The following is a 72,089-nucleotide window of genomic DNA, read 5'->3' as shown; positions in this document are numbered from 1 at the left end:
GGTTCGCGGGGTTGCGCCGCAACGTTGTTCATTGAGCGTCGCGGCTCGCATGAACTCAGAGGCGTTGGGGGGTTCCTTTGAACCGCCTTGGCGCCTGTTAAGCAGCGTTGCGATGCGTCACCTGTGACCTTGTGGTTCAAGGCTCTCTGACTAGAGGCGCACCACGACTCTAATAGGGAAATTGGCCAAATATGGTTTTGAGTTGCAGGGACTCAAACCTAAGGGCTCGAGAATGATTCTATTACCCAGTTTAGTAGAATTCGAGGTCACGGAGGCTAGGACTTAATCTTGAAGCACTTAATTGGTTTAGTTCTTGATGTATATCCGTTAATATGTTGTTACTAAGGGTACCGTAAGGCTCAGGAAGGAAATGATCGTGCTCGTTGTCGCTTCACCCTATTGCTGAGTACTTGAGGTAAGATAACCGATATTTGCACTGAGTGCAGGGCATGGACCCCAATTATAGGGCATAGAAATGGCCGTGTCATGAATCTATTTATAGTTGAATGTCTGCTTTGTTTGAGTCTATGCTGTTATACTTGTTTGTACTGATCGTTCGATCGAGAGGTCATTATAGGCATTACATGCGTAATGTATACCGTAGTGACGGGGCCATAACGCAGATGCGATATCCGCCATAATGGCGGGGCCATTGTGAAGATGTGACATCCATGTACTCGACATGAGTCGTATATTGTTTGGAAAGTGTATTGTTTGGAAAGTATGTTGTTTGGAAAATCTATGTGAACTAGTTGTGGTTATAGAGTATGCAATAGTTAATGCTTATCTGAATATATGTACGATCTTCTTGGGGTTTTCTTGCTGTGCCTTGGCTCATGGGTGCTTCGTGGTGTAGGTAAGATCAAAGGAAAGCTGGACCAGCCATGAGTTGGGAGAGCTGTAGAGGTGTCGTGTACCTACTCAGCTTGCTCGACCGCCACGGTCGAGATATTTTGAGGAGCAGGAGTCATTAGTTGAAAATTTGCCACTTAGGTCGGCTAAGTCTGTAAATTTGATAAACTTGTATTTTATTAGAAACTTTTGGGATCCCTTGTAACTATTTAACCAATTTTAATGAGAAGTTCAATATTTGACCAAAACTTTTAATACCTAAACTGTCGTTTAATCCTAATTTCACTTTTAATTCTAAATGACTTGCTTAACGAGTTAAACACTATTTTTAACACACGATGTAACCGCCTTGACTATTTAGGGCGTTACAACTTGGTATTAGAGCTTCCAAGGTTTATGAGTTCATGAAGATTGGTTGGGCATGTACACTTGCTGCTAAGATAAGCTCGACTCAAGGTTTGGTAACTAATCACATGATTATATGCTTAATTGTTCAAATGAAATATATATATATATGCCTTATCTCCATCGTTGTTTAGAGATCATGAGCTATACTGATACGGCCTGGCCCTTGACTGTTAGGTTAATATGAGAATGTATGCTTGTTAATGTTGTTGATGCATGTGAAATGTCAAATAGCATTATGTTTGTGAGTGTTGCTTATTGGATCGGTTGTGGACCATGGGGAAGTTATGGAATCTGTTATCATTGCCTGATGAGCTGAGTTGTTGATTGCAGATATACTTTGAGAGTTACGCCTCCAAGGCGATCAAATAGACTAGTCGGTGCTGAAATCTGGGCTAGAGATGATAACCAAGGTCAGAACCCTCCGCCAGCTCCTGAGAATTGGCAACAGATGTTTGTTAAAATGCAAGCCAGACAAGAGTAAGAGAACAGACTTATGAGATAGCAGCAGGTTCCATTAGGGAATATTGCACCGATTCTGCCACCTGCGGGGATACAAGTTTTGGGACAGCCAAAAGTATTGAATAAATGGGAACCTCTTTATGAATGGTTCAGGAAACAACACCCTCTGACCTTCGAGGGAGGGCCAGACCCACTGCGAGGTGAGCAGTGGACGAGTATGACCACCTCCATCCTGGACTTTATGAAGGTGGTAGGTAATGAGAGGGTGGCCTGTGCCATGTACCTGTTTTGAGAGGATACTCGTATCTAGTAGGAGGTTGTATCTTAGATCCAGAACATTGCTGCATTGAGTTAGGATGAATTCCAGGATTTGTTCAACGAGAAATATTACAATGATGCAATTCGAACTGCGAAGGTAGATGAGTTTACCAGATTGGTTCAGGGCAACATGACTGTGACTGAGTATGCCCTGAAGTTTGACAGGTTGCCCAAGTTTGCTTCTGACTTGGTGCCAACCGATGCTGTTAGGAGAAATAGGTTTCTTCGGGGATTAAACCCCATGATAGCACGAGATGTTAGGATCACCTCAGTGTCTAGAGTTAATACATATGCTCCGATAGTTGAGAAGGCCCTTATTGCTGAGGGTGCAGAGGAAAGAATTTGGCGCAAAAGCGCCCCGAGACATGATGCTAAGAGGATGGTACCTCTATTTACTGGATTTGGTAGGGGTGGAGGCCCCAGTGACCAGAAGAGGAAGACCCTTGACACTTATACTGCTCTGGTCCTGACAAGAGAGGTTAGGATACTTATAGTGGTTGTCAGGGTAGCAATAAGGCTTGGAGAAGTTATCTGGTATGCGCCAGGTACAGGAGACGCCATGTGGGAGAATTTTGTGCTAAGGCATGCTTCCTTTGCAGGGTAGTGTGGCATTTTCAAAGAAATTGCTCGCAATCGAAGATAGAGGAACTATAGAAAGGCGATAGTTTGACGTCAGCCTGGGTGTTCACGCTGATCCAGTCAGAGGCTGAGGTTAGTCCCTCGGTAGTGACAAGTCATATTTCTAGCACTGGCTCTACTTACACTGTATTGATTAGTTCCGGTGCTATACATTCTTTTGTTTCTAATAGAGCGATTGATAGACTGTGTAGGGTTTGTGATTTTTATGCTGTGGGGTTTGAGACCTTATTGCTGACTAGGGAACTAGTAGTTTCTAGGAGATTGATTAGATCCTTGCCATTTGAGTTGGATGGTAGAGAGTTGTCAGTATACCTGATTGAGCTAGCTATGGAGGATTTTGATATGATTCCGGGCATGGATTGGTTATCCAAGTATGGGGCAACCATAGATTGTAAAAGGAGGATGGTGACCTTTAAGCTCGAGGGAGAGGACCTGCTTATGTTTGTGGGTGCTATGAACGAGCCTCGTATTCCTATGATCTCGACACTGAAGGCTAGAGACCTATTGTAAGAAGGTTGCATAGGATTCCTCGCGAGCATAGTGGATACCACCAGGGATGTTCCAGTTAGGCCGACAGAGACTAGATTGGTCTGTGAGATTTTGGATGTATTTCTAGAGGACCTACCGAAGTTACCACTGCAGTGAGAGATTGAGTTTGTTACAGAGGTGGCACCAGAGATAGAACCAATATCCAGAGCACCATACATAATGGCTCCGACAGAGTTGAAGGTACAATTACAAGAGTTACTAGATTTTGGATTTATTAGACCCAACTTCTCACTGTGGGGTGCGCCAGTATTGTTTGTTAAGAAGAAAGATGGGACAATGAGGATGTGTGTTGATTACAAGGAGTTGAACAAGCTGACTATTAAGAACAAGTACCCGTTGCCAAGGATTGATGACCTGTCTGACCAATTTCATGGTAGGACAGTATTCTCAAAGATCGATCTTATCACTAGTTGAGAATTAAAGATGAGGATATTCCAAAGATGAACTTTTGCATAAGATATGAACATTATGAGTTTTTGGTCATGCTGTTTGGACTGAACAATGCCCCGACAACTTTTATGGATATGAGGAACATGGTGTTCAAGGACTAGCTCGATAGGTTTGTAATTGTTTTCATTGACGACATCCTGGTCTACTCGCAGACAGAGGCAGTACATGAGCAACATCTCCGATTGGTACTTCAGAGGTTGAGGGAGCACAGGTTGTATGCCAAGTTCAAGAAATGTGAATTCTGGTTACCTCAAGTGACCTTCTTCAGTCACATTATTATCGAAGATGGAATTAAGGTTGATCTGGCTAAGATTGAGGTAGTGAGAGATTAGCTAAGGCCCAGAAGTGCCCTATAGATCAGGAGTTTCCTTGGATTGGCAGGATACTACAGACGCTTTGTAGAAGGGTTCTCAAGGATTGCTACACCACTGATAGAGTTGACACGCAAGAATCAGAAGTTTGTATGGTCAGATAGATGTGAGACCAAATTATAGGAGTTGAAGGGATGATTAATTACAACTCCAGTACTGAGTCTTCCATCAGATCAGGAGAAGTTTGTGGTTTACTATGTTGCTTTGAGGTAAGGGTTAGGCTGTGTTCTTATGCAGACAGGGAATGTGATTGCTTATACATCACGATAGTTGAAAGAATATGAACAGCGGTACCCTACGCATGATCTGGAGTTAGCAACAGTGGTCTTTTCATTGAAGGTATGACAACACTACCTTTATGGGTAGAGGTGTGAGATATACACTAAGCACAAGAGCTTAAATTATTTCTTTACCCAAAAGGATCTAAACATGAGATAGAGGCGTTGGCTGGAGTTGGTGAAAGATTATGACTGTGAGATTCTTTACCACCCAGGGAAAGCTAAGGTGGTGGCATATGCCTTGAGTCAGAGAGGTCCAGGACAATTATTCAGGTTGAAGAAGATATTGAAGGAGTTGGCAACATATATGACTAGAGCAGGGATAGAGTTAGTGGTGGGCCAGTTAGGCAACATCACCTTGCAGTCTACTCTTTTGGAGATGATAAATGAGGGTCGGCTGAGTGATCCTTAGTTGACAAGGCATAGAGGGGACGTCCTTTCTAGTGTGGCTAAGGACTATACTATTTCAGAGAAGGGTTTGCTAAGGTACAAGGAGTATATTTGTGTTTCGATGGACCCTGCTATTAGACAAGAGGTTCTAGATGAATCTCACACTACACCATATTTTCTTGATCCGGGCACCATGAGATGTACCTGGATTTGAAAACCTTATATTGGTGGCTTGGGATGAAGAAAGATGTAAGTGAATATGTGGCTAAGTTCCTGACATGTCAGCAAGTCAAGGCTGAACACCAGAGACTACCAGGGTTACTACAGCCTTTGGGTATTCTAGAATGGAAATTGGAGGACGTCACTATGGACTTCATAGTTGGGTTACCTAGGATAGTGGGTTAGCATGATTCAGTGTGGGTGATTGTGGATCGGTATACCAAATCACTCCACTTCTTTCCAGTAAAGATGAACTTTACAGTGGATCAGTTTGCTGATCTTTATGTGAAAGAGATAGTACGCTTCCATGAGGCTCCTAGGTCTATCATGTCAGATCAGGACTCCATCTTCACTTCCAAGTTTTGGGAAAGTATGTAGAAGGATATGGGGACCTAGTTGAAATTCAATACAGCTTACCATTCTCAGACAGATGGTCAGTCTGAGAGGACGATTTAGATACTGAAAAACATGCTTCGAGTATGAGTTTTGGACTTCGAAGGGTCCAGGAGTAAGTATTTCCCTTTGATAGAATTTTCCTACAATAATAGCTATCAGTCGACCATTGAAGTGGCTCCTTATGAGATGTTGTATGGTAGGAGGTGTAGATCGCCCATTCACTGGGACAAGATGGGTGAAAAGAAATACTTGGGTCCTGAAGCAATTCAGAGGATCAATGAGGCCATAAAAAATATTAGAGCTCGGATGCTCGCGTCACAGAGTAGACATAAAAGTTACCCAGATCTAAAGCGCAGAGATGTGGAATTCCAATGGAGGACTATGTCTTCCTTAGAGTTTTGCTGCTGAAAGGGGTGAAAAGGTTTGGGAAGAAGGACAAGTTGAGCCCTAGATTTGAAGGACCATTTGAGATCTTGGAGAGGATTGGTCAGGTAGCTTACATGTTGGCTTTACCACCGGCTTTGTCAGGAATTCACAATGTGTTTCACATATTGATGCTTCGAAAGTATGTATCAGATGCAACTCATGTATTGAGTTATGAGGATCTGGAGCTACAGGCAGACTTATCCTATGAGGAATGTCCATTGTAGATCTTAGATAGAAAGGATAAAGTCTTGAGGATAAAGACTATATCCTGGTTAAAGTGATATGGAGGAACAACAAGGTCGAGGAGGCGACCTGGGAACTAGAATCAGATATGTGGGATTAGTATCCCGAGCTGTTCAGGTAAATTTTGAGGATGAAATTTTTATAAGGATAGGATAGTTGTAACGTCCCAAATTTGCTAATAAGGCTTAGTGCCTTGATTATTGTGCCATGAGGGCATAATTGAATGTTTATGTGTTAATATGATTTAATCGTGATTCAATATGTAAGTTTTATGAGTTATATTATGATATGACTACTTATGCATGTTTAAGTGCATTAAATATGCTTATAAGCCCATTTTTGTTAAAAAAGACATTTTCGTAATTTTGACCAGCTGAGGGTATATTTGTAATTATATGTGCTTTGTGAGTAGGACCACATTATTATGTAGATATATTTGGGATGTGTGGCACGAGGCGATTCTAGTGAGAAATTTGGCAGAAAAATCACGTCGGGGATTTATACCTGGCTCGGGGTGAGCCTAGGGGTATTTTAGTAATTCGGTGAAAATCTGGGGGTATTGGAGTATGAGTTATTACTGAGGGAAAATACTGGTGTTTGGAAGATTAGTGGGAATAATTGGGAACCTTAAGTGAAATTTGAGGTTTAGCAGGAATGTGGTGTCAAATGACCTTTTCGCCCTTGGGGGCCTAAAGGAAATATTTTTTTGGTAAGGGCAATATGGTATTTTGCCAAGGGGATAACTCAGACTTAGCCAAAGTCTGAGGGAAGTCTTTCACTCACGTTCTCTCCCTCTTGCTCTCTCTCTCTCAGTCTACTTTGTTCCAAGAAGAAGACTCTTGAGGAATTGATCCTTGAGGCAACCTTAGTTGAATTGAAGCTAGTTCTTGAAGATTAGAAGCTGCCAAGCTTTGGGAATCTAGTGGGGAGTTCGAATTCTAGGAGGTAATCTCTGTTTTTCTAGGCTTTTAGTTTTGTTTTTGGTGTTTTGATGAAATCCTTGGGGTTTTAGTTTAGTTGTGTTTTAGAGGGTTTTGATGGTTGTAGTTTATGTTTCTATGTTGCTGGTGTTCTTCTGATGGTCGAAATTGGGTTAAGAGTGGGTTTGGATGGATTTTGGGTCGGTTTGCGATTTCTAGAATCACAAAATTTCTGGGTTCACGGGGACGGGCCGTAGTGCTGTTCTTGGAGCGCTGAGGGCCGTATGAACTCAGAGGTGTTGGGGGCTTCCTCTGAACTGCCTTGGCGCCTGGTAGGCAGCGTCGCAGCGCGTGTCCTGTGCCCTTGTGGTTTGGGGCTCTCTGACTAGAGGCTTGTTGCGACCCTTTAGGGTCGGGTCATGACTCTAATTGGGGAAATTGGTCAAATAAGGTTTTGAGTTGCGGGGACTCAAACCTAAGGGCTCGAGAAGCATTCTACTAACCGATTTAGTAGAGTTCGAGGTCTCAGAGGCTAGGACTCAATCTTTATGTTGTGACTAGGGGTACCGCTAGGCTCAGGTAGGAAAGGATCGTGCTCGTTGTCGCTTCACCCTTTCGTTGAGGACTTGAGGTAAGAAAACTGACATTTGCATCGAGTGTAGGGCGTGCGCCCCAATTATAGGGTACAGGAATGGTCGTGTCATGAATCTGTTTATAGTTGAATGTCTACTTTGTTTGAATCTATGCTGTTATACTTGTTTGTACTAATCGCTTTGTCGGGAGGCCGTTATTGGCATTACATGCGTAATGTATGTGGTAGTGGCAGGGCCATGATGCGGATGCGATATCCAGCTTAGTGGCGAGGCCATTGTGAAGATGTGACATCAATTTACTCAGCATCTGTAATGCTCTACTACCTTAGAGTCGTTACCATGTGATTTATAAATGTGCCATTACCTCGCTAATCAAGGTTTTAGGTTGAAAAGTGTGATTAAATTGAAATCAAGACTCATTTGACAACATTAATTATAAAATATTTGGACATTCATTAAAATTCATAAAAGTTATACATCTGGGATCCCAAAATACTGTTTCAAAAATGTATTACAACTCAAAAATGTAGATACAGTCGACCTAAGTGACAAAATCAACTATTACAACATATCCCACAAAACAACCCCGGCCGTGGCAGTCACGTAGGCCGAACATGTACAAGCTGCTCCACGCTTCAAACTCATGGTCGATTGACCTTTCCCTTGCCCTTACCTGCACCATAGAGCACCCTTGAGCCGAGGCCTAGCAAGAAAACTCAATTCTTAACATAAGACAATTAAATATGATAATATACAACTTAAACAAACAACATATTAAACATATAGCGGCCTATGCCGACCCTGGTGCTTTACCAGGCACTGGGTTTACGATCTTCACCGAGCGGGTGAATACAACACCCTTAGAGGGTCTCACCCTAGTGGCCTACATTCAGCATGCCTTCGCCGTTCTCGACCTTCTCCATTCTCGGCCATCGCTGTTCATTTACAATTATACAAACATTATACAACATTTACAAGTATTCACACACATATTAAGCTCAAATAATAGGGTCATGCCCTGAAACACAAATAATGGGGCCATGCCCTGCTCTATGGGCACATACAGTTTTCTTACCCGTGTCCTGAGCTGATTGATTACTGCGATCTCGAGCATGATCCCTTAAACCCGAGCCTTGACCCAAAACCTAGTCACAACACATTAATAAATAGACATCCATCCAGCCCTAACCAATTAAAAACTTCGGATTAAAATACTAGCCTTCAAGACCTCAAATTTTACTAAACTGTGTAGTAGAATCCTTCCTGAGCCTTAAGATTTGGGTTCCCGAGCTTAAAATCCAACATAGGCCATTTCCCCAAATTTTAGCCGCGGTCCGCCCCCTAGGGCCGCGACTTGCTGCAAGTCAAAGAGCTTGGGATCTTGCCAAGGGGACACAGATCGCGGCACGCCTCCGCTTGCGCTGCAGCGCCTGATCAAAACCAGAGGCTTCCTAGGCCTCTTTGCACACATGGGCCGCGGTGCCTGAAGAACAGGGCTGTGGCTTGAGCCCCAAAACCTAGAAATCCTCAAGCATATTTACGAGTTAAACTCCCTAAAATTCACCAAATTCAAACCTTAAACCTAGATTTCAGTCTATAATTCATATCCAAGCAACCCAATCAATATAAACTCCTAAAAATTATCCCACATGCTCATCAAAAACCCACAAACCAGTATAGAGTTCCAACCTCATGCAAGCCTATGGATCACAACAAAATTCAACAGAAAAACATCAAATTGAAACCCTTACCTCACTGAGAATTCGACCTGAGCTAATCCCCAAGCACATCAAGCCTCCAATTCTTCAATTCCTTAGCCAAAACTCCTCAAAATTCACCAAGATTCCAAGCACCAAAGAGAGGGAGAGAGAGCCAAGAGAGAGAGAGAGAGAGAGAGAGAGAGAGAAAGAGGCTTGAGGGAAAAGTCTAAGTGTTTCCTCTATTTTCTTCTAATTATCTCTAGAGTCTAAGATAAGTCCAAACCCATCCTCAACCTCCAAATTGACCAAATTACCCCTAAAATCTAGCTTAGCCACTTAATGCCTCCAAGGGCAATCCTGTCATTTGCCACATCCTGGTAATTCCTCGAGTATTTCTATAGTTCCCCATTAAATCCCTAACATACCCAAACGATCGTTAAATCACTACCCGTTATCCAGTAAATCCTGAACACGTGCTATATTACCAAAATAGCCCTAGGCTCCCCCGAGCTGGGTATTCTACCTTGTTGTGAATATTTTTCTATTCCACTCCCTAGGACGGTCTCGGATCACACATCACAAATAAATCTCCACAATCTTGTGGTCTCAAGCATAACACACATATAATTCACATTTATGCCCTCAACGGGCCAAATTTACAATTATGCCCCTATTTACCAGAATGGGGTCCACATGCATATTTAATTCATCTAAACATGCATCTCTAATCACATAATCATTTAATCCATGTATTAACATAATTAAATCAATTATTGCCCTTTCGACACGCTAATCAAGGCACTAAGCCTTATTAGCAAATTTGGGACGCTACAACATCAGTCATATATTGTTTGGAAAGTATGTTGTTTGGAAAATCTATGTGAACCAGTTGTGGTTATAGATTGTGCAATACTTGTTATTGTTTATCCGAATATCTGTATGATCTGCTTGGGATTTTCTTGCTGGGCCTTGGCTCACCGGTGCTTCGTGGTGCATGTAAGGGCAAAGGAAAGCTTAACCTTCCATAAGTTGGAGAGCTGTATGGGCATCGTGTACGTACTCAGCTTGCTCAACCACCATGATCGATATATTTTGAGGAGCAAGAGTCATTAGTTGAAAATTTGCCGCTTAGGTCGGCTAAGTCTGTAATTTTGATAAACTTGTATTTTATTAGAAAGTTTTGGGATCCCTTGTAACTATTTAACCCTTTTTAACAAAAAGTTCAATGTTTGACCCAAAAATTTTAATACCGAAACTGTCGTTTAACCATAATCTTTAAGTCCAAATGACTCGCTTAACAAGTTAAGCACCATTATAACACATTATGTAGCGATCTTGACTATTCAGGGTGTTACACACCCCCTGAATATACTAGCATATAATCTCTCATTCTCCAATGATGCTTGAGAGTACTTAACTCCAATCCAGTGTTCCAAACTAGGATTTGGTTGATAATGGCTTACGATCCCTACTACATAGCATATGTCGGGCCTAGTACACAATATATCATACATTAGACTCCCAACCGCTGAAGCATAGGGATACTTTCTCATGTCCTCTTCCTCTTGAGGTGTCTTTAGACATTGCTCTTTGGAAATAGTAATTCAATTTTTAGTCAGTAATTGACCTTTCTTGGAATTCTCCATAGAGAACCTTTCAACACCTTATCTATATAACTAGCCTGAGAAAGTGCTGAGAGCTTTTTCTTCCTATCTCATAGGATTTGGATTCCCTGAACATAGCTCGCTTCGACCAAATCTTTCATTTGGAACTTTTTAGCTAACTACTTCTTCACGTTTGATAGTGTCATCCTCGTAAAGAATGTCATCCTCTTATCCATAGCTGCCACCAATGAGGAAAATGTCATCCATGTAAAGAACTAAGAAAACCACCACTTTACATTTGACATATTTATACACACATGCTTTGTCAACATTCTGTTTGAAGTTGTTTGTTTTAATTGTCTCCCCAAAGGTGATATTCCAAGATCTAGATGCTTGCTTTAATCCATAAATGGATTTCAGCAAGTTGCACACCTTATGGTCTTCCCCATTCTTAATGAACCCTTATGGTTGTATCATATAGATACTTTCATCAAGAAAGTCATTCAAAAAAGCTATCTTGACGTCCATTTGCCATATCTCATAGTCATAGGTGGCAGCTATGGATAAGAGGATGCGAATAGATTTTAGCATGGCCACAAGAGAACTACATGTTTCTTCATAATCAATACCCTATCTCTAAGTGTAACCTTTGGCTACTAGCCTTGCCTTGAAAGTCTTTACTTTTCCATCTACACATATTTTCTTCTTGAAGATCCATTTGTACCCCAATGGGTCTGGCATCTTCAAGTGGGTCTACAAGTACCCAGACAGAATTGGAATACATTGATTCCATTTCTTGGTTCATGGGTTCTAGCCATTTCTTCTTTTCAGGATCATCCATTGCCTCTTTGAAGGTTAATGGAGTGTTCTTGTCTGTATCAGAAACAAGAACATGTGCTCATGTTAGAAGTGAACAAGTTGTCTCACAATCCTCCCACCACGACGTTGCACCGAGGTTTCCTTTTCAAGAATAGTGATTTCCTCGGTTTGTCGTTTATCATTAATGATGATGATGAAGGTGATGAAATCTTATCAGCTATGAGTTCCTCCAAAACTACCTTGCTCCGAGGTTTATAGTTATTCATATAGTCGTGTTCAAGGAAGGTCGCATTTGTTGAAACAAATACCTTTTGGTCCTAGAGACTATAGAAGTAACCACCTCTTGTTTTTGGAGCATAGTCCACAAAAATGCACACTTCAAACCTCGAATCAAGTCTCCCTAATTTAGGTCTAAGCACATGAGCAGGACAACCCCAAATAAGGAAATGGTGCAAACTAGGTTTGTTACCATTCCACCATTCCAATGGAATTTTCTTATGGTCTTAGATAGGAATAAATTCAAAATTTAAGTCGCCATTTGAAGTACATATCCCCATAATGAGAGAGGAAGTGAAGAGTAGCTTAACATAGACCTGACCATGTCCAACAAGGTCCTGTTTCTTCTTTCTGAAATACCATTTTGTTGTGGTATTCCGGTTGATGTGAGTTGAGATAGAATACCATGCTCCAGCATGAAATCTTTGAATTCTAAATCCAAATATTCACCACCTCGATCTGATCGAAGTGTTTTAAGAGTCTTGCCTAACTGCTTCTCAGCCTCAACTTTGAAGTCTTGAAACTTACCAAAGGTTTCAGACTTCCTAAGCATTAGGTAAGTATGACCGAATCTTGAGTAATCATCAATGAAGGTGACAAAGTACTCATATCCATTGCTAGCTTGTACGTTGATTGGACCACATATATCGTTGTGTACAAGTTCTAAAGGCTCTTTACCTCTATTGCCTGTCGCTGAGAAATGACATTTGGTCATTTTTCCTTCTAGACAAGACTCACAAACCGGAAGAGTTCCAACTTTTAGTTCTCTCAGCGATACATCTTTTGTTAACCAGTTTATCCTGTCTAGTCCTGTATGACCAAGTCTAAGATGCAAAAGATATGTGTCATCCTCATTCGAAACCTTTTGTGTTTTGTTTCCTTTCAGTTTAGTTACTTTAAAATAACTGCAAGTTATTTAGCGATTGTTCATTTGGCTTAAGCATATACAGTCTGTTTGTATGTTCCACTTCACAAATTTTGAAACCATTATTCAAAATAACAATCCCATTATTATTAAAAGAAATGTCAAAAGATTGTTCATGAAACATAGATAAAGAAACTAAGGTTCTAGAAAATCTAGGAATAAAACAAACATTATTAAAAATAAGATAATTGTTCCCAAAAAATAAACAGGTCGTTCCCTTTGCTCTTGCTGAAACGAGTGCTCCACTTCCAACTCGCATAGTCACCTCGCCATCAGCAAGCTCCCTTGATTTCTCAAGTATCTGCATAGAAGAACAAACATGGTTAATGACTCCTGAATCTAAAACCCAGGATGACATATCATCTTCCATTATACAAGCATCAAGTACAAGTAAATCAAATTTACCTTTCTTTTTTAAGCTCAGTGAGATACTTTTTATAGTTTCTCTTCTAGTGACCTTCAACTCCATAGTGGAAACACATTCCCTTTGGTTCTTTCTTCTTGGAGTTATTGCCATTCTTTTTCACCTTGACTTTTGGTGCCTTCTTGGACTTCTTGCCCTTACTATTGTCCTTGTCATTATACTTCTTCCTTTTCTTGGTTTTATCCTAAGAGGTTGAAGGTTTCTCCTTTGTCACATTAGCCTCAACCTCTTTGGTTATGGTTTTGTTAAGAGACTCAAATGTCTACAGTTCATTCAATAGATGGGTCATGTTGAATTCCAACTTATTCATAATATAGTTGGCTGTGAACGTAGAGAAAGCAGGAGTGAGCGATTCAAATATGATGCTTGTGTATGCTCATCAATGACGACCCTATGTATTCCTGCTTCATGCATCACGTTTATCATGCTCAAGACATGTTCACACACATAAACACTCTTCTTCATCTTAGTAGCCATGTTGATTCTAATAGCCTCATGTCTACTTTGATTGCTGCCCAAACATGGCCTGCAGAGATTCCATTATCTCAAAAGCAGTTTCCATGGGTTCATGCTTTGTTCTCAGAACATCATTCATGCTCACAAGCATGTAACACTTAGCCTTATTATTGGATTGAATCCAAGCATCATATTTGTCTTGAATATTCATCGAGGCATTGGCAGCAGGCTCTTTAGGACATTCCTTAGTTAGAAAAAATTATGGTTCTCACAGATTAACATTAAATTCATATTCGATTTCCATCTTATACATTTATCACCATTAAAATTTTCAAGTGAAAGTAAAGAAGTAATTGGAAGGCCACCGTTCGACATTATTGAAAGAAATAAAATACAATTATATTACTATTTGAAAAATATCAATTATTTGGAAAGTAAATATGATGCATGAATGCAAAAATTAAAACACATAAATTTATCATTTACTATTCCACGATAAAACTACCCAACAAATAAAGTGTCGCCTTAGGGTTAGTCAAGTTAAATTAAGATAGCTAATAAGACAATCTTATCTTTATTATTTAAAACTTAAAATAACTCTAATTTTATCTTTTGAAAATAAAGTATCGTTGGTTTGGTCAAGATACAATTATCCACCGCAAAAGCTTAATTGCATCTTTGTAAGTGTAACCCATTATTTTAGAATTCATGACTTAACTTAGAGAGTACCGCCTTAGGGTCGGTCAAAACTAAAATACATCACTCATTCTTATCTTCGTAAGAGGACAACCATCGTGTTAATATGTTTAGAAACCTTCCTTAGGGGGACGAAAACAAAGTTGCCTTGAGGCCCTATTCATATTTCACGGTATTGTACTAATAATGGAGACCGTAAGTCATATTGAGATGTTCACCTTCTTCCACTTACTATTTTAGAATATATGTGTTTATTAAAACTAATTAATTAATTTGAAATTATTACTTTATTAATAACCCTATGAATGTAATTAATTACAAAATACATTTAATTATTGTTGACTGCCTTTCTGCCAACTTAATCTGAGAGATTAAAGGATAAACAAGGAAAGATACAAAGTTTTACGTGGTTCAGGTTATAAAAGAACCCTAGTCCACGAGTCTATTATTTGGTGAGCTTGAAGCTTGTGATTGCCAGCTTCAATGGTGATTCTCAGGCAGTGTATATATTGGACTCAATACAGAGTTTCTCTCTCTAAAAAACTGAATCCTTTACAAGGAGATATCCTGGCCCTATTTATAGAGGCTGGGTTATTAATGCTAATCACCTCTCATAAATATTAGGGTATTAATGTTAAGTTAATACACAAAGGGTTGTGTTACAATAAAGATTATGGCCCACACGGATTCTACGGGGCCCATTACATAAAGTCACACACCAACTTTATGGGGAACATATTTGTGACTGTCAGGATGTGGCGCATGTTTGCCCGTGTTAGGCGACGTTGTGGAAAATGTCGATTGTTGAGTGTAAAAACTAGACACCACTAATCGAGGTTCATCAAAAGATGTCAGACGATCGCGTAGTGGTCCGCAATTACAATGACTGACATCTGGTGGCTATCCTAGGTCCGAGGACTGAAATCATAGACCTGGGGGACGAGTGACGGAAGAGAGCTCCTCCACAAGTGACTTCACCCGGGGAGGTCCCACCCTTGAAGACGAACCTCGGAGGGTGACCTCACTCAGAGATATGCACAACTTATCAGCTGGTCAAGTAGGCGGCTTCACCTGAAAGAACCCTCGCCACGAAAACAGGCCTTAGGGAGTGACCTACTTTGGAGGTGTCCACGACTCGTCCAAACTAGGCTCCCTAAAAAGGTTGCATTCCGAGTATCTCGCGACTTACCTCAATACTAATTACTATCAACTTCCACGTGTCCGGAAGTGAAAACAGGGACAATAATTATAAAAGAGCCTATTTCTACAATGTAGTGCACCAATTTTCTTTTTTATTTCAATTAATTGTGTGCTTTATTTTATTATTAATTGTTAAGTGTTAGAATTTTTTTCTTAATTTTTTGAATTGCCTGGTAAAAGTTATGTGAATTTAAAAGTGTTAATTGTTTATTTTGTGTGAGCTCTTGAGTTTTGATTGTATGCACCAAGGTGCATGGTTAGTAGATATACACCTTAACACTTGTTGTGTGTGTATGTGCATGATTGCATGGTGAACATGCAATAATTTTCCCAAGCATTATTCTAGATTTTTCATTTTATTTGTTATTTAGTTTTTATTTAGTTAAAAGGAAAAAAATGGGAGAAATAAAGAGAGAAGGCTCTAGAAGGCTTGTATTCACACAAGAAAGAAATGGGAAACAAATGGTAAGAAGAGATAGAGTTGTCATTTTTGAATTCTCGTAACCCTGAACCCAGCCTCAGAAAAATAGTCATAACTTGAGCTGTAGATTTCTGATTTAGACAAAATTGACACTGTTAGAAATCTAATTAAATTATCTACAATTGTTGTCAAATATAATTTTCTCTAAAACGCAATAAATAAGGGTCAAATTCGAGTCCCAAGTGGCAGTACCCTAGAACTACGAAAATTAGACTTTTCCTTATTAGTGTGGTGTGCCAATGAAGGAAAGAGAGAAGTTAGTGGACTGTCAATTTTCAAAGAGATTTGATTGGCTGAGTATAATTATTTTTTGATTTAGGGAAAATAAAAGAAAATGATAATTACCTTTTTCTTAACTAGGTTTTGGTGATTGGGGCATTTAAATAGAAAATAAGAAAGAGCTTGAATGCTCATTTGGGTATTGACTGCCGAATATAGAGAGAGAAAGGGCATGAGCTCGTGGGAGAGGAGAGAAAGAAAAAGAGAAGGAGAAGAGAAAGAAGAAGAGAAGGAGAAGAGAAAGAAGAGGCCAAGGCTAGGGATTGTAAGGTATGGGTTAAGGTTCATAGCATTACATTTTTTTCCATCTACATCTTGATTCTAAGCAAGGCAAAATGATGGTGATGATAGGTTTGGATTTTGTTGCAAGAACTTAGAGGATGGGAGGCTAGGGTTCGAAATCCCTAAGGTAAGTATTTGAGTTCATAGTGATGATGTTAGTTTCTACCTCTTCTTGAATCTAAGATCATTTTTCTTTTCTTTTCTTTTCTTTTGTGTGGTGTATTGAAAATCCCTAGGGGATTTGATCAAGGTGGTGGCCATTGTTTGGGTCCTTGAGTGCTAGCAAGAGAGGTAATGGAAACCTTGCCTTATGGTGGTTGTTCTTGTCACTTTGGTTCTTGTTGTTTTGTTTTCATGAGGATATTGATTTTGAATGTTGGAATGAAGTTTTATTTTGAAATTGTGGTTAATGGCATTATTCTATTGTTGTGGCTATGAGGAATACTTGTATTATTTTGATATGTTTTGGTTAGAGGCATGTTAGGTTTTAAATTGAAAAATGGAAACAAGAATGGGAATGCTGTATGTTTAGGCCTTGTAGTATGTTTTAGGGTATGTGTCGTTTTCTTTCATATTCTTGTAAGCATGCCAAAAAGGGTTGAGTTGTGTGACTATGAGAATTTAGGTCTAGTGGTCCTTTTTACATGGTGGGTTATTTTTTTTATGTTATTAAATTACATATTGTCATTGGTGATCATAGGAGCATGCTAGGTTTTTTTTTGGGTTTGGAAACAACAAGAGATAGAAACATGTTGTAGGTTTCGGCCTAGTGCTTGAATAAAATGATTATGAACTTTGTTTGGTTCTTCTTAACTTTATCTACAATTTTGGGGTAATGAGAATGTTGTTAATTGGAATAATTCATGTTATTAGGTTGTATAGGATTCAACAGGAGTATGCATTATGGTGTAAGTTTGCTTTTGATGATGGTTTTGCATGCTTAAATGTATTCTTGAATTGTTCAAGTGTAGAAATATGTTAGGTTATGTGTAGCATGATTAAAGGTGCAATTTTGATAATTGTAAGCTTGCTGTTTTGTTTTTAATTATTTAGTGGTGTTGATATTAAATGATTTTTAAAATGCACAAATGAAGCCTCAAAATGATATTTTGATTTTATATAAGTAAGATGCATTTTATTTCACATGATAATAGGCTTTTATTCAAAATAAGATCATGCATTATATTTTACTTATAAAAAGAATATAGTTTTAATTCAATTTTTGTGATTTTTAAACAAATAATATGCTTACTGGAATTTTTGGTTTATTAAGATAAAATGTCATTTAAATAAGATAAGTAAAACATATACTCAAAAAATTTAAGTCTTAGATTTTATATATGAAAATGTGATTTATGATAAGTAAAATTATTTTTCTAAAAGTAATCAGGAAATTCATTAGTCATTATAAGTAACTACAAATTTTGTCACATTCTTTTAGTTGTTGTTTAATAATAAATAGGATTATTATTTTATGAGAAATTAAAAAGCTAATGAATTATTTTAGAAAAATAATTTTTTGTAATAAAGTTTTGAATGACAAATATGTAGTTAAAAGAAATGATGAAGTAATCATTAAGTGGTAGATTATTTATGCTTGCTGAATTTTTAAGAAAAGGCAATGAAATGAGCATGAAGAAATTATCGACTTTAAAAGTTAAATTTTAAGAATACTTCCCGTATGCATGTTACATGCAAATATATTTTTATGTTCAAAATACGCCTATTATTCAAACATGTGATTTTTATGTTGTAACCATGAATGATTGATTGGTAGAATTAGCATTATTCTTTTATGATTTTATGTGGAATTATTGCATGTTAGTAATTGTAGTGCAGCTTGTGCCACATGTGCATGACCCATGCACACGTGGGGTATGTATGTTGGGCATGAGTATTCTTGCGTGATTTTAAAGATGAACGTTTGATTATGATTATAGGTTCATTGTGACATTTTCACACTTTACTTTGTTTGGACCTGAGGTAAGGAAGTTAGATAGAATTTTATTTGTTTTATGCAACGAAAGGTATGACTTGTTATGAGGTAAGAAATAGAGTGCTATGGAAAGTCTAAGTTCTATGTTTTGATATGTCATGATAAGTAAAGTATTATGAAAAGTGAAATTCTATGTTTGATATGTTATGATAAGACAAGTGCTATGGAATGTGTAATTTCTATGTTTTGATGTGAATTGTGACACATGCGTTTGTATGATGAATGAAAAGAAAAGGTTGCTAGCGTGCTGAATGCGGTGCAATAAATGAGTTACTAAGGATATGACGTAACTCAAAGGGCGGGCGTGCCGAGGTTATTCAAGGACATGAGATCCTGTTTACCTCACAGAGGAGGTCTTACTAGCCTATGTTATATTGGTTACCTCAAGATGTGACATGGACAATAGAGGTGCCATGATCACAACGAGTATATTTATGATGTGTGATTGTGATGTATGATTATGTTTACGTTTATAATTATAAACTATGAGTATGAAGATGATATGTTCTACCTTGATTTGTGATACATTTTTCTTGTGTTTCCTTTAATATTGTTGTATTTGTGTTTGCACTTACTTACTGGGCTTTTAGCTCACCCTCCTTACTTTCCCCTTTTCAGGTAAACAATAGGGTTTCTCGGCACGCACAGTGATGTGGGGAGTTTTGACGTTTCAGTATGTATGGCGTGGGGTGTCCTATGAACAAATAACGATCAAGATGAATGCATGGAATAAAAGAGCATGTGTTCTGATTTTTATTTCAATTACGTCAGTGGGACTTAAACTTTTATTTTCATTTATAAACATTGCATAAAGACACATTATTTTATATTTCAACTATTGGGCACAAACCTGCATGTTTTATCAAGACCCCATTGAGTTTTTCCTTTAAGTGGTACTTTTCTAATAACTATGACTTGAGCGACATTTTTATAAAAGAATAGAATTAGGGTGTTCTTATAATTAATGTGATCTAGATAATTACCCATTACATTTATCTCACTTTACTAAAATACTTTTTTAAATAAAGTTGGTTATCTTATAGGCTTATAAAACTATTGCCTATATTATGGTGTGATTTACCAAGTTTTAACTAATTTAAGACTTAGCAGTTTACATGCAATTGAATTCACCAAAACAATTCGTACAAACACTTAGGGCATTCCTAGATAATCATGTTTCTAAAAGATGCAAGGTTACTCAAAACTGTGTGGGGTTTCATGAATAACATGTAATTGAATAATGCACGATCATGTTATCAATCAAATATTAATTAACATTTATATAAATAAATAAACAATAAATGATGAACCAAGTACTATTGGGTATTTCTAAATTCACAACCTTTTGAAAAAATAGAAATTAAAATTTTAAAATGACCTTTAGTTGTTTGCAAGACTCCAAGAATGCTTCTCTTCTCATATTGACACATCTTTATAATTCTTAGGAATTTATTAGCCCCAAATAATTAATCAGAAACTAATTTTCTAATGAATTTATTTAATTAAAACTAACTTTTAATTATATAAAAAATTTTGTCATCTTTTTAATTTAGTTGAATTTGAATTATTAATAGAATCAAATTCAAATAATTATTTCAACTTAAGCTAAGATCTTAACCAACTAAAAGATAGTTTATTTTTCTAATAAAAATAAAATAAGATAATTATAATTTTAAATTCAAACAATTTAAAATTAATTAAATAAAATATTTTTAGAACAAAAATAGGATCTAACTTGGGCACCAAGAGTGGTGCCCTAGATTTCTTAGGGTTGGCGGCCAGTGAGCCTCAAATGCTCGACGAGCTTAGCCACAGGAGGTGGCTTGGCTGGAGGTTGCGCGTGCGTGGAGTAGGAGCTCGCCAGGAGGCGTGCGCATGTGCACAGGCTCGACTGAAAGTAGGTGGGCGGGAGCAGGGGCTCTCCTGGAGCCTCACGTTTGGGAGTAGGGTCTCACCAAGAGCCTAGCGCACGTAGGTGGCTGGGGCTGTGGAGCTCGGGCAAGTGCATGGCTCAGGTCCCTCATCTCCTTATTCTTCTTCTTCTCTTGTGACTAGGATTTTTTAAATTCAAATTTCCAAAATAAAATTACAAAAATCCTATGCCCTTTATGGCTAACACAAGATGTAAGAAAAATAAAATTCAAATTCCTAACCTAATAGCACTATATAATTAACGATGCATCATTCAGTTGTACATTAAAAAAACACATCAATCCATTTAATATACATATCAGCATACATATAAAAAATAAAATAAAAACTCACACATCATTTAATATACATATAAATATATGCAAACTGCTCTGATACCAATTGTTGGTATTAAATGAGAAAAATAACAATACACAACTGAATAGGATGTTTTAAAAAAATTATTAATACCAACTAGGATCATACATACATATATATATACTAAATAGCACATAAAATTCATATAGATTACCTCTCGTAGCCTATCAAGTGACCTTGAATCTTTTCGTATAAATCAACGAACTTCTTATCATTTATGAAAGCTCACACCTTAGCCTTCCAAGCCAATCCTTAAACACACAAGGACGTGTGTGGGCACGTAGGATTCAAAGGTTAATTTAGACCCTCTAGATGTACTCAACACATGAGATTTAGAGAGGATTGAGAAGAGAGATGCCATAGAAATTTCTAGAATTTCAAGTTTAGGAGATTCTATATTTTCTTTCTTGAGATGGAGTTTGATAGTCAAAAAACAATTTCTTAAACTTATATTTCTAAAAGTATCACTTCTTTCAAGTTTATAAAGATAATTAACTAATTTAATTAATATTTTTTATTTAAAATAAAATTGATCAGTTATAACTTATTTAATTATTTAATTTAAATCTAATTTAAAAAGAATAAATAAATTTAATTAAATAAAGAAATTAGTTTAAAATTATAAATAAAAATCCAAGGGATATAAAATATCCCTGGTAGGCGCCACTTAATGGCTCTTCCTAATTTTCTTATTTGTTTATTTAGTTAATATTTAAGATAATATATTTATTCCAAAATAAATATAAGTTAATTCAAAATTAACTTCATTTAAAAATATCAATTTTAATTAAATAAATAAATATCTTATAATAAGATAATAATTAATCTCTCTATATTAATCCAAACATGATTAATATTTATTTTAACATATAACTTTTCAAAATGAAAACTATATTGTTAAATAATTAGTTAATTCATAATTGATCAATTGCCCATAATTTTCACATAATTATTTCCTTGCCCCAGAAAATTAATTCCTTTGCAATTTAGTCATTTTCTCTACAAATCTTCCTTATGACATCCTTACCCTTGATAGTGTAGGACATAGGTGACTTGGGGACCATGGACCTATAATACGAAACTCCAATAAACCAGATTATTAATCAAACTCTTTAATTTAATAATCTTATTTATTAATTCCATGATCAGTCCACTATAGATATGGAAATGCACTCTAAGTATTTATAGAATTATATTTACAGATTTTTCTTTGTAGTCAATCGATATAATCAATAAATGTAGTTTTTTCATCCATTTATTGGTTCAGTAATTAGAGCTGGTCAAAATTATCGTTTTACCCTTCTAATTACCTCTTGTTCTTTAAGTATCATTAATTCACTAGCGAATAATTGATCTATAATCAAATTAAATATTTGAGCTCAATAACTATTCAATTCCAGAATTAACCCTTAAGGGAACCAATATTCGATCTGTGAGGAAAGTATGGATTCCATTATTTTAAATCATGTTCCCACCCATTCATGAAATTGAATCTCCAAAAGAAAAGTCACTAGCCTCATTATACTAAGAAACCTTAACGAGTGAATCAAAAGATCCAATAAGCACAAACAGGAGTTCATGATTACTCTGGATTTCGTCTGATGTACAAATGAATATCTATTATGATAAAAATTAAATCTTTATGGAAAACAGTTGTTTATAAAGATAGTTAATTCATATCTATCATGTCATATATAATCTCTATTATATACAACACATTTACCAAGATGCCTATCCACATCAGTAAACCAAATCTAGATTACTTGCATCGTGTATGCTTAGTAAACCGTACTTGTAACCATTCATTAAATATTCCTTACTTTAATATGTTACTGTGTATTTTATTCATTGTATATGATCTTAATTCTCTCGTACTAATACAAGATCATATCCTCATAAATGAATATGGAATTTTCTTGATATTTATATAAATTATTCAAACAATAATTATAACATTCAAATATAATAAAATTGTACTTTTATTTAAATAAATAAAATTTCTTTTACATGCTTGTAGGACATAAATCTTAACAAAAATTTGGGAGTTACTTGGGGTGTTGGAAACGTTTAAAAACTGAAAAGAAAGAATTGGAATATGGCCTTCAGCATGCCTGGCCGCGGCCAGGAGTATCAGTGGTCGCAGCCTCTGGCTGTGGCTAGGGATGATAGTGGTTGCGGCCATAGTGCATTTTAGCCTCCCAAATTCTCACAAATTTCCAAAACGTCCCAAACTCCTTTTAACTTGATCTTGTAACCTCCATACACATAATGTGAGTTGAAATCACATCTCCAACATCCATATCACATTATGGCTTTATGAAATTCAAACTCAAATGTGTAACTCACAATCCACACATTATTAGTTAATATTTGAGAGTTACAAATTTGTAATTGATTTTGTAACTCCAAAATATGTTACACACTGTCCAAATTGTAACTCTCATATATTTTTATGTTACAATGTGTGACAAACACTTTGTCACATTAATTAATCTAAAACATTATATTATATATGAATAATATAACATTCTCCAACTAGATTAAATAGTTCACATACTGTAACACTTATTTAATCAATCAAACATTATATTTAAAATATAACATTTCCCCCATTGATTAAATAATTAATCTCTCTTATAGAATCCATTGCATTGGTGCATAAAGTAAAGTGTTTTTCAACTTGAACTTTACTATAGTGTAATTACCACAAAGTTTTTTAAAAATTTGGTTGCACTAGGCATTGAACCAACTTTCCTTAATAAAAAATCGACGATAAAACTCTAGGTTTAATAGCCTATAAGCTTTACTATTGTTGGCATAACCAACAAAATCACACTTTATGGCTCTTGAACCTAGCTTTGTTCTATTAGGTTCATTTTTCTTGCAATATGCAAGACACCCCCACACTTTGAAGTACCCTATATTGGGTTTTCTTCCTCTCCATAACTCATATGGAGATATCTCATTTTTCTTCATCGGTATTCGATTAAGAATATGACTATGGGTTAACAACATTTCACCCCATAAGTTGAAGTTCAACTTAGATAATACCAACATAGAATTTATCATCTATAGATAAGTTCTATTTTTTCTTTCGGTAACACCATTGTGTTGTAGTGTATATGGTGCGATGCACTCATGAATTATGCCATTTTCTTCACAAAATACATTGAATTCATTAGAGAACTACTCACCGCCTTTATCACTTCTTAGCACCTTAATCCTTTTAGCAAGTTGATTTTCAACTTCCAATTTATAAACTTTCAAAACATCAAAAGCATCCTATTTATGCATTAAAAGAAACACATATGTATATCTACTAAATGTTAGGAGCGAGTTTCCTAATACGCAGTGGAATGGTGGTGTGGTTGGCCTAGTGTACAACAAATTTTTTGTAACATATTTAAACTACCTTTAAATATGCGGATCCATTAATATACATACATTAATCATAAGCAAGATAATAATAGAAATCATACCTCTTGAAGCCTATCAAGTGTCCTTGCTATCTTTTCATATTTAGAACGATCTTCCTATCCAAGCCGCTCCCACGTACTCACACCAAGATCTTCCAAAGCGTTCTCTACACCTCAAGAAATGTGTGGGCACTTAGAGAATGAATGATAGTTTATTTGTGATTCTACTTGATGTACTAAACTCATGAGATCAAGAGAATAGGCTTGAGAATTGGTTCTTTATTTTCAGGGAGAGAAAACTATCGTTCTAATTTTCACAGAGCGATTGTTCAGAGTTGTCTCACATACACATATCTGAATATTTTTCTGATTAGTCATACTTAAAAGAAAATATTCAAATTTTAAAAAATAAATCTGTAACCATTTTACAATTTACTTTTTAATTAATTAATTATTCCATTAATGAAAAAATCCAAAAACTAAGTTTTGAATTATCCATTAATTAATTAATTAAATAAATAAAAATGAAAATCTCATCCCTGAAAATGCCCTACACGCCACACACAGCCCATGGACTGTGTGTGCATGTGTAGCCTCCCTAATTTTAGGGATGTTGTTTTTTCAATTTTTATTTAATTATTTATTCAAACTGTTTTGTGAGATAAAATCTAACAACCTGATAACTAATTCAAATTTAAGTTCAAATTAATTATCTTTTTAATTAATTATTTGAATAAATATTAATCTTTTAAATTCAAATCCAATTTGAACTTATCAGATTATTATCTCCCACTCAAATAAAGATATTTAATTAATTATACCAATTAATTAAATCCAAAATTTTTGAAAATAAATATTTAATTTATTATAATTTCCAAAATTATAATTAATTAAGTATTTAATTAAATTTCGAAATTAATTTGATTATTTAATATAATTTCAAAAATTATACAATAATTAAATATTAATTAATTTTGTTAACTACAACTAATTTGTAATTAATTAATTAATCACTATTATCATATAATTGTATATTTGGCCTGAAGAACAAATTTCTTCTTAAATATGTCTTTAAACGATTTTCCCTTCATATCAACTCTTACCTTGAACAGTATTGATAGAGCCGCTATGGGGACCTATGGACCTATAATTCCAAGCTCTAATAAATTTGAGATTATTAATTAAACTCTTTAATTAAATAATCTTAATTTATTAATCTCATGATTATTCCACTATAAATAGGATACTGCACTCTTGTAATTATAGACATTTCATTTACTGAGTACTTTATAATCATAAAGCGTCCATTAATATAATCATTGCATACAACTTGACCCTCTAATAATGGTTCATAATTAATCAGGAATAAAATTACCGTTTTACCCTTTTAATTATCTCTTGTTTCCTTAAGTACCATTGGCTCTACTAGTGAAGGTTAATTCATAACTAAATTATGAATTTGAGCTCAATAACCTTTCAGTCCCAAAAGTCAACCCTTAAGAGAACCATCATTCAATCTCCTGCAAGAAGACATAGATTCCATATATGTAAATTATGTCCCCAACCATGTACATTAATGAGTTCCCAAAACAAAAGTTTCTAGCCTGATCATTCTGACAGACCCTAACAAGTGAATCAAAGAACTCATATAACATAAACAGGAGTTCATAGTAACTTCAGGATTAAGATCTATTTGTATATGATCATCAGTTGATATATTTAATTAATACTTCTAAACGGTATTTAACTAAGTATTAATAAACATATCTGGTCCAGTTCTATATATTCTCTAATATATAAAGCACCTCCACTAAAGTGTCCTGCCACACTAGTGATCCGGATCTAGATCACATGTATTCATAATACTAGTGGACCGTACTTGCAGTAATTAATCCAAAGATTCCACAACTTTATTTTACTGCAAACTATTCAAGTTCATTTATCTCAAACACAATCCTCTCGTACCAATACGTGTTTGAGATCACATATATGAACTTAGGAATTTTCCTGATATTTACATAATATTATCACAGAATAATATAGTCCATAAAATATATGCATAACAAATTCAATTTATTTATTTATTTCATAAAATAATGTCTACTACATATGCTTTCAGGGCACATTTCCAACACTAAAATCATCTATAAAAGCAAAGAAATATCTTTTACCACCTCTAGTTAAAACACCATTTCATTCACAAAGATCACTATGGATTAAATCAAGTAAATTAGATTATCTTTCTGCACTAGGAAATTGTTTCTTTATCATCTTAGCCTTAACACATGTTTCACATTTTTCGTATTTTTTAATATAGCATGCAATCATACCACATTTAACTACTCTTTTCATGGTTGAAAAATCTATATGTGATAGTCTAAGGTGCCATAAAAATAAAGAATCATACTCAACAATATGAGCGAAATTAGCATCTTTATTGATAACATTGAAAGTTACATCATTGCTGCACAACTTAACCATACCCTCACAAGAGTATTCATTTCCCAATAATACATTTGATTTGGTAAGAATAAGTTTACCAAACTCTAAAATTGCTTTGATGTCGGGTTTTCCTAGCAAATCTTCACTTACCAAGTTTCTACTCATTTCTGGAACATAAAGTACATTCACTAATGTGAATTTCTTGCTGGAGGTGAAAAATACTTCAATGGTACACTTGCCAAGTTCCTTGGATTTGCCCTCATTTCCCATTTGAATCTCATGGTTGCCCTTTAGCTCTTCAAAGGTCTTGAACAATGATTTATCATAGGTGACATAGACGGTGGCACATGTGTCATACCACCACCCTTTCACTTTTCCTTGGACTGCATTCACCTCATTAAGTGTCGAACAATGTTCTTTTCTTCGGTTGCATTCACCTTAGGCCATTTTGGTCTTTTCTATGCCTACACTCTCTAGCATAGTGACCATTTTTTCCACACACAAAGCAAGGACCTTTCTTGCCCTTAAATTTGTTTGGGTTGATTCTTGGACCCAAAGGATTCTCGGTACGCTCTTTGCCTTTCCCCTTTTTTTTAAGATGTTTTGGTTGTGACACTGCATTATCTTTGGAAGTCTCTCCATTAGACCCTTCCATAAGTTTGTCTCTACATGTCGATTCCTCCTCTATTCGAATACGCTTTTGGATTTCCTCCATAGAATAATCCTCATTTTTATGGAGGATTCTTTTCCTATAGTTTCTCCAAGTTCGTGGGTTCGAACCGGGTCGGGTTGACGTGGTTCAGAGGTCAGGGAAAACCCCCATACGACATGTCGTTCGACACCAGCCATTGGAAAAATGACACATCGTTTATTGAAGGTTTTAGGCATTTTCAGGTGTAATGCCCCGGATTCCCTATTATGGTTAATGGCTGGATTAGTAGGCCGGGAGGGCCATAACTGTTTAATTATGCCATAAAATGTGTTTATGCATGTTTATAAGAATTATATTATCATATGATGTTAAATGCATGCTTGTGAGTCCACATTTGTTTACAGGAGTATTATGGTAATTTGGCCCGTTGAGGGTATAATTGAATATTTGTTGTATGTTAATGATATATTGTGAGACCACATTATAATGTGGATTGGTTCGAGAATGTCGACATGAGACGATCCTTAAACATGATTTATCGGTTTGGTCATAACAGGTTTGAGCTCGGGGCTCGGGGTGAGTCTCGGGGTGAATTTAAAGGTTATAGCGTTACCGGGGATTTTAGGGTAACGGGTTATGAAATATTGGTGTTTGAGGATATTGAGATTAGCGGGAATTGGGAAGCGTTAATTATAATTAACGGGTTTAGCGGAATGTACCAATTTTGCCCTTGGGGTGGCTTTGGAGACTTAAGATGACATAAGGGGTATTTTGGTCTTTTTGGAGGGATATATGTAACTTAAGGGGTTTAGAAAGCTGTAGAACAAACATAGTAAAAACAGAGTTTTGCCTCTTCCATTCCCGTACATCCTCCTTGCTCCATCTTCTTCACTTTCCCTTTGAGGGTTTTGTGTGTTCTTGGTAGTAATTCAAGCTAGAGAAACTTAGGGCTGGATTGGAGACTTGGTTCTGCTTGTGTGGGGAGTTCAAGCAGGTTTTAAGGTAAGTTTTGATCATTGAACTCAAGCTATGCTCTGTTTTCGTTTTAGCTTTTAGATCATGAGTTTTGTTGTGAAAAGTGTGAATCAAAGGGGGTTGTAATGTTAGTTTGATTGGGGTTTGTTGTGAGTGAGCTAAGGGTGTGATTTGGGGGTTTAATTACATGTTTGGAGGAGGTTCTATGATGATTTGAAGGTCTGGTTTGAGAGGGAAAACGCAGGGATTGAAAACTAGTTCGTGTTGGGCATTCTTGCTTTTCTGGGCAAGGTGCCGCGGCACGGCTTTCTGGGGCCGCGGCCCATGAGGCCAATTTTGCTTAAAAGTGGTTTTTAGCTTAGGGATTCAAACCATAGGCCTCGGGGTTGGACCTAGTACCCGGTTGGGTAGTATTTGAGGTCTCGGGGGCTGGGATTTGGTTTGGGAACCCCGGTTATCATTTTTTTTATTGATGAATCCTATATTTTGGTTATGACCAGGTGACCGTCGAGGAGTTTAAAGGTTGATCGTTCTCAGGGGTCGTTCATATAATTATTCTCACTCGAACCAGAGGTAAGAAAACAGTGTATGAATACAGTTGCACCCTGTATAGGTATATGACATGCATGGTTTGATATTAAGGCATGTTGGTTGATATATGTGGACATGGATTGCATATTAAATGCTATTGAACGCTGTTTACCTGTTTGAGACACTGACTAGTCAGGGATCGACTCTAAAGTCGAGATTCATGCATTGAATGGCTCTATAGCATTAATGCCAAACTGACCCTAGAGTCGAGGAACTTATAAGCGCTTGCCTGGCTTACAACCAGATGAATATAGCCAAGGTATGAGACCCCGGTGACTGTTTGTCACATGGCTAAGGGACGTTGTCCATAGTTTCGACTCCAGAGTCGTGAGGAAGGTTATGTTGGTGACTAATCACCATGCACCTGTCCTAAACGAGCTTATAAATGAATCACTATTCAGTTAAGCCCTGGTGACCCTATCGTCACATGGCAAGAGGAAGCGATGCTCATTACTGTGACTTTTAGCTATTGTCACCTATTTGTTGGACTGATGGTCCTAAGTGGTCATTATGATCGTTGTTGATATTATATCATGTTTTGTTATGTTTTCTTGCTGGGCCTCGGCTCATGGGTGCTATGTGGTGCAGGTAAAGGGAAGGAAAAACTTGGCCAGCCTTGAGTGGAGAGCTTGGGCGATGTGATGTACATACGGGGCCGCTTGACTGCCACGGTCAAGGAGTTCTCAGAGGAACTAGGGGTTTTCCCTATTTTTGCCGCTTAGGCCGGCGGAGATTGTATATATGGGACTGTAGCAACTCTTTTGTAACTTGAACTACTTGTAAACATTTTGAAAGGCTCATGAGCAGTTTATTTACTTAATGAAAAGTGCCCTTTCCTTTTTACTGGTTTTACACCTTAACCTGTTAACGACACCTAGATCACGTTTTTAACCAAAGGACTCGGGTAGCGGGTCAAATTTCCGGTTCACCGATCACCGTAACTGTTCTGGGGTAGCCAGGGCGTTACATCAGGGCTTCAAATGACACGTCATTTTTCTCATTACTGATTGAAAATGACATGTCATTTTTTGTGTTAGGCCACGAGTGGGGGCGCGTGTAGGGGTATTTTTGTCCGTTTCTTTCAACATTTTCTCCATTTTTCATTTTTCCACTTAATTGTTTGATTATATTTTGGATTTGGTCAACTTAAATGATTAATTGGCACATAGTCACACAATTAAATCAAATTATTTTATAATAATTATCATCTCACAATTTTTGTATTCTGTGGTCATAATTATATTTTAATATATGATTTGACTCCATAAAATGTATTTTGTAATATTTTGCCTTATTTTGAAATATAATTATATTCTTGATACGTTGATTGCTTACAATTTTTTTCAATTATGATTATTGTGAGATTAATATAATAATTTTGAGTGTTTATTTGCCCACCTGTCATGAGCCTAAACATGTCAAGTTGTTAAGTGTGACATTGTAATATCTAATAAGATCCAATAATTAAGCAATATGTTGTACCTACTTACTTGTGCATATGCCTTGTAACTATGTGAGAATTCATGATTTTGAATGGATTATTGTTGGCATATATTTGATTTATTTACATAATTATTACCTACTTGATTTATGCTCTCGGTAATAAATTCTTTGATATTTACGGATGTTTAGCTGGGCTTATTTGATGATGATGAGATTATACTTTATTTTGAACGTGAAATTGAGTGTTCTATGGACATTTATTTAGTGATTGTGATGATTGATGATTAATTTCACATTTATTCTAATCATCTAAGATCCATATGGACGATTTAATTTTGTCGATGATTTATCGTTTGGTAAGATGCTTAGATGGTGAAGGAAACACATCACATATCATGAACTGTGCAATCTTGTTTATCCTCTCGGTAGTGGATTAATGAATTTGGTTATGACAATTGAAGTAGTTTTCCTTCCCTGTGAATGAGTCGTATGTTCTATTTGAATGACTCTAGCATAATATGATCATTTTTGTTGATAGATCGTTGAGAAAGCTAAGGAAACGAGCAAATAACATGATCCTTGTTTTTGTATGCATAATGGTACTACTCTTAGATATTTCCTTTAGCTTTAAGCAATCCTAAAATCTATACCTTTTTTATTAGCAAATAGGACAATAATTCATATATTTTGACATATTGATCTCTCATTAGAAAAATGGACTAGGTCTCAGAATTGATAAATCTTGATGCCATAGTTTTTTTTTTTTTTTTTTTTTTTTGAGCAAAAGGAAAATTCATTCAAAAACTAACCAAGTTACAAAACAAAGCAAGAAGCAACTGCTTCAAACAGCCACACCACAGCCTGCAACAACAGCAGCTGCACACAAAACACCACTACCAACCCTTTACAACATTGAGAATATAGTTGTCCCTTTTACTAAGCTGAAGAAAACTCAGACCCAAAACTCTATATTTAACAATCTTCCTAATTTCCAAGCTAAGACTACTAGCTGAAAAACAAACAGAGTCAAAAATACATTTGTTTCGATTTTTCCAAATAAAATACAAAGTAGCAGCAAAAACAGCATTAATAACTTGGTTCTGCAGAGAATTGATCGCTGTCATACACCAATGCTGAAGCTTCAAATACGACTTTGGCCACTGAAACATACCCAGCCAGCAACTAACCTCCCCAAATAATTTCCTAGAGAAGATGCATTCCAGGAACAAGTGGCTGTGAGATTCATTTGCTGAAGCGCACACAGGACAGATAGCAGATTGGATAGGCAATATGCGACTCAGCTGATCTCTGGTGAGCAGATGGCTATTAAGAATCTGCCAATAAATGAATCTATGCTTGGGCACAAGCAGCTTATTCCACACAGTTCTAGCATATAAAACTTTCTGGGCAGAAACAAGAGAAGTGTAGAAATGTTTGACACGAAAAGTACCTCCCTTTTCAGCTTGCTTCAACGTAGTAGCATCAGTAACCTGACTTAGCCTCAGAAGCTTCTTAAAGTACCAGCTCATATCATGTTTAATAGGGACATTCCAAATAGATTGATCCTTAAGATAGACAGAGTTAATCCATCTAACCCAAAGGCAGTCCTGTTTATTAGAGATCGCCCATAAACACTTTGCCATCAAAGCCATATTCCATTTCTTACCTTCTCGAAAACCAATACCACCCAACTTCTTAGGGAGACAAACTTTCTCCCAAGAGGGGATATGAAGTTTGCTCCTGTTACCATTGGCACCCCAGAGGAAGTCACGACAACTTTTGTCTATGGCTGCTGTGATCTTATAAGGCAGAATGAATATGCCCATCCAAAAATTTCTGATACCAAGCAAAACTGAGTGAATAAGTTGAGCATGCCCAGCAAAAGACAGATTCCTACTCACCCAACAATTGAGATTTTTATTCAGCTTGTCCAAAATCACCCCACAATCTGAAGCTTTCCATTTAGTAGGACGAAGGTGAACTCCCAAGTATTTCAAAGGAAAAGAACCTTCCTCCATTTGCATCAACTCAAGAATCTGCCCTTTATTGTCTTCTTTAACTCCTCCAAAGAATATATGAGATTTGGCTTTGTTCGCAGAAAGACCTGTAGAAGAACAGAATTTCTTGAAAGCTTCTTGAATATGAGTCACTGAACTAAGATTGCCTTTACAGAATAATATCAAGTCATCTGCAAAACAAAGGTTAGTCAACCCAAGCTGCTTACACAAAGGATGAAAACCAAACCCTTTTTTACCAGAACTATGAGCCAATAATCTGGTAAGGTACTCCATTATCAAAACAAACAAAAGGGGAGATATGGGGTCTCCTTGACGAAGGCCTTTTTCCCCTTTGAAAGAACCCTGAATCCTTCCATTCATGAGGAGATTATATCTCGTTCCTTTTAAACACACCAGAATCCAATCTATAAATCTTGAGGGAAAACAAAGATGCTTAAGCAGCTCCTCCACAAAGCGCCAATCAACAGTATCATATGCTTTGCTAAGGTCAATCTTCATTATACACCTAGCTGAAATATGCTTCCTAGTATAACCTTTAAGGAGATCCTGGAAGATCATAATATTATGCGCAAGAGTTCTATTCTTTATGAAGGCTCCTTGGTTGCTATGAACAAGGAAAGGAAGCACTTCCGAAAGCCTAGAATAGAGCATCTTCGAGATACACTTATAAAGTGTATTACAGCAGGCAATTGGTCTGTAATCACTGGCTGATTTCGGGTCAATCACCTTAGGAATAAGAGAGATCACTGTTTCATTCAGCGATTGAGGCAAAGCACCATCCTGGAAAAAATCTAACACAGACCGAGTTATATTTTCTCCAATGTTCTCCCATAATCCCTTGTAAAAACCTGAACCAAATCCATCTAACCCAAGGCTTTTAGAAGAATGGATGCTGAAAAGAGCCTTCTTGACATCACTCTTACTAAAAGGCCGTATTAACCTGACTTGCTGCTCCAAAGACAGCCTTCTACCCTAGTTCAAACAGGTTAAATCAATACCCTCAGTGGCCGAACTACTACTCCCCATAAACTTCCTGAAATGATTGAGAAAATGTTCCATTACTGTCGAATAATCATCCTCAATTTTATCACCAACACAAAAAGAAGTTATCCTATTTTCCAACCTTCTTTTCCTCATAATAGCATGGAAGTACCTAGAATTTTCATCACTGAAATTGACCCACTTAATTTTACTTTGCTGCTTAAGATGAGTACCTGTTCAGCATAACAGAAAAATTCTCCTGCTTCTGAGTAACAGCAATCTGAAGCGAAATATCAGAGGGGTTAGAAGCCAAAGCTTCCTGAGCTCTATTAAAATCTTCCTTGGCCAACTTGTAATCCAAGACAACATCTCCCACCACTTCCCTACTAAATCTTTTCAAAACATGTTTAACCCGAAAAAGCTTCTGAACAATCTTAGATAAACCACCTCCCGAACCTGAAGAAGAATTCCAGCTGTTCATTACTGTCTCCTTGTAGCTTCTATAGGACAGCCAGTGATTACAATATCTAAAGGGTTTGAACCCCACCTTATTCAATTCCTGGCTTTTAATCACACAGTAGCTATGGTCTGAAACATAGTCCCACTTGAAGCAAGCTTCAGATTTAGGGAAAGTGTCCAGCCAATAGTCATTGATAAAAACTCGATCTATCTTAGAATATATTCGGTCTCCAACTTCATGCTTATTAGACCAGGTAAAGTGCGCCCCATAGCACTTGAATTCATCCACTTGGCATAAAGCCAACCAGTTTTGAGCATCAGAGAGATCTTTAGCTACAATTTGTCTCCCACCATTCCTATCATAAAAACTAAACATAGCATTAAAGTCCCCAAAAATAATCCAAGGCTGTTTCAAATGACCAATACTAGCCAACTTATCCCATAGTTGTTTCCTTTCCCCCATAGAATTACTTCCATAAACTACTGTGACAAAGAAAACCTCCTGTTGGCCACAAACTTTAACCCTGCAGTGGACTAATTGAGAGTCCTCAAGTAATATATCAACCTTCACAAACTTAGCTTGCCAAATAACCAAAATCCTACCAGCTGTGATAGAACTAGAAAAATAATCCCAGTTATGGAAGTTATTCACAAAAATCTCCTGAACCTTGTCATTTTTCACCTTGGTCTCAAAAAGAGCTCCAAAACCAACTTTATTCTCTTTACAAACATCAAGAATAGCTTTTTGCTTTTCTTTTTTATTCATCCCCCTCACATTCCACCCTATCATATTACAAACCTCCATCAAGTTGTTGGGTTAGAATTAGTGACCACTTGTCCACCTCCGGACTCAAGTAAAACCGCATAGCCATTTCTTTCAGTAGTCTTAATTAGAGCTGCTACTACCTTGTTAGGAGCTGTAACTGTCTTGTTAGGAGCAACCCCTGCCCTTGACCCTCTCCTTTTGGGAGTAATCCAACTGCCAGTACTGTCAACTCTGTCTGTTCCAACTAGCTGTGATGATATGTGAGTATCCTGATCAGTACTCTCCATTGACTCAATGTCCTTAGACATGCTTTTACCCCGCTCTTCTGCATCAATATAAGTAGAAGTTTGCACTATGTTTTCTGGTATGGTAACCTCAGTTTGATGCTTGTGAACTGTCTCAGAACCATTAGTTTCCTGATCTGACTTCTCTCCTTTCTCAACAGAGGTTTTCTTCTGCCAAACCACTCCTTTGTCCTTGTTACAATTGGCCACTATATGCCCTAACTGAGTACAAGCGGTACATTTAGAAGGGAGCCATTCATACTCAACCGATTGTTCTACTAATTGCCCTCGTTCATTGATAAAAGCAATACTGTTAGGAGGGTGATCCGAAATCTCCATATCCACCAATACTCGAGCATATTTCACCATCTCTCTACTCTGGGTCACCTTGTCCACCATTATTGGTTTGCCAATTGTACTCACTAGAGCACTAAGACTATTTTTTCCCCAATACTGCAAACCCAGACCATTCATCCGAATCCACACCGGGACAGACTTAACCATTCTCACAGAATCCATGTCTGTTGTCCAAGGACGAAGGACAACAGGTTTCTTGTCAAAGTGAATGACTCCCGTTTCTAGAATTAGGTCCCGAGTAACTTCATCCCTGAAATTAACCAATGTGAAACAAGAATGCATTCTTACTATCCTATCAACCCCTAGTTTCCCCCAGACTCTTTTGACAAAACCTTCAAAAACTCTGAAAGGTGGGTTGGCACCAAGCACAATACAAACTATAGCGTTTTTCCAAAATGAGGCTTCAATCTCCACCTCCTCCATGTCCAGACGAGCAACAATTTGTTCTCCAACTTTCAAAGGTTCAGTATAAACCAGACGAGTAGAAGGAGTGAGAACCTGATTTGTTTTGAACTTACTCCAAATTTCCTTCGCAGAGCTCTGAAAATCGACTCCCTCGACCTTTTCAGCCCAGTTCCCTGCTTTGGGCGAAGAGCGATTCATATTCCCAGCATATAACTCCTCAGTTCCACGATCCATCTCTAACTCGGCACAAGGTTCATGAAACTCTTCAGCAATAGTCAACTCAGGCTCCACTTCTTGGATCGAAGGGAGGTCTTCCGCCGTCGTCTCATCTGAAACCGCCACTGGCTTCAATATTACTTTCTTCTTCCGACCCATGGGAAGAGAGAGAGAAATATCACACGCCGTATTATCAAACTTCTTAGCTTCTATGATTTGATGCCATAGTTGAAATTTAAGAGATGTTAAGTTACTCCATGATCAGTAAGTGTATTGAGATGGCTGTCATTTGGTTATGGCGAGGTATAAATGTTGGTCTATTCTGTTATGACAAATTTATCAGGATGAGATCACTTAGGAATTTCTCCAGATATTTGAAGTGAAATCCTTATAATTTTTTAAATGATGGCTTCAGGAGACTAGTGCATTAGTTTTATGCTTTGAAACCATTTTGGTGGAACTAGTAAGTCATTTGTTATGATTTCATTATAATTGAGGTTCAAGATAAGGCATAGATATTAAATGGACAATTTTTTTTGGGCTATATATGTATATGACACGACCCTATCTATTGATGATAAATATGAGATGGTCACTATTTATGTAAATCATATCAATATGTTTGTCCAATAGGTTTTTATGATCTAAATACCCTATATAAGATTTGAGAGATATCAAGTATTTATTACTCTTTTGTTAAGAACTCTCTTGCACGGTTATCTTAAGAACAATCTTCTCAAAGTTTTGACTCATCAAAGTTTAAAAGCTTTTGGGACTTAGAAAGCTTCAAAGTGAAAAACACCTAAAGCGATTAATCCAAACATGCATAATGATATGCACTCATTTCTTATATGTATTGTTTGACGAAGTGACAAGTACAAAATAAGATGAATATACAGTCTCAATTGTTGTACTACATGCATGTTGTTTTGATACTTATTATTATACTTGATTATCTTCTGGGCCAAATCATTTGTAATATACATATCCTGTCGGTATGATGTTATACATGATTTATTTGATTACCTATTGGATAATGGAGATTAATATGATATTTGTTGATTATATTGGTCCAAGCGAGAGAGATTGGAATTTTGTATGGACTAATATAATCACAAACATAATTCCACATTCACAACCATGTTAAGTGTTTTAAAGAGACAATATGTGTTAAGCCTTTTGCAATGACTCTCAAAAGATTGAGATTCTATGATTCGTATTGTTTTATTCATAATAGCCTCATATATGTTGTCATTGAATAATGATTTGATTTTATGGCTATTTTCTGGAGTTTTAGTTATATGAGGCAAAGTAGACATTGTTCTTCTAGTAATCTCAATCTTGAATTTTAATCATGAAAGAGAAGATGACTATCTCAATGGTTATCTTCAAGAGTACTAAGTTTCATATAATTGTAACTTTTATCCACTATTAATGATGAGTAAATAAAACTGTCCAAGTTGGAGTTTTATGTTGGCATTAGACAGGGGTCAAAAGATTATATAGGGAAAACTGGGTTTATCCTTTGTTTTTCTTCCGCTATTACCGATGTTGTCCTTATGTTTGGCTAGAATTTGATGAGAAACTCCATATGTGAATAAACAAAGATAAATGATCGAAATAATTTTAATAACCTGATATCCAAGCAGGAAATAAGTTTGATGGCATATACCTCTAAATTAAACTTTGAAATACATTATAATTTTTTTTATGAAAACACCGATTGATATCACAATAATATCAAAAATGTTAATCGAGAACCATTAGTAGTTCTTAATCCTTATTGGGTTGATGTTATAATAATATCATGATTTCCAAGGTATGTTCAAGCATGAATGATTAGGCTTAATTACATGGTAATTGAGAGTTTTTTATTATGATGGAAGTTCATGTTAAGAACAGACTATTTGAGGATCAAATTAAGGTTAGTTAAAGTCTATAGTTAGTCACTATTATGATAGAAGGGACTTGTTCATTTTGCACTATTATTGGATGGTAAAACGATGACTTAGAAATCAATATTCAAGGATGTGAGAACCAAATTCTTTTTTAAGAATATCATATGGCTCAATTAAGTCTTGAGATGGTGACTGACAAAGGCGCCTGAGTTCAATGGATTAAATCCATTTTGTGGAAAGGCATCAAGACAATGACTATTGTAATTCTCAAAAGGGTAACACTACTACAAAAACGGGCTTTCCCGACAGTTTTCAACTGTCGCTATTGAACAATGACGACAGTCGACTAACTGTCGTATTTGCCTATGCCGGCGTAGGGTAGCTACGCCGACAGTTAATAAGTGTCGGCGTTGCTGGCTATGCCGACAGTTAATAGGTGTCGCCGTTGCTGACAACGCCGACAGTTAATACGTGTCGCCGTTGCTAGCAATGCTGACAGTTAATAGGTGTCGTCGTTGCTGGCAACACCGATAGTTAATACGTGTCACCGTTGCTTGTAACGCCGACAGTTAATAAGTGTCATCGTTGCTGGCAACGCCAACAGTTAATACGTGTCGCCGTAACATTAAATTTATATATAAAAAAAATTATTTTTTGATAGATATTTTTTAAAACTTTTAATTATATTTTTAACAATTGAAGTTTGATATAAATTTAAATAAAAAAATTACTCACATAATTAATTATTATTACCATAACTTGTAAAAAAATTATATTTATCATAATAAAAATTCATATACATACAACATTTATTCATACAATTAAAATATAAATACATCAAATCCCCATGAGACTAAATAATTCTCAATAAAAATTCATTATAATATTATAAATCTATAAACTTCAAAATATATAATACAATAAATCTCAATAAGACACTATAATTCTCTTCTCCAAATCACTACAAGCTCAATCATGTTTCTTTTGTTAATATTCTTCTTAATAAATCTAGACATCCACCTAAAAGTTAGTCCTGTGATATTCCTTGTTCCTTGCACCAATGAATTAAAGACTTCAAATTATAATTAAAAAGTATATCTTACCATAATATATTAAATAATGAATGAAAGAACCAACAATTTAAATATGTAAAATTAGTTGATTAATCCGTCTGAGAGATTATTAAACAAAAACTGACATTGTAATAATGCTGACAAGGTTTGAGACAGTTGGGAGACCAATGATGTTGTGAATTACAGTATTTGATACACATATTTGCACTAGCTTGAAAGGAGTGTGGAAAACAAAATTTGGTTATTTTTAAATTTTGTAACATCGTACATTAAGGTTTTACATTTGCCTTGGTACCTACACAGAAGACCATTTTGCAACTTGATTTATCATGTCCACATACCAAATAAAATGGAAAATTAATATTCGAGTACAAACTCTATAAATATATATACAAAAAAATAGTACATTAAGCAAGTAACAGGTGATGTAGTCAAAAGACAATCCAGATAATTTATAATGGATTAAAAGTAGTCATCATGTACACATTACTTTAGTTATGTGTTATTTCTCTGAAATAATCTTACTAGAATTTCACGATGATCAGAAATAGAGATAAGAATACAGAGAAGAATAAACCAGTAGAGAATAAAGAGGAAATATGAGCTAAAATAATATTGTACTGAGATTACGTGTTTGAATACAGTGGTGAAGGTAATTCAAGAGACCTTCGGCTCTCCCAAAACCAATCCCTAAGGACCCCAATCTCCAAATAGACGAATCCCTTATTCTTTCCTAGAAAGATTTATTTGTCGACTTTTCATATTCAAACATGCTCAAAATCACACTTGAGAGAGCATTAACTAGCCAACAAAACCAGACCATAAAAGTAAAATAGTCTATTAACTGAACTAAAACAAAAACAATTTATGATACTTGACAAAAGCATGAAAGGAAAACAAACCAGTACACAATAAATAGCATCAAAGAGCCACTGGGGATGACAAGGATCAACATAGCCAACAATATACTAGAAAATTAAGACAGAGAAAAGTAGCTCAAATGTACCCTATAATACCAATATCAAAAGTAGGGTACCTAAAGCCTCAAAGCAATATAAATCTGAATACAACATATATGGCAGCACAAATAACTCCAAACTCCAAAATCTAATATCAATATCAATATGAGTCTATTTAGTATTTAGTATTTAGATCTTCATGATCTTGGACTAGGCATTGGCCCATTTGGCCAAGTTTTCAATCAAAATTCACTAAGGTTTGCACTATTTCATAAATTGTCCCTAACTCTACGTGTTATCTTCATCCCCACAGTGGAACCCTATGCAAAAGTTATTTACAATTCCCCGACCCTCTTGCAAAAGCTAGTTTTTTTTCTTTTGTCATATTCAATATATGACTATCTTGAGCTTTATTTGAATATAAATGAAAGTGAAATGTTAATTTTTCATAATCTAAATCATTCATGCTATTTTTTATGATTTAGTTAGTGAAGTTAAGGTCTTCAAGCAAAAAATAACAATTTTTATCTCTTGCCCCATTATTTTTAATTATCATTGCTAAATTTAAAATGGACAGCACTTCCCCTATATTTGTAACCTAACCATCAGTCAATATTAATTCGAATAATTCAATCAATTTAAACAACATTTTTTTTCCTTATATCTCCCCCAGCACGCAATTATATATATCTCAAAACCTACTTCACTAAGACATGCAAGTTCTCAACTTTCCGTTATTACCACAGCACACAATTATAATCTCAACACCTACTTCACTTGTATAATATTAAAAATAATAAAAGAATATACCTCTTCCAATCAATAGCAAGCTTTTCTAATGCTCCTAAAAAAATAAGGCAAGTTTTCACCTTTCAGAATGATCAAACTAAAAAAAAATCAGATTGTATATAAAAAATGTGTTTCATGCAACTTTCTTGAAAAAATTTATTTTGTGGCATCTTAAAATCATTTAAATACACTTGTTAGAGCAAACAAACCACTCAAAACTCAAAAATCTAAAAAAGTATGACAAGTTTTCAAGTTTCAGCATAACTAAAAAAAATTCACATTGTATGCCAAAAATGAGTTTCATGCAACTTTCTTGAAAAAGAGCACAAAAAAATTTCATCCATCACTTTCTTTGAATGAACATCTTGTCCATTTCAACATTGGAATCATGGTTTAAAAAAACGTTTGAGGCGTACGCCTCGAGGCGCGCCTCGAGGCGAGGCGGTGAAAAAACGTATCTGAGGCGCCGCCTCATAGTGTGGCAGTGAGGCGCACGCCTCACGTGGGTGAGGCGGTCCGAGGCGAGGCGGTCCGAGGCGGTCCGAGGCGTACGCCTCATGATCTTGATTTTTTATGGCTGTTTTATTGCCTCAAACCGTGGGGCCTTTTTCAAAATAATGATTTGGGCTTTTTTTTAATTAAATGGGCTTAAAATTTGGGCTTAAGTGATCAGATTTTAAGTTAAAAAAACCCTAAGTTTCTCCTATTTCCCTCTTCTCTTTCTCCTTCACGGCAGAACCAACATCTCCCATCTTTCTCTCTTTTCTTTCTCCTTCACGGCAGCACCAAGCTCTCCCTCACACTTCACAGCAAGCTCCAACTGCACAGTAGGCTCTCTCCATCATCCAAGCTCTCCCTCACACTCTTTTCATTTCTCTCATTTTCAAGCAAGAAGCTCTCTCCTCTCACCCATCATCTCAGTTTTTTTTTTTGACCTCTTTTTCTCAAAGTCAAGGCAGCTACCAGCCTTAGTTTTTGTCAAAGTTGATTATTTTAGAAAGGTAAATAATTTCCTTAATCTTCTCTGTTTTTTGTTTTTTAATTTCCTTAGTTTTTGTTTTAAAGTTGCTGAATTTTTAATTTTATTTTATGCTTTTAGTTGCTGAATTTAAGTTGGGAAGGATGAGTAGAAAAGATCCTGCTTGGAAGTATAGTGTTGAAATAGAAGTGCCGGAAAAAGGTGGAAAAAAAGGATACAAGTATTTAAAGTGTAATTTTTGTAGTAAAGATATTAAGGGAGGGGTGAAGAGAGTGAAAGAACATCTTGCTTGTACACACAAAGATGTAAAACCATGTCCTAAAGTACCTAAAGAAGTCAAGGAGGAGATAAGTCAATATTTGAAAGACTATGAAACTACAAAATTTATTTCTCAACGAAAGTTTGATGAGGCGGTGGATTGTGGATCCTACTTTGGTGATGGACCTAGTGGTTTTGGTAGTGGCAATCCTTTGGAGGGTGTGAATTCTTGTCCTAGCAATAGTTCTAGAGGTGTTAGAGGGCCTATGGATCGATTTATGGAGAATAAAGGAGATGAGGAAAATGAAAAAAATACCGCTGCCACAAAAATGACTCCAACGAGTGCTAAAGAGCATCGAAATCAAGTATGTTTAGATATTGGGAGATTCTTTTTTGAGAATGGGATCCCATTTAATTGTGCAAGAAGCCCATCATATTTCAATATGTTGCGTTCGGTTGGGAATTATGGTCGAGGATTGAAAGCTCCAACAATGCATGAAATGAGGACTTGGATACTAAAAGAAGAAGAGAAGACAACATCCGAAATTGTGAATGAGATCAAAGCAACATGGAAACGAACAGGGGTTTCATTATTATCAGATGGTTGGTCAGATATGAGAAATAGGAGTCTGATCAATTTTCTAGTTAACAATCCCTATGGGACTGTTTTTTTGAAAACTATTGATGCATCAGATTGTGTAAAAGATGCACAAAAATTGTTTGAATTGCTTGATGATGTTGTTGAAGAAATTGGAGAAGATATTGTCATTCAGGTGGTCACAGATAATGCAAGTGCATACAAGGCCGCTGGAAGATTATTAATGGAGAAGAGAAAAAGTTTGTATTGGACTCCGTGTGCTGCTCATTGTATTGATTTGATGCTTGAGAAAATTGGAGAATTGCCACAACATAAAAATGCTTTGCTTAAAGCAAAGAGAGTTAGCAATTTCATCCATAACCATCAATGGGTGTTGAGTTTAACAAGAAAATTTGCAAAGAAAGATCTTCTTCGACCAGCTGTCACACGATTCGCCACTGCCTTTCTAACTTTAGAAAGTATGCATCAATTGAAGCAACCACTACAAATGATGTTTGTTTCAAAAGAATGGTCAAGTTGTGCATGGGCAAAGAAACCTGAAGGGAAAGCTGTGAAGAAAATCATAATGAATGATAATACATTTTGGCCTAGTGTGGTTTATTCCATAAAAACCACAAAGCCCCTTGTGAATGTTTTAAGAATAGTTGATGGTGAGAGGACACCGGCAATGGGATTTATTTATGGTGCTATGGATGAGGCAAAAGAAAAGATAGCAAAGAACTTAGATGGAGACGTGTCTTCATATAAGGAGATTTGGGAGATCATTGATCAAAAGTGGGAGTTTCAATTGCATCGCGACTTGCATGCAACTGCATATTACTTGAATCCTCGATTCAGATGGAGTCCCAATGTTTCCGAGCATCCAGAGATTAAAACTGGTTTGTATAAGTGCATGGATAGACTCATCAAGGACCAAGAAACATATGTGAAGGTCGATGCCCAACTTGATGAGTATAAATACAAGCGAGGATTGTTTGGCTTCAGATCATCCTTAACATCATACTTAACACATCCACCTGGTGAATACTTAAACTTTTATCTCATTTTTTGTTTTATTATAGTTTATATTAATATTATAAAATAAATTATTCATTACTTTGCTTCTTTTTTCATGTCTTTAATTTGTATAGTTGAATGGTGGGACAACTTTGGAGATGAAGTTCCAGAACTCAAGTCATTTGCAACAAGAGTTCTAGGTCTTACTTGTTCAGCATCGGCATGTGAACGTAATTGGAGTACGTTCAATCAAGTGCACACAAAGAGAAGAAATCGTCTGAGCACAAAAAAGATGAATAGTTTGGTGTACATTATGTACAACAAAAAGTTGAAGCACAAATTTTTTAAGAAACAATCACGAAGAGAGGAAGATGATCCTTTGATTGTTGAAAATGTGTCTTCTGATGATGAATGGGTAGCCAATCCAAATGATGAAGAGGATGGTGATAGTAGAGCAATCGAAGTTGGTGGGGAAATTGAGATTGAGGATGAGGGCGGAAGTTTAGCACCGAGGAAGAGGAAAAGAAATCAAGCACCAATTGAAGTGAATTTGGATGAGGAAGATGAATTTGAAGGAGGAGAAGATGACAGTGAAGATGGAGATGATGGACGAGCTATACAATTTCATGAGAGTGATGATGAAGAAAGTGAAGAGTTCTTGGAGATTTAATGCATTTTATTTATGATTTTAAGACTTATAACTAGAACTTTTATGACTTTGATATGGACTTATGTGTTGTTTGTTATGAATTCTATGAATTTTATGAAATTTCATGAATTTTAGGATATTTTATGAATTTTATTATATTTTTTAAATTTTATTTGTTCTTATAGTTGAGGCGTACGCCTCGTTGCGCCTCGAGGCTTACGCCTCGCGGTACTAAGAGAAAACGCCTCGCCTCGCGATTTCGCCTTTCAAAACCTTGATTGGAATAATCTATTGTGGTAGAATCAAAGGAAAACAACCATGATCGAGTAAGGATAAATTTAAGTGTACCATTTAACTAAGCTTCTTGAATTGAGATATAGTCATACAAAATAGAAAATGCAGTGTTCGGTCATGATTATCAGCTATATCCACATATAGTTTATTATTTAAGATTGCAAAAACCTTCAACAAATTCTACTGAAAGCAACCTCAAGAACTGTAAAATCATAATATCAGATGGTATCAATATAGTTATAAGAAAAAATGCATGAAACCTAGTAACAATTTGCAAGAGTTTACACTCCCGAGATTGTAGGGCTCAGTGAATGCATGAATTAAACAACTTGGTATCAATGATTGCTTAAATATCTGCTAATCATATTATAAGTTCTATTGACAAGTTCACAAGATATTCTGGAGGGGGCTGCAGTCTTGTAGGAAAGACTGGGTTCATCGTATATCAAAGTGTGACAGATATTACACTAATACACTTGGCTTCCTTCTGTGGTGAAACACAATTCTACGCACCTCCTTTCTACATTAAACAAAATTCTTATATGCCTTTTAATATATATTACCCCTCAATCAATCTTAGAATAAATTATCATCTCCTCCCTCCTCTCTCTCTCTCATTGGAGCCTTGGAAGTGTTGATAACTTCTCATAATAACAAAAGTTATTCAGGCAAAACATACCGGAAGATTGGTTTGCCTTCAATATAGAAGTGCAAATATTTGTTCAAGCCATTAGGCATTGCAATTCCAGTGATATTTTTGGTTACCTAGATACTTCACCTAAAATATCTAGGTAACTATATACATATAAGACTTCCACAAGATAAAATATCATATATCAGACTAGAAAGAAAACAATATAACCCAAGCACATACATATATATATATAAAGAGAATCTTTGACATAATTAAGAGATTTAATGAGTATCAAATTATAACATTGTCTGATAGTTGAACACTAGAACTTGACAAAAATTAAGAATAAAACTAGACAGAAAATATATGAAGAAACTACTGCATACCAACACCCATGGATAGCAACAATATCTTCCTAATTGAATATATCTTTGTCCTCAATTATGGAAATGCACACTTCGTAAAGTAGACTCAGATGAGGCGTACAATTGATGCAGCATGAGGTAATAGTTGGCTCTATCAAACATTGAAAACGTATGTATAAACATAAGTTGTGTACCCATTTTAAAATGACAACAAAGAACAAAATAATAAAAGGAAATTCCCTTGAAAACATACATGATGACAAATTGGATAGTATAAGAGCAGAGCATTAACATTCACAGATCTGATTAAAAATAAGCACATTATAATATGATTCAGGTGGTAGCCAGGTAACTGACTCATATAAAAAGTGAGCAATATCACCAATTTACCATCACCATATAGATGCCAGCGAAATAGTTCAACATCTCTACCTTTCGGGTTATGCTCACGAACAACCTTATCAATATTTTAGCCCGATCCTCCGGTCACTTAAAAGCTCGATCCTTGACTGGGCTTTGTTCGTCTTGATACCCTGAGTTCACCCATGCTACCTTTCGCCTTAGACGATGTCGGAGGAGGCCAGAAACTAGCCTTGAAGCCACGACAGCGACGTACGAGCCTGGAGGCTTCTGCTCGCGGCGGAGAACGGCAACGAAGGGCTCGCGAGGCTGGAGTTTCGACGGTGTCTGGTACTCCTGATCTGATGTCTGCATGACGGCGACCATCGAAGGGCAGCCGTTCGGGAATAGCAGAGAGCATACGAGAGAGAGAGAGAGAGAGAGAGAGAGAGAGAGGGAGAAAGGAAAGTATGGATCGGGTAGGGTGGGAGAGAGAAAGGGATTTGGCTAAATAAAAATCATATTATATTATTCAGATAAATAAAAATGTGATTATATTATTCTGGTTTTTTTTTATTTTATAAATAAAAATCAGATTATATTATTTAGATAAATAAAATATGATTATATTATTTAGATTATTTTTTTATGTTTTTTAAAAAAATTATTTTATAAATAAAAATCAGATTATATTATTCATATAAAAAAATGTGATTATAAAACTCCCAATTTTATACTCCTAATACTATAAAAAATAATTTTAAAAATCACAACTATACAAATTCTCTTAAAATGTATAATAATTGTTATTTGAAACTTAAACTGCTATTTAATTTAAAGACTAGGTAAAAGTGCACTTTATTTAAATTTATTTTTAAAATATATTAATTTATTTTTATTAATATTTTTTTAATTTTCATATAAATTTTAAATAAATAAACAATGTCATATACTATAAAAATTATTACTAATAAATTCTCATCAATAAAACAACTTATTTTTAACTGATACTAATTTTATAAATATGTTAAACAATAATATAGTTAAATTAAATTAAAGTATTGTTAGTCTTAATATCATAATTAATTTAAATTTTGATATAAAAATTATTATAAATAAAAAAGTTAATAATATGAAAAATTTAGAAACAAAAAAAAAATCTAGTTTTAAAAGTTTTTAATAAATACATAATTTTTATAAATATATATTTACATAATTTAGTTTGTTTTTAAAATTATACTACTCATTAATTATAATTTTAGATTTTTTATTTGAATTTCGGCGACATTTTATGACTGTCGGCATTTGACTTTTATTAACTGTCGGCGTTGGGGTCAATAGCGACAACGTTTAACTGTCGGCATTGGTCTTGAATTAACTGTCGGCGTTGGGGTCAATAGCAACATCTTTTAACTGTCGGCATTGGTCTCGAATTAAATGTCGGCGTTGGGGTCAATAGCGACACATTTTAACTGTCGGCATTGGTCTCAAATTAACTGTCGGCGTTGAGGTCAATAGCGACAGTCAAAAGCAACGATGATAGTTATTAGCTGTCGACGTAGAGTCCCGCTAAGGAATTACGACAGTCAACAGAGTTGACTGTCGTGGTTGGGTGTCGGGAAAGCCCAGTTTTGTAGTAGTGTAAATTTGAAACATTATCATTAGTCAATATTATGTGATAGATTAGTGAGAGTAATGATATGTTTATATCCTAATAAGATATAGTGGATTGTTTTTTTTTTTTATGATACTGATCTATTCAAGAGACAAATAAATATTTATTTGATATTCTCTTCCAAATGAAGAATCCTTGAGAAACCTCATATAATCTAAGTATTTAGATTTTTCATAATGAGATCAACGGTAGGCTGAATTGTCTCATAGTTTGCGTTGACTAACTTTTGTTGAGATTAATGTTTTTCAGTTTCATTGAGAATTTTGGAATGGTCTAAAATGTGATCTATTATAAAGGCCGAAAGTCCATAAATATATTGTCAGATAATGAGAGATCAAGTTTGAGATTGTCCCACGCATGCTTATTGAAGGCAACCTCATGTTTACTCAAGTATGCACATTCCTCTTTCGATAATTGTTGTAAGGATGCTGGGTAAGTGCTTGAGTTTCCCTCCTTATGGTACCAAGAATGTGTTAGCAATCGACAAACTAACATCATGACATACAATACTTGGTTTTAGTGATATTGATTGGATATGTTGCATGGATGATAAAGTCTATTTATAAGCATTCATAATAGTAGAAGGATCTTTTTTGTGATTAAGTGTCATATGAACACCTACAACATCCTCTCTCGTACATGAAGGTATAGTGGTAAGAGGAGTTATTTTGTGGTCAAGTGTTGTAAGGACACTTACAACATACTCGCTCATAGAGGTATAGTGTATGACGTGTTACGAGGACATTGATTACACAATATAACTGCGATATTTCGTTTCAGTATTACGAGTCACAGACTCTAGTGTGAATTTACTGACTTTTAGACCATCTCCAATGCAAGATGTAAATTTCGTATCGAATTTAGCACAAAAAATGAGTTAATGCTATATTTGGCCTAATATTCGCAATTATGTTCCAATGCACAAAATACAAATTAACCAAATAATCAATAATTAATTTAATATTTATTGATAATATACAAAATTATTTTTTTAATTTATTTTTAATCCAAATTATGTACCCCAAGAAATTTGTCATTAAAAAATAAATAAAAAAAGATATAGGGTTGATCATTAAATGTCAACTAATAAATTAAAATAATTAGTGATAATATGATAAATAAAAAAGTAGTATGTATTGATGTGTCAAATTTGGCCCATGCTATATTTTGTGCCAAATTGGGCACAACTTTTAGCTTTTGTGAAGTTTGGCACACTTTTTGGAACACCATTAGAGTCATATTTTTTGTAAGATGCACTGAATTTAGCATTGGATCGACTTTTTGGCACTCCATTGGAGATGATCTTATGTTGAATAAAATGTCACAGTCATACATTTCTCTCAGAACTTGAGGAGTTTTGTTACTCCATTAGTGTGATGACGTTCCGTCTGTGGTGGGAAAGTTATGGAGTCCTCTATTAGCATTATAACATGCACTTGTAGATAACATATTCATGACTACTGTAATAAGACTTACCTAATTGTGTGTTTTGAAAACACATTTTTATGTGGATTGTTAGGTGCCTAAAGTGTATTTAGTTAGTGGGAGTCATCGTTATCATGTACAATGGACATGAAAGGATTGATATTTTTGTCGAATACATTCATATTGTGGATCACTCATTGACATTATGTGTGCATATTTATTTGTCTGAAAGTGACATAATGATGCAAGACAACGACTTAGTCTCAATGTTGCGTTTCGAGTGGATTCACGTTGAAAGCTATCTCCATGCTTTACGAATCTTTGACATCTAGTTATGTATTATATTTATATCCTATCAATGTAATATTGCGCATTACTAATTTTTATTCTTTTGTGTTTCTTGAGATTCTTGCATATAGACACTATTGTTTAGTTAGCACTTGTTTGTGTAATTATGTAGTAAGTGATAAAATGTTAGAATATTTTGTCTAGACTAACATAATTAAGCGTTGCTTACTCGATGTCATTATCATATTATGATAACTGTATATTTATAAGCATGATATTATAATTGGACCATAATGAGATGTGCATAAGATACTAACATGCTCGGGGCCCATGGACACGCTCTAAAATGTCTTTGGTCGGCCCATTGGGCCAAAACAACTAATTTTCTCTCCTTGGGTATCTAGGCCCAATAGGCCTATCATCTCTCATAAAAAGGGTTATACCCATATGGTGTAGTGTGTGAGATGGATATAGTACGTGGGTGGGTGCCTTAGAGAGAAGGATAATAGTGTCCATAGACACTCCTTGCACCCTTTTTTTGTTTTCTTTCTCTTTGCAGATTATTGAGGAGCAAGAATGAATCATCATTTCCATGGTTAAAATGTTAGTATCTATCCATATACTACATTGATAAACTTCAAATTCTAATGAGATTGAGGTGAATGATGATAGATGAGTTATTATGCTCATTATCATGTCATGTTGCAAATCTATCATGTCACCCATAGTTATCTAGTTTTTATTGGTCTAACATATAATAATAATAATAATAATAATAATAATAATAATAAAATTAGATATTGGGGGAGAGGGATTTGAACTTAGGACCTCCTCTTTATGAGGAAAAGTAAAGTACTATCAAGTTATGCCTATAATCATGAACATATAATAATTATGGGTTTTTTTCCTTCTTAAATATACATTTTTATGTTTTTTTTTTTTTTTTACATTTTTACGATTTCAATTTTTTTTCATTTTTAATAACTTAAGTTTTAAAAAATATGATTCCAAAGTTTCATATTATAAAAATATGGTTTAAGAAAAATCAATTAAAAAGCAACTAAGAATCAACTAGAAAATAACTCGACAACAACTCACTACATCAACAAAAAATAAACTAAAGAAATAAATAAAAAAAAACAACACAACAAACAATATACATCACAACAACTAAACATCAATAAAAACAACCTAAAAATAATTGTACAAAATCAAGTTTTTTTGTGTAAATTTTCCAAATGATTAGTAAGACTTATTTTATTTATTTATTTTAAATGAAGGACTTTGTGGTATATTAGTTCCTATAAGTCTCTTTCTGCTTTAACAGTTAAGTTAGTTAATTATTAACTAACTTAACAGTATATTTTTTCCTCTATTATTACCATGTATATATAAAGGGTCCTAATGTCTCATTTCACAATATCGAGAAAAACAGAACAAGTTGAAAAGCTTCCAGAGTTAGATAGAGAGAGAGTTGTTCGAAAAGAGAAGAGAGCTAAGGAAAGAGTAGGCTTAGAGGGGTTTTGGGCTGATGTAAGAGGCTGCATATGTAGATGAATATGCAGACCTGGTTTGAGTGATTAGAAGAGAGATTTCTTCTTTGTTGTTACCTAAAGCTACTCGACTGTGTTGGCCTCTCATATTCATTCGATCAATAAAGGATTGCAAGAGTGTTTCCAAGACTGGATTAGAGTCAATAAATCATCTTGATTTATTGGCTTGAACCAGTATAACTATCTGTGTTCATTTGTTGTTCTTGTTTTATTATTTCTTTAATTTCTGGTTTACTTGTTTCGGATTTGTTGTTCAGTTTGAAATCAGTAGCTACTTGTTGTTTCAAGTTTATTAAGTGCAGGTACTGGATCAAAGCTTTGAGGTGTGCAAAATACAACAATTGGTACCAGAGCCAGGTTCCATAATTCAAGAATTCTAGCTTCTAGAGCTTCAAGATTCCGCTGCAAGATCTGTCAAGAAGATCTTTAACTCTCTTGAAGAAGTCATGGCAAAATTCGAGCTAGAGAAATTCGATGGAACCGAAGACTTTGCACTGTGGAGAGAAAGCCTCAAAGGGATCTTGGTACATCAGAAAGTTTCCAAAGTTCTGGGAGATGAGAAGCTTCTAGCCGAGAAGAAACCAGAGGAAATTGCTGAAATGGAGGAGATGGCATACTATACTATCATCATGCATCTCTCCAACAATGTCAGAAGGAAATTGACTGCTGAAAAGACTGCTAAGGATCTTTGGAAGAAATTGGAAGAGTTGTATATGAAGCCCTCAATATCAAACAAGATCAATCTTCTTGAAAGATTGTATGGATTCAGGATGACACCTTCACTGTCATTAGATGAGAATATCGACAGGTTTAATGAGATCATTGTTGGTCTCTCAAACATAAGTCACAAAGTTGATGCAGAAAGTCAAGCAATCATCCTATTGAGGTCTCTACCGATTGCATACCAAGAAGTTAAAGCTGCCATTAAGTATGGCCGAGATGTAATTACTCTTGAAGATGTTCTTGGAGCTTTAAAGTCTAAAGATTTTGAACTCCAACTTGAAAAAGAGTCAAGAAAAGATGAAGCATATTTGATGGCCAGGGGCAGGTCACCAAGAAGAAATAACTCAAGAAATGATAACTCAAGGAATGCTCATCACCACTCTCACACAAGATCAAAATCTCGAGGAAGGGAAACCAGAAAGTGTTACTTCTGTGGTAGACCAGGCCACTTACAAAGATATTGCCATAAGTACAAGGAACAACAAGGCACATTTAAAAACCAAAATGAGAACAAGGCAGATAGCAAAAGTCACTACAACAGCAAGAAAAAGGAAACAGTAGCAGTAGCTGAGGATCAAGACAATTACTCCACTGATGGAGAATTGTTTTCAATATCTGAAATTGAATCCAGCAGAGAATGGATTCTTGACTCGGGCTGCACATATCATATGTGTCCCAGCCGAGAGTCATTTTTTGAATATAAGCCTATTGATGGTGGCAAGGTTCTAATGGGTAACAATTTTTCTTGCAGGGTTGTCGGCATTGGAAGGGTGGCAATAAAGAACTTTGATGGTGAAATCATGATCCTCAACAATGTTCGACACATACCAGACTTGAGGAGGAATTTAGTTTCCTTAGGTGCACTTGAAGATGAAGGATATGGATACAAATCCATAAGGGGAAATCTCAGAGTTACTAAAGGTTCATTGGTAGTAATGAAAGGAGACAAAACTAATGGTCTTTATATTTTGCAGGGAGAAACTGTTCTAGCTGCTGAAACCAGCTTTGTCAAAGACCAAGAACAAGATATGAGTTTGTGGCATCAAAGGCTTGGACACATTAGTGAGCAAGGACTAAAAGAGTTGCATAAGCAAGGTATAATCGAAGATCTAAAAGCCTGTACTTTACCATTTTGTGAAGCTTGTGTCTTAGGTAAACAACATAAGATTAAATTCTCTGTAGCTAAGCATACCACTAAAAGAATATTAGAGTATGTGCATGCTGATTTGTGGGGGCCTTACAAAGTGCCAACACACTCGGGCAAACACTATTTTTTGTCTATTATTGATGACTTCAGTAGGTGTGTATGGACATATCTTTTAGCTACTAAAGATGAGTGTTTAAAAATGTTTAAAGAATGGAAAACACAGGTTGAGAATCAAACTGATTTGAAAATCAAAACTCTAAGGACTGACAATGGCTTAGAGTTCATTAATACAGAATTTGATGATTTATGCAAACTAAATGGAATCACTAGACATAGAACAGTAGTGAGAACTCCTGAGCAAAATGGGATAGCTGAAAGGATGAATAGAACTCTTTTGAATAAAGTTAGATGCATGTTGTTTAGCTCGGGTTTAAGCAAATCTTTTTGGGGGGAAGCTCTTGCTACAGCAACTTACTTAGTGAATAGAAGTCCAAATAGGTCAATAAATCTCAAAACACCATATGAGATGTGGTATGGCAGACCACCAAATCTTAATCATTTGAGGATATTTGGGTGTAGTGCATATGTGCATCAATCCATGGATAAACTAGAACCTAGATCTATAAGAGGTACATTTCTTGGTTACCCGATTGGAACTAAAGGATACAGAATTTGCATCTCTAGTCATAATAAACCGAAAATAGTAATTGCTAGAAATGTAATTTTCAATGAAAAAGAAATGTCTAAACTAACAGCCGAGAAAGGTAGTGTTTCATGTGATAATGCAGGGAAAACAGGTAATAAAAGTGTGACTGAAGTTGAGCCTGAACAAGTTGATCAAGTCACCAATACCAACAGTGATGTGGTTCATGAAGTTCAGGAGGAACCCGATACTCAAAATGACCAAGGAGATTTATCAACATACCAGTTAGCAAGAGATAGAGTAAGGAGAGAAATTCACCCTCCAACCAGATTTGCAGAAGCTGATATTATAGCTTATGCACTGGCAGCTGTACAGCCTTTTGACATATCCGAGCCTAACTCCTATGAAGAAGCAGTTTCAAGTCCCTACAAGGAACAATGGAAACAAGCTATGAAGGAAGAGATAGACTCCTTGATGAAAAATAACACTTGGGAGCTAGTTGATAAACCTGCCAGCAAGAAGATAACTAAGTGCAGATGGATTTTTAAGATTAAAGAAGGCCTGAATGAGGATGATCCAGTGAGATTTAAGGCAAGAGTGGTGGCAAAAGGGTTCACTCAAGTGGAAGGGGTTGACTACTCAGAGATATTTTCCCCAGTTGTCAAATACAAAACCATTCGTTTGATGTTGTCTCTTGCTGCACAACTAGACCTTGAAATAGAGCAACTAGATGTGAAGACAGCATTTCTAAATGGATTTCTGGATGAAGAAATCTACATGAGTCAGCCACCAGGATTCGAAATTGATCATGGGGACAAGGAACTGGTTTGCAAGCTTAAGAGATCACTGTATGGACTCAAACAGTCCCCAAGGCAATGGAACAAGAGGTTTGACACTTTCATGCACAGAATAGGCTTTCATAGATCATTATTTGATCATTGCCTATATTACAAGAATCTGGAATTGTCCACAGTAGCTTTCTTGTTGCTATATGTGGACGATATGTTGATTATGGGGAAAGACAATGCAGTAATTAGTGGTATAAAAGACAAACTGAAACAAGAGTTTGAAATGAAGGAGCTTGGACCAGTTCAAAAGATTTTAGGTATTGAAATTTGGAGAAACAAGGCAGAAGGAAAAATGAGTCTGAAACAATCAAGTTACATCAAAAAGGTTGTTCATAAATTCAATATGGATGATGCCAAGACCACCTCCATCCCGTTAGGAGGACAGTTCTCACTCACCAAAGAACAGTGTCCAAGCTCTACAGAATTGATGGAAGAAATGAAGACAATACCATATGCTATGGCTCTCGGGTGCTTGATGTATATCATGGTTAGTACTAGACCAGATTTGGCTCACTCTCTTAGTATATTGAGAAGGTTCATGGCGAATCCGGGCATGGAACATTGGAAGGCCCTTAAGTGGTTGCTGAGATATTTAAAAGGAACCTGGAACTATGGATTAGTCTATGAGAAGACAAGGCAAGAAGTGCATCTAACAGGATTTGTTGATGCAGATTATGCCTCAAATAAAGACAATAGAAGATCCACTACAGCTTATATGTTCATGTTAAACAATAGCTGTATATGTTGGAAAGCTCAGTTACAATCTGTAGTGGCTCTGTCCACAACAGAAGCAGAGTTTATAGCCACTACAGAAGCTTTCAAAGAAGCAGTTTGGCTGCAAGGAATTTTACAAGAACTCAAGCAGGTCAAAGATAAGACAACTATATATTCAGATAGTCAATCCTCTATTCACCTATGCAAGAATCCGGTGTATCATGAAAAGAGCAAGCATATTGACATCAGGTTATACTGGATCCGAGAAAAAATCGAAGAAGGTACCATTAAATTAGAGAAGATCAGTACAGAGGACAATCCAGCAGATATGGGTACTAAAGTGTTATCAGTAAGCAAGTTTAGGCACTGCCTTAACTTGCTCAATCTGATATCTTGACCTGTCAATGTGAACTTTGGAAACATTCATGCCTACCATGATCGACTTAAAGGAACTAGGAGGAATTTGTGGTATATTAGTTCCTATAAGTCTCTTTCTGCTTTAACAGTTAAGTTAGTTAATTATTAACTAACTTAACGGTATATTTTTTCCTCTATTATTACCATGTATATATAAAGGGTCCTAATGTCTCATTTCACAATATCGAGAAAAACAGAACAAGTTGAAAAGCTTCCAGAGTTAGATAGAGAGAGAGTTGTTCGAAAAGAGAAGAGAGCTAAGGAAAGAGTAGGCTTAGAGGGGTTTTGGGCTGATGTAAGAGGCTGCATATGTAGATGAATATGCAGACCTGGTTTGAGTGATTAGAAGAGAGATTTCTTCTTTGTTGTTACCTAAAGCTACTCGACTGTGTTGGCCTCTCATATTCATTCGATCAATAAAGGATTGCAAGAGTGTTTCCAAGACTGGATTAGAGTCAATAAATCATCTTGATTTATTGGCTTGAACCAGTATAACTATCTGTGTTCATTTGTTGTTCTTGTTTTATTATTTCTTTAATTTCTGGTTTACTTGTTTCGGATTTGTTGTTCAGTTTGAAATCAGTAGCTACTTGTTGTTTCAAGTTTATTAAGTGCAGGTACTGGATCAAAGCTTTGAGGTGTGCAAAATACAACAGACTTTTAATTTTAGATTCTTATAATATATATCAATCAATAATAAGAATATATTTTACTTATGATAAATGAGAATATCTAAATATTATTAAGAAATGGAATAAATTAGTGAACTCTTCTTTTTTTTTTTTATTAAAAAGTAAGAATTAGTAGTGGAGTCTTGGACCATACATAAAACAGGAAAAACAAATAAAATAAAATATATAAGGTGGGATCGATTCTGAGGAAGCTAATGCGTTCTAATTAAATTATATGTTGATTTATAAATTCTAGTAAATAAGCAAAAGTGACGTGGCGATAGAGTAAATAATAATAATAATAATAATAATAATAATAATAATGTTTCCTAGACTATGTGTACTTTTATGTTTCTTAATAATTAATGTCCATATGAAAGTTTAGAGCATTGGCGAGTCCAAACGACATTACTAGAAAGTCATAAAGCCCATATCTGGTTCCGAAAGTTGTCTTTGGTATGTCTTCATTGTTGATTCTCAATTGATGGTATCTCGATCGAAGATCAATTTTAGAAAACACCTTTGTCCCTGAAGCTGGAGAAATGGATCGCCAATCATTGGCAAGGGATACTTGTTCTTTATCATCACCTTGTTTAACTCCCGATAATCAATGCACATCCTCATGGACCCATCATTCTTGACAAATAAAATCGGTGCGCCCCAAGGAGAATAACTCGGTCTGATAAACCCTACCTTGAGTAATTCTTCCAATTGTATCTTGAGCTCCTTCAATTCTGATGGTGCCATTCTGTATGGTGCTCGAGATACGGGTGTTGTTCCTGACATAAGGTCTATCATGAACTCAATCTCCATGTGCGGTGGTAATCCTGGCAACTCTTCTAGAAAGACGTCAAGGAATTCAACTACTACTCTTGTTTCTTCAGGCTTCGTTCTATTTCTTTAGCGTCGTCGATCATGTTCACTAGGTACCCTAGACACCCATGCTGCAACATCTCTTTGGCTTTCTTCACTGAGATGATAGGAGTTCTGGGTTTCTTGCCTGTACCCGTTAACTCAAATATTTCTCCACCTCCCTATGTATAGACTACCTTCTTGCGCTTGCAATCGATAGACACTCCATATTTCGAAAGAAAGTTCATTCCCAATATTACATCAAAGTCAACTAAATCTAATACAATCAGATCTACAAAAAATTCCCTCCCATCTATCCATAAAGTTACAATTCTAACCCAACTTCTAGAAATAACAACCTCTCCAGATGGTAACATGGTCCTAAACCTCGCATTAAACAATTCACTAGGTACATTTACAAGGTTTACAGTTTTACTAGCAATAAATGAATGAGATGCACCTGAATCAAATAATACTTTACAGGTGGTATTGGCTAGAACAATCTGACTTGTTAAGACGGAAGGACTAGCTTCAGCTTCTGCTTGAGTGATAGCAAAAACTCTGGTCGGGATATGCTTGTCATCTTTCTTCGGTTCTTCCTTGTTTCCAGTATGCTCCCACAATGGACAGTTTCACTTTATGTGCCCTTCTTTTCCACATTCGTAACATGCTCTGGCTTGAAACTCACCAACATGGCGTTTGCTACACTGTGGGCATCTGGAATGGTTCTACCACCACCTACACCAAGACGGTGTTCGTTGCCAGGTTTTGGTCATTTGTCATGTCCAGACAGTCCAGCTTGTTCATGTCCCCTCTTCTTGTTATCATTACAAGTGTCTTCCCCACTCTTATTTTCATCTCTTCTGGCGGCATTTTCCTTCCAAATTCACTATTCACTTCTTTCTGTGGTCAGAGAAATTTCTAGTACCTCAGCGCATGTAAACGCACCTCGGCAAAGAATCTCAATGTCCCGAGCTATCAACGGTTTCAAGCCTCTAACAAAATGATCTGACCACACCCTATCAGTAGGTACTTTGGGTAAGTCTTCCAATTCTCACCCTCACTCTAATGGCTACTCTGAGCGCTCCAAAACCTCTCTCTGGTCCAGGGGTGCTAAATGTGTCTAATTCCTTTATTTTCTGATCACTAGGGCCTCCACCCTACCAATTCCAATAAATGGAGGTACCACTCTCCGAGTATCGCGCCCTACGGTGCTCTCTCTCTCTCCATATCTCATTCTCTGCACCCTCAACAGTAAGGGCATTCTCTACTGTTTGAGCATAGGAAAAAATCTCAGTTACTGGGGAAATTCTGATGCCCTAGGCTACCCTGAAATTCAAGCCTTTAATAAATTGCTCCTTCCGAGCCACATTAGTCGGCACCAAGTCAAAAGAAAACTTGGCCAACCCATCAAATTTAATACCATACTCTGTCACTGTCACGTTTCCCTGAACTAGATTCATAAGTTCATTCGTCTTTGCAGTTCGAAATGCATCATTGTAATACCTTTCATTGACCCGCCCATCACAACGATGTTCTGAGTCTGGGATACCACTTCCCACCAAGTCCAGGCATCATCCCGTAACATATACGTGGCACAGACCACTCTGTCATTGCTCGCCACCTTCATAATGTCGAGGATGGAGCTAATCCTGCCCATCAATTGCTCAGCTCTAAGTGGATCCAGGCCTCCCTCAAAAGATGGAGGGTAGTGTTTTTGGAAACTCTCAAACAGTGGTTCTCATTTGTTCTCAACCCCAGGCGGAGCCAAAATTGGTGTCTCTATCGGCGAAGCAAACAGAGCAGCGTTCCCTAGCAGAACTTGTTGTCCTAGCCACCTGATCTCTTTATCTTGCCTCTGCAGTCTTGCTTGCACATCTGTAAACATCTTCTGCCAACACCAAGGGGCAGGTGGAAGGTTCTGGCCCTGATTATCATTTCCGACCTCGATAACAACACTGCTTGGTCCAATTGACTGCCTCGGATGCATAACTTTCGAGTACGTCTGCAATCAATGACCCATGCTATCATTTGATTTGATCGAAAGAGTTTTACCAATTCTTTACTTTTGAATTTGAAACTTGCTTGAATTGGACTCTTTCAATTTCTCTATCGAAAATTTACTTAAACTTTTCAGTTAAGAGGTCTGAATACATACACAGGATCCCAAAGTTTTATAAACATTAAACATTACAAAAATAGTTGACCTAAGCGGCAAAATTGAACTAATGTTCTACGTTTCTCAAAACACCTTGAGCGTGATGGTCAAGTAGGTCAAATATGTACGCGCTGCTCCAAAGCTCTCCAACTCATGGCTAGTTACCCTTACATGTGTTAGGAAAATATATGTTATTTCAATGGAAATGGTAAGAAATATTACAACTCTATACAAAATAATACAAATAAATAATATTGATTAAATAGTGTTACAACTCTATGACTGAAAATACAAATAAACAATAAAAGAATTAGAAGAAAAGAATGGAGGAATACAACTCTAAACAAAAAGATACAAATAAAGCAAAAATGTTTGTAACAAAAAGAAAAGAAAATATTACAACTCTAAACAAGAAATACAAGTAAATAGAGAAGAAGAATATGAAGATGAAAAACAATAGAATAAAAGAAAAGAACAAGAATCAAATAACAAACAACTCTCACTCACACTACCAAAGTGAAGAGTCTCGGGGATCACCAACTTGAACAAGGTTTGAAACCTTTGTCCAAAAGTTTATTTCCCCCTAACTCAAGCACTAAGGGATCTCTCACAGATTTTGGAAATTGTTTTCTGGAATAATCAAGCCTCTAGGTGTTTTCTAGCCAAGTGCTCTAATGGATAGAAAAAGTTGTGTCTTACAAGTGAGCAATAGGTTCCTATTTATAGAGTTTAAAGACACCCTTTGAATTTCAAATTCCACCAACCCCCATGGATGCTACCAATGATTAATTGGATGTTTATGCAATTAAAAATGAGATTTGTGAGTTATTTGTGTGATTGGAGCCGTTCAAAAAAGATTGAAAAAACTCAAAAAATTGGCCAGTCTGCCTCTGTGGCTGTGGCCACCAACAATCCTGGCAGAGGCCACTGGCAAATTTTAGCACATGAAAATGTGTTGTTTTTTCCAAACGGTTCCAATCCACTCACAAATGATTTTGTAACCCCAAAACACATTATTGGGGGTTAAAATCACATCTCTAATAGCCATTTCACATATGGCTTTAAGAAATTCATCTCAATATTGTGTAACATCAAATCTACACAATAATGGGCAATATTTGGAAGTTACAAATTTGTGACTGAATTTGTAACACCATATATGTTACATATTTGGATATTCACACATATCTAAATATTGTAACTCTCTATTATATGTTACAATATGTGACACTCTTTGTCACATTTATTTAATCTAAAACATTATATTATAAAATAATATAATATTACATTATATTATAAAATAATATAACATTCTCCAACTAGATTAAATAGTTATCTATTATAACACTTATTTAATCAATCAACATTATATTTTAAAATATAACATATCCCCCACTTGATTAAATAATAACTCTCTCTTATAGGAGTCATTGCATTGGTGCATAAAGTAAAGTGTTTTTCAACTTTAACTTTACTATAGTGTAATTATCACAAAATTTGTTGAAAATTTGGTTGCACAAGGCATTGAACCATCTTTCCACGATAACAAATCGGTGATAACACACACACCTTTGCCATGTTCACTTGAGACCTCTATGTCTCAATTTGCACCGTTAATGGCCATGTGCACATTCCATTCATGGACGTTCTTGAGAATACTCCCAATTTTCATGAGAGGCGGCACCACCCCTAGGTCTATATAGGTAGAACTCTTACAGTATTTTGTTACCAAAAATACCTGTCTTCACAAGACTGAATTCTATTAAAAATACCTCTCAGTTTTAACCCTCAATTTGGTAACTCACAAGTACTCAACATCTCAGATGGGACTTGTTTTGAGTACAACTAATATTACTTGATTGACTTGTTGTTACCTATTGAACCTAACACTAGTTAAATAACTAGTGTTAAGATAGGTAACCATCAATCGTGAATCTCTTTAGGGAGTTTAAGTCCCATCCCTCGAGATGATGTAGCCACTAAATCTCTCATTAGTGGCTTAGTGAAAGGATCTGCCAAGTTTTTACTTGTTCTCACATAAGCTATTGAGATGACTCCTCTTCGAATCAATTCTCTTACATATCCATGTCTTAGACTAATATGTCTAGACTTCCCATTATACACTCCGATGTATGCTCTAGACAATGTTGCTTGGCTATCATAATGTATCAATATAGTGGATACATTCTCTTTGATTAGGGGTATTTCTATCCATAGATCCCTTAACCAGTCGGCCTCTTTGCCGGTAGCAGCTAGAGCTATAAACTCTGCTTTCATAGTGGAAATAGATATACATGTTTGTTTCTTGGAACCCCAAGAGATTGCACCCCTACCAAGCGTAAATACCCAACCAGTTGTGGACAAGTTGTCCCCAAGATTGGATATCCAACTTGAATCTGTATATCCTTCTAAGATTGAAGGAAATTTGGAGTAGTGAAGGCTTAGTCCTTTGGTTTTCTTGAGATAACCTAGGACTCTTCCAATAGTCTTCCAGTAATTTACACTTGGATTACTTGTAAACCTACTAAGTTTACTTACCGCAAATGTTATATCAGGTCTAGTACATTGGGCAACGTACATAAAACTCCCTATAGCACTAGTGTACTCCAATTGAGCCACCGCTCTTCCTTCATTCTTCTCTAGTTTTACACTATGATCGAATAGAGTATTGGCATCTTTAACCTTGAGATGGTTAAATTTGTTCAATACTTTCTCAACATAGTAGGCTTGCCCTAATGCAAAACCCCCACTATGTTTCTTCACTTTGATACCAAGTATGGTGTCAACTTCTCCAAGATCTTTCATCTTGAAGGTTGATGATAGAAACCTATTCGTTTCTTCTATCCCTTTCATGCTATCACTTAGAATAAGCATGTCATCCACATATAAGCAAACAATGATCACATATCCCTTAAAATTTTTGGAATACAAACACTTGTCTCCATTGTTATGCCTAAACCAATTAGACATGATGGCTTGATTGAATTTATCATGCCATTGCTTAGGAGCTTGTTTCAATCCATATAAGGATTTTACAAGTCTACATACTTTATGTTCATATCTTGGTAGGAAAAAACCTTCGGGTTGTTCCATATAGACCTCCTTATTGAGATCACTATTAAGGAATGCCGTTTTGACATCCATTTGATGAACATACAAGTTGTGTATAGAATCCAAAGCGAACAAAATTCTTATAGAAGTTGTTCTTGCAACAGGCACATAGGTATCGAAATAATCAATACCCACGTTTTGCCTAAACCATTTAGCTACTAATCTAGCTTTAAAGGTTTGGATAGTGTCGTCAGTGTGGTATTTTCTCCTAAATACTCACTTACACCCAATTGGCTTAGACCCCAGTGGGAGGTCTACCAATTCCCAAGTGTTGTTGAAAAGAATGGAATCCATCTCATCATTGATGGCTTCTTTCCAAAATATACTATATCTTCATTGCATGACTTCTCTATAAGTCTTAGGATCATCCTCAACAAGAAGTACAATAGGAATTTTCCTAATGACTTCCTCTCTATTTCCTTCTACCATGTAGAAAGAAATTCGTTGAGAATCTACCTCATCCAATACTAGACTTTTCTCCTTTCTAAGCCTTTGACTTCTTCTAAGTTCAATGGGTTGCTTTACATTCCTTTGAGAATTCTCCTCTTGAGAATCATTTTTGGAAGTAGAAGCTTGAGAATTGTTCTCATATAACAAATTCTCCTTTAGAGATGTTGAAGCTTGAGAATTGTTGTCACATAACATGTTCTCAATGAATTCAACTTCTCTAGATTCAATCACAACATTAGACTCTAAGTCTAATAGCCTATAAGCTTTACTATTTTTTGCATAACCAACAAAAGCACACTTTGTGGCTCTTGAACCTAACTTTGTTCTATTAGGTTCATTTTTCTTGCAATATGCAAGACACCCCCACACTTTGAAGTACTCTATGTTGGGTTTTCTTCCTTTCCATAACTCATACAGAGATATCTCATTTTTCTTCATCGTTATTCGATTAAGAATGCGACAAGCGGTTAACAACGCTTCACCCCATAAGTTGAAGTTCTACTTAGAAAACTCCAACATAGAATTTATCATCTCTAGATAAGTCCTATTTTTCCTTTCGGCAACACCATTGTGTTGTGGTGTATATGGTGCGATGCACTCATGCATTGTACCATTTTCTTCACAAAATGTATTGAAGTCATTAGAGAAGTACTCTCCTCCTCTATCACTTCTTAGCACCTTAATGTTTTTATTAAGTTGATTTTCAACTTCTAATTTATATACATTAAAAAGCATCAAAAGTTTCATCTTTATGCTTCAAAAGAAACACAGAGGTATATCTACTAAAATCATCTATAAAAGTAAGAAAATACCTTTTACCACCTCTAGTTAAAACACCATTTAATTCACATAGATCACTATGGATTAAATCTAGTAAATTAGATGATCTTTCTACACTATGAAATGGTTTCTTAATCATTTTTGCCTTAACACATGTTTCACATTTACCATTGTTTTTAATATTGCATGCAATCATAACACAGTTTACTACTCTTTTCATGGTTGAAAAACCTATATGAGATAGTGTAAGATGCCACAAAAATAAAGATTCATACTCAACAATATAGGCGGAATTAGCTTTTTTTTATTAATAACATTGAAAGTTACATCATTGGTGCACAACTTAACCATACCCTCACAAGAGTACCCCTTTCCCAAAAATACATTAGAATTGGTAAGAATAAGTTTACCGGACTCAAAAACAGCTTGAATGCCGGGCTTGCCAAGCAAATCACCACTTACCAAGTTTCTACTCATTTCGGGAACATAAAGTACATTCACTAATGTTACTTTCTTGCTGGAGGTGAAAAAAAATTCAATGGTGCCTTTGCCAAGTACCTTGGATTTGCCTTCATTGCCCATTTGAATCTCATGGTTGCCCTTTGACTCTTCAAAGTTCTTGAACAATGAATTGTCATAGGTGACATGGACGATGGCATATGTATCATACCTCCATCCCTCCACCTTGCCTTAGACCGCATTCACCTCACTAAGGGTAGCAACTATATTCTCCTCTTGAGTTGCATTTACCTTAGGTCCTTGTTAGTCTTTTCTATGCTCTAGCATAGTGACCCTTTTTCCCACACACAAAGCAAGGACATTTATTGCCCTTAAACTTGTTTGGGTTGGTTCTTGGACCCAAGGATGTCTCATTACCCTTCTTGCCTTTCCCTTTGTTTTTGGGATGTTTTGGTTGTGACACCGCATTTGCTTTGGAAGTCTCTCCATTAGACCCCTCAACAAGTTTATCTCTACATATCGATTCCTCCTTGATTCAAATATGCTTTTGGATTTCCTCCAAAAAATAATCCTCATTTTTATGAAGGATTCTTTTCCTATAGCTCCTCCAAGTTGGTGATAAGTTAGCCACTATAGCACCTACTTGAAAGGCCTCGGGAAGCTCAATCTTCAAAACTTTCAATTTGTTAACAATTATTTGCAATTCATGTATTTAAGGAAGAAAAAGTTTATCACCAAAAAACTTGAAATAAATATATTGAGATATCAAAAAATTTTTGGTACCTTCCTCTTCCACCTTGAATTTTGTCTCAAGTGCATCCCATATATCCTTTGTCGATTTGGTCTCGGTGTAGAGGTCATAGAGCCTATCGGAAAGGGAATTGAGGATATGATCCCTACAAAGGAGATTTTCCTCCTCCCTCTTCCTTCTTTTCTTCTCCACCTCGGGAGTGACCTTGTCAGATGGCGTTGGGAGAGGTTCTAGGGTAGACTCTAGAATGTAGGCAATCTTGAGAGTGGTCAAGAGAAATCTCAACTTGTCTTGCCATCTAGTGAAATTGGACCCATCAAACCTATCCAACTTCACTAGGTCTTGATTCATGATCTTGATAGTCTCACCTTCCATTGAAACAAACAAAGAGGTAAGCTTTTGAATGTTAGGAAAATATATGTTATTTCAATGGAAATGGTAAGAAATATTACAACTCTAGACAAAATAATATTGATTAAATAGTGTTTCAACTTTATGACTGAAAATACAAATAAACAATAGAAGAATTAGAAGAAGATAATGGAGGAATACAACTCTAAACAAAAAGATACAAATAAAGCAAAACTGTTTGTAACAAAAAGAAAAGAAAAGATTATAACTCTAAACAAGAAATACAAGTAAATAAAGAAGAAGAATATGAAGATGAAAAGCAATAGAATAAAAGAAAAGAACAAGAATCAAATGACAAACAACTCTCACTCACACAACCAAAGTGAAGAGTTGTAACGCCCTGGATAGCCAAGACCGCTACACTGTGTACTTATAAAGGTGCAGGACTTGCTAATCAAGTCATTTAGTTAAAAACGTGTCACTAAACCATAATGTGCTAGGGTTAAAAAAAGGTTTTGGTCTCAAAAGATACACTTTATATAACTAAACAGTTTTACACATGAGATCCCAAAAGAAACAATGTTTATAAGTCAGTTTACAAAATCTCTAAAATACTGACAACCATTGGCCACTCTAAGGCAAAACAGATGTTTTTAGCTCTCCTGTTCCAGTCATCCTCACAACCGTGGCGTCTGAGCAGCTGTTCATGTACATTCAACTCACAAAGCCCTCCAAGTCAGGGCTGATCAAGTTTGCCCTTGCATTTACCTATACCACGTAGCACCCGTGAGCCAAGGCCTAGCAAGAAAACATAATATACATCACAAACAACAATAACAGATTAATAATCTTTTAAGCATGATCGAACACTTAACATTCCACATTAATCACATAGCATATAATCAGAACCAATGATGCAGCTAATCACTATTAACAGTTAAGTCACACGATAATTAGGATCGACAACTTAGGCCGCACCCTCTGTTTACCCCACTGACTCCGACCCGCTTAAACCGAGCTCAGTGCATATTAAGCTGTCCTCGGCTACCAGTGGCCGAGCCGTGCCCTGTGCGCTAGTGTAACCTTTGGAACTCTTAGGCCGTTGGTTTACTGTTTACATGGCATAATACCATCCTCTCAAAGCATACATATTAGGGAACCCTGATGGACCCAAAATGGGTATGTTTTAAAAATTTATATTCGCAAGCACACGAATCGTATATGGAATATAGTGTTCGTGTAAGCACGGGATCGAACCCAAAGGAGTTGTCTAAAATTGAAAAGAAAACTATTTTAAACCAAAATTAATAAATTCTAACCTAGCCCCAAAATTTGATGAGAATTTGTGACGATAAAATAAAATAAAAGATAATAATAAAGATATTAAAGACAATATATATACTTAAATTAAAAGTAAAAATCAAGATGGTAAAAGAAGAAATTAATAATATAAGTTCAATAATATTTAAAAGTACATTGATTCCCAAGTTTTAGTAATAGAAGAAATTAATCAAACCATCACTTATTCAAATTAGATATTCTATTTAAGCACAAGTTTTTATAAAAATATAGGATCTATCTTCACTTTTAAAATTACAATTTCAAAGCATTTAGTGTAAATCAATCTAATGAAATAACAAATAAATCAATGAACATTATTTATAAGGCAAAACATAATATTTTTGTTCTAAGCATTGGATGTGTACAATTTAATGACACATCTTACACAAAGAATATTATGTTTTGCACTAATGAAGAACAAAGTGTAAATATGTGCTAACAATCCAAAATACATGATATTTAAGATGAAAGAAGATATTTGAATAAGAAAAATCCATAAACTTTGTTGTACAAAATGGAAAATCAACATACAAAATAAATACTATCTAGTTACATATTGTTTCATCATCACCTTAATAATCTTAAAAAAATTAGAAACTCATAACTAGAATAGAAAATACAAACTAAAAATTACAAACATAAATAGGAAAATTTGGAGGATGAACCCCCAAATTTTTCCTCTAAAAATACATAGAAAATAACCAAAAAGAAGAAAAAGATGAAGAGAATTGAGAGGTTTACAAAATGTAGAACTTGTGGTATGGCAACCTCCTCCAATTGACACCCTAAATGGTCCTCAAAACTCCATATTTATAGCCAAAATGAGGTATTAAAATAATAAATTTAAATTGATTAAATTAATTTAATTAATTATAATATGGCAAATAGGGGTAAATTATAGGGTGCAATGATGATGTTTTGAGGTAAAATGTGTAGAAAAGTTTGGGTAAAAAGTTGGTATTTTGGAAAAAAGGAGACAAGGGAACATTGATGTTTTTGTTGGGCTCAAGGGAAAAGGCAGCTGCATAGGGGTTGGGCAGTTGGGTCTGGTGTATGGCTGGGGCCTGGATGGGCAGCTGCTGGGAATGAAGTTGCTGAGGATGCTTTTGGCATTTGGAGCAGGAGGCGTGGCTTGAGGAGGGGCTGCTGAAGTCTTGTGAGGTGATTGACAGCTGGCGGCATTGCTGAAGGAGCTGGGATTGAAAGGTGGGAAGAAGGGTCTGCTGGAGGAAGGCTGGAGCTTGGGAAGGCGTGGGCTTCGACTGGGCAGGAGGCCCTATTGGGCTGGCTGGTGGAAGCAGGCGCGGGCCCAGATGGCTGAAGAGAGGCTTCGGGCCCATGGGGATGGATGGAGGCAGCTGGGTCTCTACTTTTCAGATTTACCATTTCTTCTCCTTTCTTTTCCAACTCTACTTCTTTTCCTTTCCTTGCTTTTCAACTCAAAAGAAAATACAACATATTCCCTAAAATAAAAATAAATGAAATCTCAATCAAATATTTTCAATTATAAAATAAATCATAAATATTCTTTGAAAATATTAATTAAAATTTAATTCAATTTAACATTTAGTTTCAATAAAACACACATTTTTTCTTTTAACTAAACACAATAATTTAAATAATTAAACTACAACAAAATAACTATAAAAATGCACAAAATTATATAAAATCAAAATAATACTAATAAATTTAAAATTACTTAAAAACTTAATAAATCAATTAAAAACTCAAGAATTAAGCAACAATTAGCATATAAAAAGTGGTAAAATAACTCTATTTTGTAGAGTTATCAAACCCTTAGTCCCTTTACCAATACATAACCGGGTACAGTTTTCTTACCTTTGGCTTCCAAGTGTGCTGATAACGAGCGATGCTCCTTGAGCGCGATCCGATCCCCGAGCCCTAGCTTAGCACCTAGCCACAACTAAGATAAAGAGGACCATCAACCATCTTAAAAGGGCTTCTAGATAAAGTTCTAGTCTCCGGAACATTGAAGTCCACCAAACATAGTAAAAGATTCAATCCCGAGCACCCTAGGTTAAATTCCCAAGCCTAAAATCTCAAAATCCCAAAATCCCTTAAGGGCTGCGACATTAGCCACCCATGTCGCGGCATGGCCCCAATTGGAGGCTCCCCCATGCTCAAAGACAGACACAAGCCACGACCCTTCCCAGACCATGTCGCGGCCCGCCCTCTATCCTCAGCACACACCAACTTCAAAGGGTCGCAACTCACCAAGAACTATGCCGTGGCCCGACTCCTTCGCACCCAGAAAAAACCTCCATTTTTTACTCTCAAACCTCACTTAAACTCCTCCAAAACTACCCCAATTCCACAACTCAATTACCCAAAGACTTCCCACAAGATTCCAGCAACACAACCCAGCTGAAACCTAGACTAGAAACCCATCATAACCTATTTCAATCTATGAAACTTACTAACTCAAGAACACAAAAACCAGCCATGGAAACACCAAAATTCAGCCATTAAACCATAAATTCGAGCTTACCTTAACTGCAGAATCAATCCTCCAAGAGATTTCTGGGCTAACTTCCAAGGTTCTAGCTTCAATTTAATCTTCAAATCCAAAACCCAAAAACCACTTAGAACACAACCAAAATCACAGAATTTCAACAACAGAAAGTGGGAATCAATCCTTACCTTAGTCCTTGATTGAACCCTTAGTTAATCCTTGAGCTAATCCTCTAAATCACAGCTTCAATCCTTAGAATTCCAGCTACAATTTCTAGGTTCTGTGTTTTTCCTTTGAGAGAGAAAGAGAGGAAGAGGAAAGAGTCCGTCTAATTTGTTCTACTATTTTCTAAAGCTTCTTAAGTCTATCCTTAAGCAATTAAGTTAATCCCAAAGCTCGGGGTACCAGAAATGTCCCCGAGGGAAAAATGGTAAAATTCCCCAATGTTCCCACCTAGACTTCCTAATCTCAAATATATCTCCAATTATTTATTCCCATAACCCGATAGTCTAAATAACCACCCGATACCTGGAATATCCATTGACTTTTCCAAAGTCAAATATTAGGCCCCGTTGTGACTTTCCCGCTATCTAGCTCCCTAGGATCGCCTCAAGTCGTTTGCTGCAGGTTTACCCACATAATAATGTGGTTCTCACAATTTAAAGCATATAACCACATTTACATTCATATAATCATACAAGCGTGCTTATCATATAATCATGCATTAAATCAATAAATTCACACATAAACCAATTATGCCCTCCCGGCACACTAATCAAGGCCCTGAAGCCATATTAGTGATTTTGGGTCGTTACAACTATCCCCTCCTACTGAGAATTTCGTCCTCAAAATTTACCTGAATAGCTCAGGATACTAATCCCGCATCACTATCTCTAACTCCCAGGTCGCTTCCTCGACCTTGCTATTTCTCCACAACACTTTAGCTAACGGAATTGTCTTATTCCGTAGAATTTTGTCCTTCCAATCCAAAATCTGAACTGGTCGCTCTTCATAGGACAAGTCTGACTGCAACTCCAAGTCCTCATATTTTAGCACATGTGTTGTATCTGAAACATACTTCCGCAACATGGAGACATGGAATACATCATGAACTCCTGATATCGACGGTGGTAAGGCCAACCTGTAAGCCACCTGTCCAATCCTTTCTAGAATCTCGAAAGGTCCAACAAATTGAGGCTCAGCTAGCCCTTTACTCCAAATCTCCTCACCCCTCTCAATGGTGAAACTCGCAGAATCACGTGGTCCCCAACCTAGAACTCCACGTCCCTACGCTTAGGATCAACATAGTTTTTCTGTCTACTCTGCGAGGCAAGTATTCTGGCTCGAATCTTCTCAATAGCCTCGTTGGTCTTCTAAACCATGTCTGGCCCCAAATACTTTCTCTCACCCATCTCATCCCAATGAATGGGTGATCTGAAATTTCTTCCATATAACATCTTGTAAGGAGCCACTCCAATCGTGGATTGGTAACTGTTGTTATATGAGAATTCGATCAGCGGAAGATACTTACACCAAGATCCCTCGAAATCAATCACACACGCCCTAAGCATGTCCTCCAATACCTGAATCGTCCTCCCAGACTTCCTATCAGTCTAAGGATGAAGAGCTGTGCTAAACTTCAACTGAGTCCCCATGGCTCTCTGCAGAGCTCCCCAAAACTTGGAGGTAAAGATAGGGTCTCGATCAAATACAATAGACTTTGGAACCCCATGGAGACGTACTATCTCCCTCACATACAACTCTGCGTACTGCTCCACTGAGTACGTCGACTTCACCGGCAAAAAATGAGCTGACTTGGTGTATCTGCCACTATCACCCACACTGAGTCACAAAGCCCCACTGTCCTGGGTAGTCCTCCCACAAAATCCATAGTGATGTCCTCCCACTTCCACTCTGGAATACCCAAAGGCTGAAGCAATCCCGCTGGTCACTGATGCTTAGCCTTTACCTGATGACATGTCAAACATCTAGCCACATACTCTACCACATCCTTCTTCATCCCAGGCCACCAATATAATGTCCGTAGATCCTGATACATCTTCGTGGTACCTGAATGAAGCGAATATGGCATAGTGTGAGACTCATCCAGTATCTCTCGTCTGATTCCCTCATCTACCAGAACACAAATCCGTCCCTGATATCGAAGCATACTAGTCTCAGAAACAGAATAATCCTTAGATGTCCCCGCCAAGACATGCTGCCTAACTTCCTGCAACTACGCATCAACCAATTGTCCCTCCTTGATCCGCTCTAGCAGGGTCGAATGCAAGGTAATATTAGCTAACTGGCCTACCACCAATTCTATCTTTTCATGGCCATCTCATCAGCTAATTCCCTTGAGATCTGGGTGGAACTGTACAACTGTCCTGGGCCCCTCCTACTCAACGCATCAACCACCACATTGGCCTTCCCCAGGTGGTAAAGGATATCGCAGTCATAATCCTTAACCAGGTCCAACCAATGCCTTTGTCTCATGTTCAGATCCTTCTGAGTGAAGAAGTATTTCAAACTCTTATGGTCAGTGTATACCTCACACTTCTCCCCATACATGTAATGTCGCCACACCTTCAGTGCGAATACCACTGCTGCTAGTTCTAAATCATGAGTAGGATACCGCACCTCATACTCCTTCAGCTGCCGTGATGCATAAGCTATAAATTTCTCATTCTGCATCAACACATAGCCTAAACCCATTCTTGATGCATCACAGTAGACTACAAACTTTCCTTCCTTCGAAGGAAGACTCAGCACAGGTGCAGAAATAAGACGTTGCTTTAACTCTTAGAAACTGTTCTCACACTTCTCTGACCAAACAAACTTCTGATTCTTTCTTGTCAACTCTGTCATTGGTGAAGAAATCTTTGAAAATCCATCTACAAACCGCCTGTAATAGCTTGCCAACCCAAGGAAACTCTGCTCTTCCGAGGCGTTCCTTGGCCTCGGCCAATCTCTCACTGCTTCCACCTTGGACGGATCAACCTTAATCCCCTCTGTGCCAACTATCTTCCCAAGAAAAGTCACCTCTGGCAACCAAAACTCACACTTCTTAAACTTGGCGTATAACTGATGCTCTCTTAACCTCTTTAAAACCTGTCGAAGATGCTGCTCATGCTCTGTCTCTGAACTGGAGTATACCAAGATGCCATAAATGAAGACAATGATGAAATGATCCAAGAAGTCCTTGATCACCCTGTTCATCAAATCCATAAAAGCTTTCGGGGCATTGGTCAAACCAAAAGACATGACCAAAAACTCATAGTGCCCATACCGTGTTCAGAAGGCCTTCTTCGGTATATCCTCATCTTTGATCCTCAACTGGTGATAACCAGATCATAGATCAATCTTTGAGAACATCGTCTTTCCCTGCAGCTGATCGAATAAGTCATCAATCCTTGGTAGAGGGTACTTTTTCTTGATAGTCAACTTGTTCAATTCTCCGTAGTCTATACACATTCTCAGAGTTC

At 36.2% G+C, this 72,089-nt stretch overlaps 1 protein-coding gene and 1 long non-coding RNA gene across 2 annotated transcripts; one reads left to right on the top strand and one right to left on the bottom strand.

The window, feature by feature from the left end:
- The first annotated feature begins 41,784 nt into the window (after nucleotides 1-41,784).
- LOC133814558 (uncharacterized) lies at nucleotides 41,785-44,163 on the top strand. Its single transcript, XM_062247503.1, has 2 exons — nucleotides 41,785-43,516; nucleotides 43,628-44,163. The coding sequence occupies exons 1-2, from the start codon at nucleotides 41,785-41,787 to the stop codon at nucleotides 44,161-44,163; spliced, it is 2,268 nt and encodes a 755-aa protein (XP_062103487.1).
- Nucleotides 44,164-45,332: 1,169 nt separating this feature from the next.
- LOC133818266 (uncharacterized) lies at nucleotides 45,333-46,276 on the bottom strand. The gene is made up of 2 exons (XR_009885855.1): nucleotides 45,689-46,276; nucleotides 45,333-45,586 (listed from the first exon to the last, which is right to left on the bottom strand). It is a non-coding gene; the product is annotated as an uncharacterized LOC133818266 (long non-coding RNA).
- Between the last annotated feature and the right edge of the window lie 25,813 nt (nucleotides 46,277-72,089).

This window comes from Humulus lupulus, chromosome 2 (genome assembly GCF_963169125.1).
Source record: "Humulus lupulus chromosome 2, drHumLupu1.1, whole genome shotgun sequence".
Taxonomy (NCBI): domain Eukaryota; kingdom Viridiplantae; phylum Streptophyta; class Magnoliopsida; order Rosales; family Cannabaceae; genus Humulus; species Humulus lupulus.
This window is presented reverse-complemented; position numbering and strand designations above follow the sequence as displayed.

Excerpts from the sequence above, each read along its gene's own strand:
- LOC133814558 (XM_062247503.1), top strand. The coding sequence starts at position 41,785 with ATGAGTAGAAAAGATCCTGCTTGGAAGTATAGTGTTGAAATAGAAGTG. Across the intron at positions 43,517-43,627 it reads ATACTTAACACATCCACCTG|TTGAATGGTGGGACAACTTT; the intron begins GTGAATACTTAA and ends TAATTTGTATAG.